General features: G+C 44.9%; 2 protein-coding genes across 2 annotated transcripts in view; one reads left to right on the top strand and one right to left on the bottom strand.

Moving 5' to 3' along the window:
- Nucleotides 1-5168, bottom strand: part of ppp1r14ab (protein phosphatase 1, regulatory (inhibitor) subunit 14Ab) — a gene marked incomplete at both ends in the record, with an annotated part of 25207 nt that extends 20039 nt beyond the window's left edge. The window contains one exon of the mRNA XM_080530728.1: nucleotides 4971-5168. Within this exon, the coding sequence (XP_080386854.1) occupies nucleotides 4971-5168 (198 nt within the window). The remainder of the gene's footprint in view (nucleotides 1-4970) is intronic.
- Nucleotides 5169-15170: 10002 nt separating this feature from the next.
- Nucleotides 15171-64313, top strand: spint2 (serine peptidase inhibitor, Kunitz type, 2; the record flags this gene model as incomplete). Its single annotated transcript, XM_080531616.1, has 9 exons — nucleotides 15171-15630; nucleotides 22609-22779; nucleotides 36139-36213; nucleotides 41781-41831; nucleotides 42030-42191; nucleotides 50427-50477; nucleotides 59514-59684; nucleotides 60350-60391; nucleotides 63589-64313. 9 exons carry the CDS (start codon nucleotides 15171-15173, stop codon nucleotides 63780-63782), a joined length of 1377 nt encoding a protein of 458 aa, XP_080387742.1. The 3' UTR covers nucleotides 63783-64313.
- Between the last annotated feature and the right edge of the window lie 7776 nt (nucleotides 64314-72089).

The following is a 72089-nucleotide window of genomic DNA, read 5'->3' as shown; positions in this document are numbered from 1 at the left end:
TAGACAGATAGGCAGACAGACAGACTGATAGGCAGACAGACAGACAGGCAAACAGACAGATAGGCAGACAGATAGACAGATAGACAGACAGACAGACAGATAGGCAGACAGACAGACAGGCAAACAGACAGATAGACAGACAGGCAAACAGACAGATAGGCAGACCACTCAGTCAGGGTGGTCTTATTCTGGGGGTTGGGGGGGGGCGTTGACAGGGTGCTTACACAAGACTAATGGTCTTGATAATGGAGCCAGCCATGCAGCCAATGCGCTACATTTTATGCTCAGGGAAGCCGAAAGCAAAAGAGATAGCGATTGGGAAGGGAAGGGGAGGGGCGGTCAGTTGTGTGTGTGTGTGTGTGTGTGTGTGTGTGGGGGTCTCTTTGTGCTCTTCGGTGACATATGGGACCTCCACTTCCCCCCAGCCCCCATTCATAAGAAGAACCCCCCCCCCACACCCCCGAGACAGGGATGTCATCAATCAATACTGGGATGGATTGGATGGTGAGATGGATGGATAGATGGATGGATAGATGGATGGTGAGATGGATGGTGAGATGGATGGATAGATGGATGGATAGTTAGCGTGGTCCAGGCCTGGGCAGGAGGGGGTGAGGTGGGGGTGACAGGCTGGGTTTGGGCCCTGACAGGAAATGAGTCTGGGAGAAAGATGATTACATTTTCATCACACATGCTCTACGGTCAGTATGGCAAAGTCATTAACAGATCTACAGCTGTGTGTGTGTGTGTGTGTGTGTGTGTGTGTGCTGTGTGTGTGTGTGTGCGCTGTGTGTGTGTGTGTGTGTGTGTGTGTGTGCTGTGTGTGTGTGTGTGTGTGCGTGTGTGTGAGAGAGAGAGAGAGAGAGAGAGAGAGAGAGAGAGAGAGAGAGAGATTCCTTTCTTTTCTTATGACTCCCCTGGCGTACTGTTTTACTATCATTCTGCTCCTGGAGATTTTACAACGGACACTACAAAGGAGTACCCCTCTTGACAGCCATGTGCTCTCTCTCTCTCTGTCTCTCTCTCTCTCTGTCTCTCTGTCTCTCTCTCTCTTTCTCTCTCTCTGTCTCTCTGTCTCTCTCTGTCTCTCTCTCTCTCTGTCTCTCTCTCCCTCTCCCTCTCTCTCTCTCCTGTTTGCACAAGGAGACCCATTGGGTTTTTTATTATGGTGTTTTATCGCCATGGTATAAACTGCTTGTTATAATCAGATGCAGAAGAACAAAAGAACAGAGGGTGATTTCTCTGAGAAAGAAGTATCCCAACCAGAGGGCCTCCGTGTCAGACAGGCTGCGTTCAGCAGAGCCGATACCTCACCAGGAAAAGGCTGTCCTGTGAAGGGTCAATGGCAATAAATACCACCCATATCCATAACAGCTCATAACAGCTCCAATCCCATCCCTCTACCCCCCCCCCCCTCCCTGCCCCACCTGACTTCGGACCCTTAGCCAGCGTTCTGGAGAGCTGGATGTGTGTCTGGAAGAACATGTTCCGATCGGACCCCTGGTCTTTCCCATGTCGCCCCCCCCGTCCCCCCAGGGAAATGCCCTTTCCAACTCACAAGGGGTGTACTGGCCCTGAATGCCCCCAAAATGACCACCGCTTTCTCTCACATCCAACATGAGGGCTGTGGCTATCTAATCTAATTTAGGGACAAAACTCATTAACATGTGAAATGTAATTAGTCTCATGTTGTCTTTTTTGTCTTTTTTGTCCATTTTCCTATGTTGGGGATGGTTATAGCAGTTGGATGTGGTTATATGTGACAGGGTTTCATTAATAGGTCCCCATCTCGGCAATTGTAAAAGCTCACAATCGAGCCAAACAAGTCTTGTTGTGAACAAATGTGTTTTCCGGTTTTTGGCATAGGACGACAAACGAAGCGATGAAGAACCCACTCGATATCATATCCAACAGTTTTACATTCACTAAATACCTACATTTAGTTAGCAAAGTCGGGAGGGGGGTATTATTCGTTTTCGTGTGGCAGTGTGTGTAGCCACGCCCACCCCAGCTGTATGTAAGTAGCCATCTGCGATGTGGATCTGTTCACAAGTTTACAAGATGGATGCTGAAGCTAATGCTATCAACAGAATTTCAAAAGCAGGCAGAAATATCCACCGTGGGCAATTAATGAACTCCTTCATATTGGACTATACATAATGGGAACTCCGAACGGGAACTCCGAACTCCGAATCTGACGATGACAGATGACAACGGAATGTCAGACATTGATCTCCACTTCACTTTCATGCGACAGTCGTCTGCAGACAGACCTTCTGCTGTGTTCTTGGGTAAGTTTTAGTGAGTTACATGTGTTGTATACTAGGATTTTGTGTTGTTTACTTAGGATAGCCAAACAGTTATTTGTTGTTTTGTGAGTAAGGTAGATAGCGCCGTTGTTAGCATCAGTTATCAGACCACTGAAACTGCTCACCACAATCATGCCACCCCTCTCCAAAACTAATAGGAGATGGTGGGAGGTAGAAATAGGTTGTCAAAGATAAAACATAATGAATAAATACATTTGTTGGAGACCTACTAAACATGCAACATACTGTAATGTTTCATGCACCATTTTAGTGTGTTTGTGTGTACCAGCTAGCCAAACAAGTGTTAGCTTGTTAGCTAGCTAGCTAGCTAGCTAGCTTTGTCAGAGATATAATAGATTATAGAAAAAGTAAATGCTTTTGTAATGAACGCTAATGTTGTGTGGAATCAAAAATAATGATTAATTCATTGATATGTAGATTTGCTGTAGAATAATACTGTGAATTTAAACGATTTCACTAGCCTACTTACAGTACACTTTTCTATGGACACTTTACACTATAGAAGTGTCCACACCTCTGACCTGAAATTTGTGTTACAGAATGACGAGGTGAGAGGTTCTGAGAGATGACACCTTGATGAGAGTCACCAGCACTTCAGGTATTTGTCATTGTCATTATATAAGCAATTCTATTTTTATGAAGATAGTAGTAGGCTATTTCGTTAAAAGTGGTGTTGGTAACAGTGGGCAATCATTTTAAATGTACTGTCTTCTTTTTTTATTACAGCTTTGATGCCCAGATGGGATGGGAAGGAACTACGCCGAAGTCTCACTAGATGCTTTATGGACTATAATGATAAATGCATGCACACGGACACAACATTATTTTTTTTTACCATTTTATTATTGTATCTTGCCTAATTTTTTCCATTGCCATGAATTTTACTCTCTTGTACTTGTAATGGGATGTAATAAACTTTTGGCACACATGGCAATAAGAAATCATGAATCTTGAATTATTATTATTATTATTATTGTTTAGCCCTGCAACAACCCCACTGACATATGACAGGTAGATAATGACAGGTAGTGTAATGGGGGAGTGGTTGTCTTCAGGGTGTGGTTGTCTTGAGGGAGTGATTAGGGTGGAGTTAACCAGCTATTGTTCCCACCCATTACCTCTGTGAAAAACGTCTGAAGACTTTTGAGGCTGGATATCTCAGTACGGTGGTTCAGGGGGTATCAACATTCAAATATCCATGACTTCTTCAACTTGTTTCAGATTTCAATGTATGACACATCATTTTAAAGCTTACAATCTACCCTTTCATAATCTGGAAAAAACAGAAAAATGTTGCCCTAGTTGAGGACTTTTTAACCATGCCCTGTCACGCTGTGAGGTCTGATTGATAGCCTAGCTGACTGGAGTTATATATTCCTTATCATAAGGAAACATGCACAACAATCATTGTGAACAGAATGAGGCAACGGTCAGTTACTTCTCCGTGTTTTGACTGGTGGAGGTAAGAACGGAAGGTAAATGGCAGGTCGTGAGCTTAGAATGATAAGGTTCTATCTCCGTTTAGGGTAGTTCAGAGATATTGAGCGTCAAAGTTTTTACATTCCATTATGTTTTGTGAGATGGAACCTTTGTATTTTATTCACAAAAAAATGTAAACATTTTTAAAAATAACACCACACAGGCATTAATAAACACCTAATGGATCAGATTATGTAAAAAACTCAATTTTGACCAAAACGGAGATAGAACCATAATTATAATGTCACGAGGTGTAAGGGAGGTTCAGTGGACCATGCACACGTGATGCACACACACATAAAACTGACAATGTAATCTAGTATGGAGTTACTCTAATTTACAGCCTACATAATTATCGCTCTACTGCCCCTTTCTGTCATTGTCTTTTTAAACTATTTGGGCTTATATAGTGTTGTTTATTACATTGTTTTTTATTTTATTTTATTTTATTATAGCCTATTGTTGTTTGTCTCTTTTATGTCTTATGCACCAACCACACCAAGTCAATTTTCTGTATATGCGAATATACTTGGCAATACAAATAATTCTGATTCTGAATTCTGATTCTGGATTCTGATGAGTAACAGTTACCCGGAGACCTTAGTTCGAATCGCACCTCAGTCACAAAGACGCCGTCCTTCATTCGCCCAGAGCCACACAGAGAGTTCTTGGGAGGAGAGAGGCAGCGTCAAAATGGATTACCATACAAATTGATGACGGTCTCCCTATCGACACCCCAGCTGGTGTGCGGGACACTGGGGTCGCTCAATTATCCGAGGATGAGAGCACTGTTCTGATGTAGCCTTAGTTTCATCTCATCTCTTTGAAATTGAGGTTCTGTTCTGTTCATTTGACAGATGATTGTCCCATTGAAGTAGGCATTGCGTATAGCAGCCGTGGATATGCTGTATCATTCACTGGTCGCTGACGCAAGACTGACTAATAATAATATTTATTTATATATTATTATTATTATTATTATTATTATTATTATTATTATTATAACATACAAATAAAATAAAAAAACATAATTTAAAAATCTATCTGATACGGTTTATTATTATCACCACAATGATTCACATTCACTATATCCTAATCTTACCATAAGACCCTTCCAGGTATAACGGTGTGAGGGTCAGTATTTGAAGAGAGGGGACTCACCCTGCCCAGATAGAGCTCGTCCAGACCACAGTCAATCCATTTCTCCACGTCCAGTCGTCTCTGCAGCTCCTTTCTGTTGTACTTCACCGTCACCCGAGCCTGCCTCTTCTGCAAGTTCAGTCCGGGATCCCTACCTGCACCCCTGCTGGGAGACTGGACTTTGCTTTTACATCGCCTCCCGACCCGGTTCGCTGCCATGTCCACTGTGAATAGCGGACACGTGGGGACGGCTGGTGTAGAGTGAGTGCGCTGCCGCCCTGCCGCTGACTGCGCTACGGGCGATAGTACCGTGCCACTGGTAACCCGTTCGGATACAGGGTCAGGACACTGGGTCCTAGTGCCGGCCATGTGGAGGGAAAACACCACCGTGCCTATCCCTCCCTCTGTCTACTGGTGACAGGTGCATGGCGAGGTGTTCCTTCCGATAACGCCCCCCCCCCCCTCCCTAAATGATTTTGAGAGTTTTAAAAAGGTAAAAACCGTCCTTGAAGATGGCTTACTGACATGACTGTGTACAAGCAATTGGCCTTTGCTATGTTTTATTTAAATATGTTAGCCTTTTATTTGATTTTGGGCTACAGCATGAGCATGGTATCTTGTGCTGGGGCATGAAAACGCCAAATGGGGAATGTATTGTAATTTTCAGGGGTTTTCACACTGAGTATACATTCTATGCTGTGAGTTTACAGTCTTTGGAATCCTTCCTGTTGATTGTGCACAGTTGGCAATCCCAGCAGTCTATCCATGACTCCTCCTGTGTGCGTCACATAGCATCAGGCTGACAGATAGAAGAGGTGTGTGAGTCAGTGCCAGATCTAGATCTAGGCCCCCCATCCACCGCCATGCCCACTGCTGTTACACCACGTTGCTTGCTTGTCTGCTTCCATCCCTGTGTTTTTCCCGACAGGATTAATGTGACACAATCTAATAAAAGGGTAGTACACCAGATCATGTGGGAAAAGGACTAAAACAAGGAAAATAATGTCAATGCAAACTGAAAAGGCTTGAATCAAATCTTATTTGTCACATACATCGCATACACCCGTAATTGACAGTGCGAAATGACAACAACAACCGCGCTCTACAATAGTCAACAACAATCAGTAATACAATTGTGGTAACCTGACTTCAATAGTCACGCCAGTGGTGCGGTTTCATAACTTTAATACCGGAGACTTGTAGTTCACAATACAGAGTACATTCACAGACTGAATTCCCCTTCCGCATAACACACATTGACCACACCCCCACTTCCTGTGTCATGACCTGTAAGGTTAGGGGTCATCAACATAACGATCTAATAATGTATCCAAATTACCCATTATAACATCCCTTCCCCCTTAAGTCAAAAACCCCTTTGTAAACAAACCCCTTAACCCCAACAGACTGTCCTTGTAGAACAACCAAAAATTTATTTTTATTTTTTATAAAGAACATCACTCCTTTCCCCCACTACCCCTTAGAAAGTCAGTTTCACCGGAGCGTTGCGACTACGCTGTGATCGGCGTAGTGCCAACGGCGTGGCAGGAAGTACTGGAGTTTGCCCCGGAGGGCGTGTCTCTGCCTGCCCTAAAGAGGTGGGTGCAAGTATGAAGCCCTCCTCTCCTGCTGTAGCCCCTGCCACCGGGTCTCCTCCACTCCCGTGACCATCTGCAGTATTCCCTGTATGTTCCCCAGCTGGGGTGCCTGGTTGTTCTATCGGGGTCAGGTCCTGCCCCCTTCCCCCTATAATGTCCTCGACGTTCACCTCTGCTGGATCGGTCAGAGGCTGTGGAGTGTCATGGCGTAGACGGATGTGGTCCTGGTGCCTTCGGAATACTCTACCGTCCGATAGCTTTACCACAAACGAGATGGGCCCACTTTGCTTAAGAATAACCCCTGGCAGCCAGCGTTGACCACTGCCAAAGTTCCTCACATACACTCTGTCTTTGACCCCGAAATGTCTCTCGCGGGCATGCAAGTCGTGGCCCTCTTTCTGTTTCTCTTGGTTTCTCTCCACTCTTGCATTCACATCCGGACGCAGTAAGTCCAGACGCGATCTAGGCCTCCTCGACATCAACATCTCAGCGGGAGTGACGCCGGTCGTTGTCTGTGGTGTGATGCGATATTGAAACAACCACCGTGACAGTTTTGTGGCCACGCTTTCGCTCCCCGTCATACGCTTCAGACCCTCCTTAAAGGTCTGCACGGCCCGCTCCGCCAGGCCATTGGAGGCTGGGTGGAAAGGTGCGGTGCAGATGTGGCGAATACCATTCCTCTCCATGAACTCCCTAAATAACTCACTTGTGAAAGTCGGCCCGTTGTCACTCACCAACGCCTCAGGAAGACCATGCACTGAGAAGATCTGACGCAGCTTGTCAATTGTCACCTGTGCTGTGATGTTGCTCATTTGGTGTACCTCCAGCCACTTAGAATGAGCATCCACGAGAACAAAAAACATATGGCCCATAAAAGGCCCAGCAAAGTCCACATGTAGCCGGGACCACGCACGGTCCGGCCACTCCCATGGATGGAGCGGGGCGGGTGGCGCCATCTTCTGGTGCAATTGACATTGGGAGCAAGACCTCCCTTTGTTCTCCAGATCCTGGTCCATGTTGGGCCACCACGCATAGGCTCTGGCCAACCCTTTCATGCGAGAAAACCCAGGGTGGCCCTCGTGAATCTCCTCCATCACCTGTGCCCTCCCTTGTGGAGGCACCACCACTCTGGAGCCCCAGAGAATGCAGCCATCCTCAATGCTCAGCTCCATTTGGCGTCTGTAGTATGGCTTCAGCCTGTCGTCCTCGGCCACAGGGGGCCAACCCTGTAACAGAAACCTCTTCACCTGAGAGAGCATCGGGTCTCTCTCTGTCCACTGCTTTATCTGTCGGCCGTTCACTGGAGACTTGGCTAGTCTCTCCATCAAAAACACTGTCTCTGGTGGCGCCACCGTCTGGGATGGCGTACCCGGTAGAGGAAGTCTACTCAGGGCGTCTGCATTGGCATTGTCCTGCCCTGCTCTGTAGACAATGGTGTACTGGTACGCTGACAGGGTGAGGGCCCAGCGTTGTACCCTCGCCGACGCCATAGGCGGAATGCACTTCAGCTCGCTGAAAAGACCCACCAGTGGTTTGTGATCTGTACAAATAGTGAATGGCCGCCCGTAGAGGTACTGGTGAAACCTCTTAACTGCAAAAACCACCGCCAGACCCTCCTTGTCCAGCTGGGAGTAGCCTTTCTCAGCCGGTGTTAGAGTCCGTGACGCGAACCCAATGGGCTTCTCCGATCCATCCTTCATCACATGGGACAGTACCGCCCCGACGCCATATGGTGAGGCGTCACAGGACAGTATGATCTCTTTGTCTGGGTCGTAATGGACCAGAAGTCTCGCCGAATGTAGCTGTGTTTTCACATTAGTGAAGGCTGTCTCCTGTGCCGGCCCCCACTCCCACCCTGAGCCCTTGTGGAGTAAAGAATACAGGGGCGCCAGCACCGTGGAAAGGTCTGGGAGGAATCTCCCATAATAGTTCACCATGCCCAGAAATGATCTGAGTTCGGCCACGTTCCTGGGGCTTGGTGCCTCCTTGATTGCCTTCACCTTGTCTTCCACTGGCCGTAGACCCTGAGCTGTAATAGTGTGGCCCAGGTATGTCACGCTCGGTGCCTGGAAAACGCACTTGCTACGCTTCAACCGGAGTCCCGCCTCTGAAAGCCTCTGTAGCACCTGCTCCAGGTTGTGGAGGTGCTCCTCTTCTGTCTCCCCTGTTACCAAAATGTCATCAAGGAAAACCGTCACATGGGGAATCCTCTGTAACAGACTGTCCATCGTGCGTTGAAAAATGGCCGGACTGGAGGCCACGCCGAAAACCAGCCTGTTATACTGAAACAACCCCTTGTGGGTGTTGATGGTAGTGTACTGTCTTGAGTCTTCATCCAAAACCAACTGTAAGTAGGCGTGGCTCATGTCCAGCTTGGAAAATGTCTGTCCCCCTGCCAGGGTCGCAAACAGGTCCTCCACTCTCGGCAGGGGGTAGGCGTCCAGCTTGGAGACCTGGTTAATGGTCAGTTTGTAGTCCCCGCAGATCCGTACTGTACTGTCACCCTTCAACACTGGAACAATGGGGGCGGCCCAAGCTGAAAACTGTACAGGCTGGATGACGCCCAGCCCCAGTAGACGGTCCAACTCCTCCTCTAATTTGCTTTTCATAGCATAGGCTACTCCCCTGGCTTTGAAAAACCTAGGGGTAGCCTCCGGGTCCACGTGCAGCTTGGCTGTTGTCCCCCTCAGTGTACCGAGCTCATCTCTGAACACATCTGGGTACTTCCCGATGACATCCTCCGTCACCCGGGTGTGTTTGATCTCGCCCAAGTTCCACTGGATCTTCTGGAGCCAGTCACGTCCCAGCAGACTGGGTCCATTCCCCTTCACAACTACAAGCCGTGCCTTTGCTTCCTGATGGTTGCATCGAATGTCCACATCTAATGAACCTAACAGTGGTATAGTCTCTCCTGTATATGTCCGTAAGCTGATACTTGCTGGGGTGATAGTGTGTGCATTGGCAGCCTGGTGCCATGTCTCTCTGTAGGTCTGTTCGCTAATCACTGATGCTGAGGCTCCTGTGTCGACCTCCATCCTCAACTCCCTACCATTTACCTCCACTGTAGCATAGATAGGCTCTGCCCGGGGCCCGCTCAACTGAAACATGTTGTACTCTTCCTCCCTCATATAATGCTCTGTCTCCTCAACATAATGTGCTGCTGACTGAGGCGTCCTAAAGCTAGCATTCCCCTGCTTTGCTTTTCCCCTAGCCCCCCTGCACTTTTTAGCAATATGCCCCTTAATGTTGCAGGCATGGCAAACAGCTTCCTTGAATTTACAGGTGTTAGCATAATGACTCCCCCCACACCTGAAACATTCCACTGGCTTAGCCCTCTCTGCCCCCCTGACAACCTGGTGGACCTCCCCAGCCTGCCCTCTAGCCTCCGGTCTGTCTGACTCCTCCCCCACCTGATGCACTTCCCCAGCATAGGTAGTAGCGCTACTGCATGCCCTCTGAATGTCCTTGACATTGCTCGCTGCCATCTCCATACCCTGAGCTAGCTCAAAAACCCTCTTGAAAGTCAGGGTGGCCTCTTTCAGCAAGCAGCGCTGCATCCTCTCATCACTGACTCCCACTACAAATCTATCACGGAGCATCTCTTCTAACAATTGGCCATATTCACAATGTTCAGAAAACTGCCGCAACTCTGCTACAAACTGCGCCACCGACTGACCTGGCTTGCGGGACAGAGTATTGAACCTAAACCTCTGCACAATCACTGAAGGTTTGGGGCAGTGGTGATCCTGAACCAACTTGACCAGCTCATCAAAAGTCTTTTCCCCTGGCTTCTGTGGCGATGTCAAATTTCTCATCAGTTTATATGTCTTTGCACCGCATACACTCAGGAGTATGGACCTACGTTTAGCCGCGTCATCAATCCCGTTAGCCCCAAAAAAATGCTCCAGACGCTCCACGTATTCCGTCCAGTCACCGTCCCCTTCAACAAACTCACTGATAGATCCAAAAGTCGCCATGGTCGCAACTGCTGCTCTCTCTGGGTGATGAATGTCCCCTCTCGCGTCGACGCTGTCCTCCGAAACCGAATTATTAACGCTGTCCCCGTCGTCCTCTTCTCCGCTCACGAATCCGACTGGAAACTAGCTAAAAAAACAGCAAAAATATCCGCACGATGCCGCTGTAAAACATCCTCAAACTTCCCAGTTTATCCTCGTCGCCAGTTGTGGTAACCTGACTTCAATAATCACGCCAGTGGTGCGGTTTCATAACTTTAATACCGGAGACTTGTAGTTCACAATTCATAGCTTTCAGTCACGTGGTTTCTTCCCTAGCAACCACCAACCTGACGGGCAAAAAGTATCATAGCAACATCGCTCAACATGGCTGCCTACTATTTAGACCACCTCACCCATGAAGAACTATCAAGATACACGACGGTGATAGGAGTGGAGGATTGACACCATTCAAATAGTGTTGGATTCCCTGTCTTCTACTCTATCCGGACACGTTGGAATTATTATCATAACCCCCGGAGAATCAAAGTTATTGACCTGCAAAGGGTGCCTCCTTGACCGGCTTTTCCCGTGAATAACACCGGTTATGGAGGTGGTACACACATAAGACTATTATTGCTAAATTCACCATCAGTATACGGTCATTTTGAGCCCTTAACCACCGCGCTGACACCCCGAGAAGATATACTTTTAATATGAAACTCGATCAACCGGGCGTTCACCGGCTGCTGGACGAAACTCCCAACTCCCGCAGTCAGCGAGGCGAGGGAATATTTATATCCGGGAATTCGCTCCTTGCTGTGTCCACGGTGATAGGAGTGGAGGATCGACTCCATTCAAATAGTGTTGGATTCCCTGTCTTCTACTCTATCCGGACACGTTGGAATTATTTTCCGAACCCCCGGAGAATCAAAGTTATTGACCTGCAAAGGGTGCCTCCTTGACCGGCTTTTCCCGTGAATAACACCGGTTATGGAGGTGGTACAAACATAAGACTATTATTGCTAAATTCACCATCAGTATACGGTCATTTTGAGCCCTTAACCACCGCGCTGACACCCCGAGAAGATATACTTTTAATATGAAACTCGATCAACCGGGCGTTCACCGGCTGCTGGACGAAACTCCCAACTCCCGCTGTCAGCGAGGTGAGGGAATATTTATATCCGGGAATTCGCTCCTTGCTGTGTCCACGGTGATAGGAGTGGAGGATCGACTCCATTCAAATAGTGTTGGATTCCCTGTCTTCTACTCTATCCGGACACGTTGGAATTATTTTCCTAACCCACGGGAAATCAAAGTTATTAACCCGCAAAAAGTGGGTTTTGCCCGTAGGTTTTGCCCGCAAAAAGTGCCTTTTGCCCGTCAGGTGGGCGTTTCCACTATGCTGTGACGTCACATGAAAGCTATGAATACAGAGTACATTCACAGACTGAATTCCCCTTCCGCATAACACACATTGACCACACCCCCACTTCCTGTGTCATGACCTGTAAGGTTAGGGGTCATCACCATAACGATCTAATAATGTATCCAAATTACCCATTATAACAACAATATTGTAGCGAATGGGACTGGAAGGATAACTCCATGCGGGTCTCACACCCCAACCTCCCACATACCAACCGGCTGCACTAACCATAACCCTAAGAGAGTTAACTCCTTAGGGGGACCTCCTACAACGGGCCTCATGCAGGTTCGTTACAATATAATATAGTAATACAAAAAAGTGACAATAGTAGTGCATCAGGGTGTAGTGTAAGTAGCAGCAGTAATGTCTGAATAATAACAAGAGTAATACAGTGTTGTGCAATAATACAGTAGTGCAAGTAGCAGCAATAATATACAGTGATAGTGCAAAGATGGAATGAATGTAGTGGCAATAATGTCAGATGTGCAAGAGGGCCACAAGTTCAGGGGGGGGTTGAAGTAGTGGTGGTTGAGAGGGGCGGGGCAGTTGAGAGAGGCGGGGCAGTGGAGCAGTCTAATGGCCTGCGGGTAGAAACTGTTTGGAGCGGGTCTGGATGCTCCGGTACCTTTTGCCAGAAGGCAACAGAGAGATCAGGGGGTGGTTGGGGTGGTTGGGGTGGTTGGGGGGGCTGGAGTGGTTGGGGTGGTTGGAGTGGTTGGGGTGGTTGGGGTGGCTGGAGTGGTTGGGGTGGTTGGAGTGGTTGGGGTCTCTGATGATATTCCCATCCTTCCTCTTGCATCTCAAAGTAAAGGTCTTGAATAGCTTGGTAGTCTGAGGCCTGTGATGGACTGGGCTGTTTCCACCACCCTCTGTAGAGACTTACGTAGAGTCAAGGTGCGGTGCATCTGCTGTAGCCATGATCCACCGGTCAGGATACTCAATGGGATGCCTCTGTAGATGTTTGTAAGTTCCTCAGCCATCTGCCTGAGGGGAAACAGGCACTGGCGCACTGTCTTGATTACAGAGTGGTGTAGTGTGTGACCATGTTAGCATGTCACGAAAGTGGTGATAGCAATGCAAGATACACAAGCCAAGCACTTCCATTTGCCGATCACACATGCAACTCGTAGTCATTCAGGATGGTTGTGGGCCCACTCAGAGACACACTGAGAGAAGGGTCTAGAATGGAACCCCAACAGTCCGTGATTTCCCACATGATTGTTTTGAACATATTTCAAAACTATGCATAGTTTGTTTACAAAGATATTGTGTACCTGCAGAGTTAAATTGAGGCATTTATGAATGATATCCTTCAAGAATCAAAGGGTATATAGGCTATAATTAAATGAAATGACAGTTATGATTGCAGCATTGCACCTTTAAAGGTATAAAGGGTACTAAATATTTTTAAGATCTATTTACTCCATATCAATTTACTCTATATGCATTTACTCTATATGCATTTGATGACTCAAAGTGATCAACAATGAAGGATCAGACAGTGGGTCTTCAGAGGACAAGATAATGTTTTTCTTGACAACACAGGCGCAAACAAAACAGGCACAAAAGCAGAAGACCGGTGCCTAGGAGAAAGTTCTTGATCAGCTAGTTCTCAAAGTGTCATTCTGCTGTGCATCCACAGTTCTACCTGGTCAGATGAAAGAAGTAACAGGTTTGGGGTTTCAATTCAACAGTGAGGTAACTGTTGTTGTTGTTCTGGCAGGGTATGAAGTCACATGCAAAGGTGAGACCGTGACTAAGACAGAGACACCTCTTATCTTGTCTGCTCTGCGGACCACAACCTCTCTGGGTCTGATCAGATAACATTACAGTAAACAGTAAACACTTCTCTAATTAATGCTGGACACCTGCATAGGACTTCTCCCACACAGAGGCTGTGTTCTCTTATCAAAAGTTAACTACATAGTTGAAGAAAAATATGTCAAAGTAGAGCAATAGTATTCAAATCCCTCCCAGGCTTTATTTACTTTCAATGGCTATGGGGGCACCAAATTCTTAAGTTGACCATTGATACCAGTAACCATAGAGACCTGTAGGTGGTTGAGTTATTGATACCAGTAACCATAGAGACCTGTAGGTGGTTGAGTTATTGATACCAGTAACCATAGAGACCTGTAGGTGGTTGAGTTATTGATACCAGTAACCATAGAGACCTGTAGGTGGTTGAGTTATTGATACCAGTAACCATAGAGACCTGTAGGTGGTTGAGTTATTGATACCAGTAACCATAGAGACCTGTAGGTGGTTGAGTTATTGATACCAGTAACCATAGAGACCTGTAGGTGGTTGAGTTATTGATACCAGTAACCATAGAGACCTGTAGGTGGTTGAGTTATTGATACCAGTAACCGTCCAGTTGCCAGCTCACATCTGGGATCCGAACAGTGACCCACTCATTCAGAATCAGTCAGAATCAGAATCAAGTTTATTGTTCCAGTCCATTATACGTATAAGAGTCAAATTCTTAGGCTTTGGTTCCTCAGCATTGCAGCAACAAGAGAACATTACAGTAGTTATATATAATAATAAAAATAAAAAAATAAGAGAAGAGTATAGCCCTGAGGTAGCAGACAACCAGCCAGGCAAGTGGCAAGTACAGGCAATATCAAGAGAAAATAGAACAAAAACGGCTTACACCTCTTTGTTGGCTTCCTTACTTATGCACACACAAGAGGGTGCTGTCACAATGTTGGGATGTTGAGTGTCATGTGTGGCCATCTGTCAGACCACAGCATCTGCAAGGCAAGACTCTTGGCTGCCCTCTAGTGGGCGAATAAAATGTGATGGCCTTCGAATAAAAAGCATTGAATACACACCGGCGACTAAACCACATCCATTATATCCTACTGTAGACGGAGCATAAATAATGATTGAGTGAGGAGGTGATAGAGTTTCGTACTGGAGATAGTTGAACAAGGAACTTTTCGCAAATGTTTAACTGCCGGTCACACCCACAACAAGGAAGAGAGGGCGGCTTTTGTGACACGGAGAGTGGGAGGGTGACATGACACCTGTAGCTGCGATGTATTCAAGTCAACAAAGCGCAGTCGTCTCCACAAGGAAGTAGTCTGTCAACCTCTTCCAAACGTCGATACTTCTTCGGTCAGCCTAAAGCGTGGTTCACACTCCACGCAATTGCTGTTTCTTCAAGAATTCAATTTCAAGAAAAACTTCGTCGGAAGACTTAACATTTTTATATATATACATGGACAAAGCTATGGCGCAGGTGTGGAGCGGAGGTGTATTGTGCCTACTGCTCGGGGTTCTGGTGAGCGGTCAGCTCGACCAAGGAGGGAGACTTGACGAGTGTGCTTGGATGGACCCTGAACTAGGACAAGCGCTTGACCCGAAATCCCTAGACGCCGGGGCCAGACACCTGGCTCACCTGCGGGAGATCCCAGACACCCCGGGGTGTCAGCAGGCTTGCTGTAACCGTACAGACTGCCAGATGGCCTTGGTTGGAAACCCAGCGGATGATGGACCGTCGACCGACTGTTTTCTGGTGAGCTGCATGCAAGAAGATGGGAGAAACGTCTGCTTTCTGAAATCCAGTACGCAGTTCAGTGTCTACCGTAAAAAGGGCCAGAGCACAGAGGAGCTGCTCGCTGCTAAGAAGGAGAAGGTGGTCGTCGGTCTTGGAGATAGTGGACCGGTTCAAGCAGGCAACTCGACAACAGGTAGGCCGTGTTGCTCTCTCCCCAGGGTTCCTCCAAGTTTCAACAAGTCAAATTTAAGACTTTTTAAATTTATTATATATATATCTATATTTTAGACCTATTTGAATGGAATTTTAGACCTATCCGCGACACCCTATGATCGCTTTTTGTCATCCTCGAGGTGATGAAATTAGGGATTTCACTGCCGTACAGACAAAAGGAAGTGAATTGGCATTTTTTGGGTTCCAGCTTCATTTCCGCGTAAATAGATGTGGTCGGACTGATTTCCTTGCAGGATCTTTTTTTTAAGACCTAGCACCTCATTTTTAGACCGAATAACTGAAATGTATGACCTTTTTAGGCCTTGAAATCTGGTTTGCTGGATTTGAGCTTTTAAGTCTTTTTAAGACCAGCGTGGGAACCCTGTCTCTTGGCACTGCGAATCCAGCTGCTCCACCACCACCACCTGTCTCACTTCTATGCTGCTCCACCACCTGTCTCACTTCTATGCTGCTCCACCTCCACCTGTCTCACTTCTATGCTGCTCCACCACCACCTGTCTCACTTCTATGCTGCTCCACCACCACCTGTCTCACCTCTATGCTGCTCCACCACCTGTCTCACTTCTATGCTGCTCCACCACCTGTCTCACTTCTATGCTGCTCCACCACCACCTGTCTCACCTCTATGCTGCTCCACCACATGTCTCACTTCTATGCTCCACCACCACCTGTCTGTTCTATGTTTTCAAATAGCAAAGCCAGGTCTTCTATTGCAGTTGTATCCATGTTGTCAGCTGGCGCTTAATATGGCTGACAACAACAGTGTCGTGTAACAGAGGACCATTCCTCAGCTATAGCCTCTGTATTTTACCCTTTTTTTTAAACCTAGTAGTAGTCATTTTAAACCTTAGTAGTTTTAAACAACTCCACTTGGTTGACCCTGGAGTCAACAGCCACATCGACTTGTCCCAGGTCCAGGGGATGTGGACTGTCTGAGCAGAGAAAAGAAGGAAAGAATGAGTGTGTATTAAGTTTCTCAGCGGGTGTGCGGGATTTGGACAGGAAATTGGGACATGGCACAAGAAAGAATGCGGTATGGCAACCTAGTGCCATTTTCTCTGGCAGTCAATGACAATCTCTCTGGCCCATTGTCAGCAGCAGAGGGAAGAGGGCTAACTGGTCAGCCGAGTTTTCATTGTGAAATACAGGATTGATAGTTTGAAAGGACGGAAGGTTCTTAGGTTTCGTGGAGTGATAATATAGTAGGCCTATGTAGACCCATGTGATAAGAAAACTAAAGTCCCAGACATCACTCGCATATAATAAGGAACGCACTCGTTTGGACCTCTTTTTTGGGGGCTATTACTAGGACCTTGGCTAGTACTAGGACCTAGCATGATGTTAGTACTAGGACCTAGTATGATGTTAGTACTAGGACCTAGCATGATTAGTACTAGGACCTAGTATGATGTTAGTACTAGGACCTAGTATGATGTTAGTACTAGGACCTAGTATGATGTTAGTACTAGGACCTAGTATGATGTTAGTACTAGGACCTAGCATGATGCTAGTACTAGGACCTAGCATGATGCTAGTACTAGGACCTAGCATGATGCTAGTACTAGGACCTAGCATGATGCTAGTACTAGGACCTAGCATGATGCTAGTACTAGGACCTAGCATGATGCTAGTACTAGGACCTAGCATGATGCTAGTACTAGGACCTAGCATGATGCTAGTACTAGGACCTAGTATGATGTTAGTACTAGGACCTAGCATGATGTTAGTACTAGGACCTAGCATGATGCTAGTACTAGGACCTAGCATGATGCTAGTACTAGGACCTAGTATGATGTTAGTACTAGGACCTAGCATGATGAACAGCAATGTTCATAACAACATAACAACATAACAACATAACAACATAACAGATGGCGGCGCTACGCCCGAGAGCAGCCGGCCACTTTCTACCTGTCATTGTTTTTTACTGTTCGTTTTACTACGTTTTACTATGTCAGAGTGTTCTTCAAACGAATCTGATCATATACAGATATGACCGAAGAGAGCTCTTTGACATCCGTGCCTCATTAGGAGAAATCCCATCGAACATGACAGCTCCCTTCACTATTCCCTACGGACCATGGAGTATTAACAAGCGGATTCACCAGAGAGGAGCAGGCAGACGCCGAGGGCATCGGGCTGGATCAGCGGTGAAACGCAAACAGCGAGCCCGCATCAATACCGAGCCGTCACCCCTCTCTCCCACCCGGCCTCGAGATCAACACATGCCTGTAGAGACACCTACCTCGCCCGTGACTCGTGAAGTGGTGAAGATGGGACTCCTGAACGCCAGATCGGTGAAGGAGAAAACATCCGTGCTGAATGACTTTATATCCAAACAAGATCTCTCTTTCTTTTTCATCACAGAAACGTGGCAAACTCCTGGGGATTATTCCTCTCTCAACGAACTCTGCCCAGCTGGCTGGAAGTACCACAGCATCCCGAGACGCAGTAAGACGGGAGGGGGCGTGGCCTGCCTATATAAGGACAAATACACCTGTTCTCTACTGAACTGTCATACTTATTCCAGCTTTGAGGTTCAGTAGGCATAACCCTCCTCATCATGATCATCTACCGCCCGACGGACAGCAAGACCTTTAAGGAAACTAAGAATTTTACATCCCAATTCTCTGATCTCCTTACTGAAATCATTCCCAGCCATAACAAGGTGCTTATCATGGGGGATTTCAATATCCATGTGGATAATCCCACCCGGGCTTTCGAGTCTGAATTCCTGGACCTGATCGAGTCATTTGGTTTGACTCAGCATGTTTCTGGCCCCACCCACAGTGGAGGACACACATTAGATCTGGTCCTCTCAATCAACATCCCCATCAGTGACGTGGAGACCATGCTGGCTCATGCTGACTGTGACCATAAGGCAGTTCTGTTCACCTCATCTCTGTCCATCCCTCCCTCTACCCAATCCTCTGCTCGCCTCTCTCGATGCATTAACGCCCAGACAGCCCCAAGGTTTTCCTCTGCCTTCATGGCCGCCCAAAACACCAGGGCAGGGGAGGCACCATCTGACCCAGAGGAACTCACTTCCATGTTCAACACCTCCTGTCGCTCCATCCTCAACTCGATAGCCCCGCTTACCCTGAAAAAGCCCAAACCCAGGGCCACGGCTTGGCTCAACGACACCATCAGATCTCAGAGAAGAGCGTGGAGACAGGCGGAACGCAGGTGGAAAAAGGACGGGCTGACCATCTCACTCGAGATTTTGAGGAAAAAGCAGAGGACCTATCAGAAAGTCGTAAAGACTGAAAGGGCTAAGTACTTTGCCACTCTCATCTCCATTAACTCACACAACCCCAGAGTGTTATTCAGGACGATCAACACCGTTGTTCACCCCCCCCCTTACCGTCATCCAGGATCCATCCCCGGCTAAGTGCGAGGAATTTTTATCCTTTTTTTCTGATAGTCACCAATATCAGAAAAAACATCCCGCACTCCACCAAGGACTTAGCCACCACACTGGGATGTTCATCCACGTTCTCTGATGCGCCTGATGGACTGCCTCCACGATGTGAAGGAGTGGATGGCCCAGAACTTCCTACAGCTGAATGAGAGCAAGGGGGAAATCCTCCTCATCGGCAACACCACCGCCATCACTCAGCTCAGCTCCAACATGGGAAGCCTGTCCACCCTTGTCAGACCACATGTCAAGAACCTCGGTGTCATCTTTGACTCCGAGCTCAACCTTAACCGACAAGTGAGCTCCGTCGTGAAGTCATGTTTCTACCAACTACGTATCATAGCCAAGATCAAGTCCTTCCTCACCCCCAGTGACCTGAGGAGGGTCGTCCTCATGCTAATTTCATCTAGGCTCGACTACTGCAACTCACTCTATGCTGGACTTCCTGATAAGACCATCTACCGCCTGCAGCTAGTCCAAAATGCCGCTGCCAGGCTGGTGTCAGGCACTAAAATGAGGGACCACATCTCCCCTGTCCTCATCTCCCTTCACTGGCTCCCAGTAAAGAAGAGAGTGAAGTTCAAGATCTGCACCTTTGTCTACAAAGCTCTCAACAGTCTCGCCCCACCCTACATCAAGGACCTCCTGGACCTGTCTTCCACCTCAAGGCCCAGGCTCAGGTCCGACGCCCAACTCAGCCTGAGGGTCCCCCGCACCAACCTCAAGAGGAAGGGTGACCGTGCCTTTGCGGTGATAGCACCGACCCTGTGGAACGCACTCCCTTCCGCCATCAAGTCTGCCCCCACTCTGGACTCCTTTAGAGCCAAGTTAAAAACCCACCTCTTCGTCAATGATGTTCCCTAAGTCTACTCCCTATTTGTTGTAAATTGTATCCCTTGAGATGTTCGTTTAAGTAGTCTGTGTCTGTTTGCTTTCTGTGTTCCTTGTCCTTGTCCTTGTCTTTATCTGTTCCTTTACCCGGGCTGCGCCCCGGGCCGATGTAAAAGTTGGATGGGGGGAGCATTATAAATAAAATTAACATTAACATTAACATTAACATTAACATTAGTACTAGGACCTAGCATGATGGATGCTAGTACTAGGACAGGGGTGGGCAATTATTTTTCCCAGGGGGCCAAATGAGCAACTGAAAATATTTTGGAGGGCCGGGCCAAAATTCCGAACTCAATTATGCATAATATACATTTTATTTCTATATAAAAAGCAGTAAATGGCATTGTTTTGACCGCTGGTAAGAGTGTATGTTATTATTTGGCAATTAAAAGGTGAGGTTAGCTTTCAAAAATATCATTTATTCAAATAGAATTTCAACACTGCAGGTAAAGGGAGAGGAAAACAACTGCATTTCATCCTCAACCTTTTTGAAATCTTGAAAACACCTTGAAAATTCATCATGCAGTGCTCCTAACATGGATGAGTACCTGTGCCGGTGATCAGCTGATGGTTTGACTTCTTTCAGGGTTTTCATGTGTTCGAGATTGTTGCTGCCTAGTTGCCTTGAAATGAATTGCAACTTTGTCAAGAAGGCTTTCACATGGCTATGCATTTCATGAACAAAAAGGCCCATGCCCTGCAGTTGTGTGTTCAGTTCATTCATCATTGCAGTCACATCAACAGTAGGGATGCTCCGATTTATCGGCCACCGATTTAAATCGGCCGATTTCACTCCAAATGACTCGATCGGTGATCGGCAAAAATGGCCGATCGCAAAAACCATTTATTTTTATTTTTATTTTTTTTCCCTGGGGAAGACAGATAACTGAACAGAAAACATAGGAGGACGTAACAGTATGTAAAACATGAAGGCCACGTTTATGATGTCTTTTATACAGCCATATCGACTGACTTGGGCTTCAGGCCCTAACTGGGTGATAGGCCAGACCTTTACTATGCCATAAAAATGGGTCTGCGTTTGCTTGGTGCCTAATGGATCAAAACGTTTGTCTAAAAAGCAAAAAATATGTAGGCTATCCAGTCAGTAGGCCTACAGCTATGTATTTAAAAAAAAATCGGTATCGGTATCGGTTGATCTTGAGGAAAAAAATCGGTGATCGGTATCGGCCCCAAAAATCCAGATCGGAGCATCCCTAATCAACAGCAAATGATAAATCTGCCATCCAGTCCTTATCAGACAGCTCTGGGATGGTTTTGCCTTTCATCTCACAAAACTCCTTTATCTCTGATTTCAGAACCCAAAACCTTTTTAGCACTTTGCCCAGGCTGAGCCATCTGACAGCTGTCCGGTACCTGACATCACCATGTTCGCTCTCTTGCTCCTCCAATAGTGAAACAAACTGCCTGTGATTTAATGCTCGCGCTCTGATGAAATTAACTGTAGTAACAACATCAACCACATGGCTAAGTTTTAGCACTGACTTGCACAACGCTTGCTGATGAATAATACAATGTATAAACACCAATTTCAATTCCATCCGTAGTGACACCTGCCAGTCTGTCCCATTCGAGTCCCAGTTTGTCCATGCATGCGTTTACCTCGGTGATCAACAGATCACTCCCCGTTGTGGTTCCTTTCATTGGCCGGATTGCTGCCAGCTCCTCCGTAAGCTTGAAGTCGCGCGTATACTAATATAAAAATTAGTAGTCCATATTTGTTTGAAAGTTCTGCGTTCGGCATCCACTTTCCTCTTTTTGGCATAAGCCGACCTTTTCGCATTTTTCAGGGGTGACAAGGAAGGTAGACAGTTCAGGGGTGACACGGAAGGTAGACAGTTCAGGGGTGACACGGAAGGAAGACAGGTTGTCAATCACACGCATTTCACATGCACGATTGCGTGCACTGTGAGAATAAATGGGCTTCAAAATAAAAGCAATGCGGTTTTAGTCCACCCATGAGATAATTAGAAAACATAATATATAATAATAAATAAATACAATTTAAAAAAAAATAAAAATAATAATCATGTAATCTTTCGCGGGTGGTCAGAATCATCTGGCGGGATGTATTTGGCCCGCGGGCCGTACAATGCCCAGGTCTGTACTAGGACCTAGTATGATGCTAGTACTAGGACCTAGTATGATGCTAGTACCAGGACCGTGGCTAAGGAACCGTGGCTAAGGAACCGTGGCTAAGGAATGTGGCTTATTTTCACTCGTTTGGAACTTTTTGGCTAGTACTAGGACCTAGCATGATGCTAGTACCAGGAGGACCGTGGCTAGTAGACCTACTAGGACCTAGCATCATGCTTTGCAAGCCCACCTCTCTGGGTATTAAAGGAAAGGGAAATAAAAAATAAACAAAAGATAAAAGAGCCCTAGTTATCTTTATCTACCTCGTAGCCTTCCCTATATTCCCCACGCCTCCGCTGTTTCCTGTCTGTCCCCTATCCTATACTCACTCATTTACTCACTGTCCCCTGTCCTATACTCACTCATTTACTCACAGAATCAGATATTATGAGACAGTGTATAAGTATATGTCACAACGTTGTGGTAGAGACGGTCATAGTGAAGGGTCTTTGTTTCTCCTCTCTCCCACAGAGACGTGCCTCATGCCGGTGGCTGTGGGACCCTGCCGAGCCGCCTTCCCCCGGTTCTACTACCACGCCGCCAACCAGACGTGCCAGGTGTTTGTCTACGGGGGGTGTAAGGGCAACGGCAACAACTTTGCCACCCAGGAGGAGTGTGAGGGCGCTTGTGGTGGAGCGACAGGTGAGAGGCCAAGGCTACAGAACATGTCTGATGACTCCCATGTCAGGGGAGGATGGATGGATGGATGGATGGATGGATGAGTAGACAGATCGATGGACAGCCTGGCAGTTAGAGTGTGTTACTCCTCTCCAAGGAATTGGGGGTTCCACTCTTCTCTCTGGTTTGTCAGTACAGGAAGACAATAGAAAAGACAACATTCAGCAGTGTGTGTTTTGAATGTGGACGAATAGTTGGGCTCACACCTCCTAGCCTATACGCCGTCTCCCACTAGGGTTCCATTCCTGCTTCCTGCCTCTTTCTTTTCTACTTTAAATGTCTCTGTAAAAGAAAAAAACACTAAAAGTAGAGTGGATGGCCACGGTCTCTTAAACATAAAGTACAATATTGTCTGTTTCTTGTTTCGCTCTTGTCCAAGGGTTGGGACCGAACGAATGTCCGTCCGTGTTCTGCCCAAAGTCAGTGGAACAAGATGGCGGCCGTTTTAGTCAACAAATAATGGAGCTTTTCCATTGACCAGACCGGTACGGGACGGTACGGCATGCATTTGTATCCTACCCGTACCGTACTTTCAGAAACGCTTCCTTTATACACAACAGACCTGGAGCGAGCCTGGACAGTAGGAGGAGTTACGTGTCATAAGAGCACTTCACTTTAAGTGCCGCTATACAGCTCAACAGGGGGGAAATGTGATAAGAATGATGTAAAAATGCAGCACTATCATGCAAAGATCAGCCTTAAAACATGGAACGTTAGTAAGTCTGAAACGGGGATCCGTCTGAAACCAAACTGAGAGTCGCAACAAGTGTGTTGACATTCCAACCCTGCTGCTTTAGAATGTTTGTAGTTTTGGTATGATGTGACTTATTATCTTCTACTTCCTACTTCCTCTCTCCCATGACTGTTTGTAAGGGGACATTTGAACTAGTTACTGTTTGGGGATCGATGTTAGTTAGTACTAGCTCAAGTTTTCAAGCTCAAGTTTTATTGTTGCGTCACATGACAGTGTAAGACAGTCAGATTCTTAGGCTTGGGTTCCTGACATTGCAGCACAAGACAATAAGGCAATAGGCAAGATAAGTCAAATAAAGTGGCAATAGTGACTTAGACATAAGTGAGACATTTTGGACAAGTGACAGTTGTGGGAGACAAGTAGACAATAAGACAGGATACGATTAACAGTACAAATAGTGAACTCATATAAAATAGCGCAAGTAGAATGTCATGTATTGCACTCGGTGGAAGTGGGTGGAAGAGGTGGTATCGAGTGAAGTGACTGTGTGCTTAAGGTTAGGTAGGCTAAATCGTACACATGGGCTGTGCTTGGGGACGATAGTCAGTTGTTTACAGTGGGCTTGTTTATGAGCCTGATCGCCTGGGGGAAGTAGCTGTTGGTTACCCTCTGAGTTTTGGCCCTGAGGCTCCGGAAGAGGCCTCGTCTTTTGGACGGCATCGGTTGGACCAGACTGTGGTCGGGGTGGCTCCAGTGAGCTGGGCCGTCACCCTCTGTGTGCTCATGTACAATCAATTGTCCATTGTTAGAGAGACAGGGAACATTCCAGAGCATCAAGGCTAATGCAACCTTGATACCATGAGAACCCGGAAGATAATCGTGTGCGGGTGCGCGTGTGTGTGTGCGCGTGTGCGCTCGCGTGTGTGCGCGTGCGTGTGTGCGCGTGTGTGCGCGCATGTGTGCGCGTGCGTGCACCATTCCTGTGTGTTTCCGATCTCCAACACTGTGTTTAGGTCATAAGCTGGGTGTGTATGGTTTGCATAGCTCAGGGTGTTGTTGATGTCTAGTGGCTTGTGACCAAACTGGTTAGGTGACCTCTGTAAAATGAGACAGTCTTCAGGTGGGGGCTTCCTGAGCCACGCGCTGAGTTTACTTATCTCTAAAATTGATGGTTTGGTTAAAGGATTAACTTAATGTAGATGAATGTAGGCCTATATGAGATTAGATGAATGTAGGCCTATATGAGATTAGATGAATGTAGGCCTATATGAGATTAGATGAATGTAGGCCTATATGAGATTAGATGAATGTAGGCCTATATGAGATTAGATGAATGTAGGCCTATATGAGATTAGATAGATGTAGGCCTATATGAGATTAGATAGATGTAGGCCTATATGAGATTAGATAGATGTAGGCCTATATGAGATCAGATAGATGTAGGCCTATATGAGATTAGATAGATGTAGGCTTATATGAGATTAGATGAATGTAGGCCTATATGAGATTAGATAGATGTAGGCCTATATGAGATTAGATAGATGTAGGCCTATATGAGATTAGATAGATGTAGGTTTATGAGATTAGATGAATGTAGGCCTATATGAGATTAGATGAATGTAGGCCTATATGAGATTAGATAGATGTAGGCTTATATGAGATTAGATATATGTAGGCTTATATGAGATTAGATATATGTAGGCTTATATGAGATTAGATAGATGTAGGCCTATATGAGATTAGATAGATGTAGGCCTATATGAGATCAGATAGATGTAGGCCTATATGAGATTAGATAGATGTAGGCTTATATGAGATTAGATGAATGTAGGCCTATATGAGATTAGATAGATGTAGGCCTATATGAGATTAGATAGATGTAGGCCTATATGAGATTAGATAGATGTAGGTTTATGAGATTAGATGAATGTAGGCCTATATGAGATTAGATGAATGTAGGCCTATATGAGATTAGATAGATGTAGGTTTATATGAGATTAGATATATGTAGGCCTATATGAGATTAGATGAATGTAGGCCTATATGAGATTAGATAGATGTAGGCCTATATGAGATTAGATAGATGTAGGCCTATATGAGATCAGATAGATGTAGGCCTATATGAGATTAGATGAATGTAGGCCTATATGAGATTAGATATATGTAGGCCTATATGAGATTAGATGAATGTAGGCCTATATGAGATTAGATAGATGTAGGCCTATATGAGATTAGATAGATGTAGGCCTATATGAGATTAGACATATGATTGAGATCACCTACATCACCGTAGGGCTGAAAAGATAGACAACAAACAACTTGAGTGGTTTTTATTTGACCTTTATTTAACCAGATAAAATCAGTTGAGAATAAATTCTCATGTTCAATGATGATCTGGCCAAGAGGCCCCGGCAATAAAAACAAACATATAAACAGAAATACTCAGGGTCAACACAAAATAATACATACAATACATGAGAACAGCAAAGACAGTGAAGTTAAATAAATAAAAACAAATAGAACTAAAAGTTATAAAGTTGAGAGCCGTTCAAATAAGGACAAACAAACAAATGCCACAATGTCAAACACTGCCCAAAAACCGCTCAACAGACAATCAAAGGCAGCTCAGGCAAAGACAAACAAGGACAAACAGACATGACAACCTGCTGGCGGCCATCTTGGATTGGATGTTAGTGGATTAGTTTGTTATTATTGTTCTCTTGTTTATATTTGTTTCTAAACTGGCACGTTTTTATTTTTACATTTCAAAGCAGGAAGGAAAAATGTTGTAGGTCATAGGTCAATGGTACTCAGCTGCAAAGGCCATAGCCCTAGTACCTATTATAATGTTTTCTCTTTAAAGCATGAAATTATTTTTTGGATACAATTAATTGACAGAGTACTCGATTACCAAAATACTGTCTAGTTGCAGCCCTGCTTCCCCTAGCTCAGACTGACCCTTGTGAACAATCACAATCACAATCAGAACCGCTTTTATTACATCTCACTGTAAGAGTATACAAGTAACATTCTTAGGCTTTGGTTCCTCAACATTGACATTGCCGCATTCAGATACAAAACACAATAATAACACGATAATAAGAAGTAACGTAAGTAAAGTCAAAAAGTAACCCTGCATTGCTGAAGTAACAAAGTGATGGATTTTACAGTGGCTTCAAGAGTGCAAAAATGCGTACGATGATATGAAATGCAATATAATACAGCATGGTAGTAAATGAGTCCAATGCTATACCAGTAATCCAGTATATACATTTTCGCAGGGTGTGTGGGGTAGCTGAGGGAGGGGCAGGATGTGTGGGGGTAGCTGAGGGAGGGGCAGGATGTGTGGGGGTAGCTGAGGGAGGGGCAGGATGTGTGGGGGTAGCTGAGGGGGGGCAGGGTGTGTGGGGTAGCTGAGGGGGGGCAGGGTGTGTGGGGTAGCTGAGGGGGGGCAGGGTGTGTGGGGTAGCTGAGGGAGGGGCAGGATGTGTGGGGGTAGCTGAGGGAGGGGCAGGATGTGTGGGGGTAGCTGAGGGAGGGGCAGGATGTGTGGGGGTAGGTGAGGGGTGGCAGGGTGTGTGGGGTAGCTGAGGGGGGGCAGGGTGTGTGGGGTAGCTGAGGGGGGGCAGGGTGTGTGGGGTAGCTGAGGGGGGGGCAGGGTGTGTGGGGTAGCTGAGGGGGGGGCAGGGTGTGTGGGGTAGCTGAGGGGGGGCAGGGTGTGTGGGGTACCTGAGGGGTGGCAGGGTGTGTGGGGTACCTGAGGGGTGGCAGGGTGTGTGGGGTAGCTGAGGGGGGGCAGGGTGTGTGGGGTAGCTGAGGGGTGGCAGGGTGTGTGGGGTAGCTGAGGGGTGGCAGGGTGTGTGTGGGGTAGCTGAGGGGGGGGCAGGGTGTGTGGGGTAGCAGAGGGGTGACAGGGTGTATGGGGTAGGGGGGGGGCAGGGTGTATGGGGTAGGTGAGGGGGGGCAGGGTGTGTGGGGTAGCTGAGGGGGGGGCAGGGTGTGTGGGGTAGCTGAGGGGTGGGCAGTGGTCCGTCTCTGGCTAACGTGACCACACAGATCACATGGTCTTCTGTTGTGGTCTTTTAACTATATGTATCACTCCGCCGCACAGATGTTCTACTAAATGACCGTTAATTAGACTACATTGTTTGTTTTCAGGTTACTAGGCAACAGTCCATTTGAAGTTCAGTTGCGGAACTATTTTTTGTTTATTTTTATGATTAAATAAACAAACAAATCATAATCTGTTGTCGCTTATTGCTGTTAACTAATAAATCGCGCTGTAGAACTGTTGTATAAAAGCAATATCACACTCGAGGTCGTGCTGTTATACTGAATATCAGCACCGCCACGGCTGTGATCGTCTTCGGTAGTCGTCTATCTGTACAGTATAGTACAGTGGATAGTGTACATAGCCTTTATTTATGTAAACCAGCTCCTTCCCTTGTGATTTTTTTTTTTTAAGTTTTTTTTTTTTTCCCCTTTCCTAACACCAGGGGAGCCACCCCTCCTAAATTTCGTTGTTTGGTACCTGTACTGTAGCAATGACAATAAAGTCCATTCATTCATTCATTCATTCATAAGAAGATTGCCAACACCCTGAAAATGAGTTGCAGCACAGTGGCTAAGATCATACAGCGGTTTTCCAGGACAGGTTCCACTCGGAACAGGCCTCGCCAGGGTCGACCAAATAAGTTGAGTCCATGTGCTCAGCGTCATATCCAGAGGTTGGTTTCCAAAAATAGACGTGCGAGTGCTTCCAGCATTGCTGCAGAGGTTGCAGAAGTGGGATGTCAGCCTGTCAGTACTGTAGGGATTTTATCAAAAGTGATGGTCTTGAAGATACAGATTACAAACGACAGACTCAGAAAAACCTTTCTCAGTTTAATGAATACGACCGGTCGGGAAGAGGTACAAGATACAGTCTTCAAAGTATTGGTTCACATACATGACTTTTTATAGTCTTCAGAGACAAAGAACTGTTATTCAGCCTATAGGATTTGTACACTCTCAATTACATAAGCATTCCTATATGAATATTAAGCAGTGGTTCGAGTCTGTTAGGTAACACACAGATGCTGGACACTGAGACACATCAGGTCAAAGATCACCTTTAGAGTGGTCGTAACTCTCTAGTAAAGTCATGGTCTGTCTTAGGGCCCTTTCTAACAACAGATGATAGAGGCCCCAACCACAGTTCGGGAGAAGTCCAATCACAGTTCAACAACATAAATAAAGCTTGTCAACTTGCTAGGGAGAGTTTACATGTGGAACCACTTAGTGACTTACACATTACACATTATACAAAATACACTCTTTAGTGTTTAGTGAAATATAACATAACTACAACTTAGATGAATACATAGCTTGACTTTCAGCCATTACCCATCAGTGCCCAGACCATACGCCGCACACTGCATCAAATTGTATGGCCGTCGCCCCAGACAGAAGCCTCTTCTGAAACCGATGCATAAGAAAGCCCGCAAACAGTTTGCTGAAGACAATGAATCCAAGAACATGAGTTACTGGAACCATGTCCTGTGGTCTGATGAGACCGAAATAAACCTATTTGGGTCAGATGGTGTCCGGCGTGTGTGGCGGCACCGTGGTGAGGAGTACCAAGACAAATGTGTTTTGCCTACAGTCAAGCATGGTGGTGGCAGCATCATGGTCTGGGGCTGCATGAGTGCTGCCGGCACTCTGGGGAGCTGCATTTCATTGAGGGACACATGAATTCCAATATATACTGTGACATCCTGCAGCAGAGCATGATCCCCTCTCTTCGGAAACTGGGCCGTAGGGCAGTTTTCCAACATGATAATGACCCTAAACACACCTCCAAGATGACAACGGCCTTGCTGAAGAAGCTGAAGGTGATGGACTGGCCAAGTATGTCTCCAGACCTAAACCCAATTGAGCACATGTGGGGCATCCGATTCCTCAAGAGGAAGGTGGAGGAGTGCAAGGTGTCCAACATCCGTGCGCTCCGTGATGTCGTCATGGAGGAGTGGAAGAAGATTCCAGAAGCAACCTGTGCAGCTCTGGTGAATTCCATGCCCAGGAGGGTTAAAGCAGTGCTAGATAACAATGGTGGTCAGTGGTCACACAACATATTGACACTTTGGGCACAATTTAGACATGTTCACTATGGGGTGTACTCACTTTTGTTGCCAGCTGTTTAGACATTAACAGCTGTGTACTGAGTAATTTTCAATGGACAATAAATCTATACTGTTATTCAAGCAGCACACTGACTACTTTAAGTTATATCAAAGTTTCATTAAGATAGTGTTATCCCCTGAAAGGATATGACAGAATATTTGCAAAAATCTAAAGGGTGTACTCACTTTTGAGATATACTGTAGCTACCTTAACACTACAGGCGCGACGTTTTTTTACCTACTAAAGCGCGACGAGGTGTGGATTCACACGACCACTATTCACAATGGGGCAGTGTGTACTGACCCACAAAAGTCGCTGGATGGCGATGTCACGCAAGAAGCGTGAACACGCAACAGCAACACACCGCGGGGGAAACCCGATCTCTTTGTTCATTGATCGGAGAGCCATCAAGTCAAGTCAAGTCAAGTCAACTTTATTTGTATAGCACCTTACGTACAGCAATGCTGAGCCAAAGTGCTTCACAGTAAAAATAGATAAAATGCAGGAAACAAGCAAGCACAATGCACACAACACAATGCAACACAAAACATGGCAAAATCAAACGAGAAGACAAAAAGGACCAAAACAATAAAACAATAAGTTTTACACAAAGTCTGTTTATTTGTCGTGAACTTCACGCCGGCCCTAACATCAGCAGACAATCGACTGCTGTAAGCTTGTAAGCTTTGAAACCTGCTTGGCAGCTTTGAAACCCGCTTGGCTCGCTCATGAATTGGCAGCTATTGTTTGCTGATGGGAAACGATCAATAAGATTACCCTCCCCGTGCATGCATCAAGTGATTGTAACTCACTTTAGAAACTAGTTCTTAGCCTACACATTTATTTGTCAAATACATGCTCTGCATGTTTCTCTAAAATGCATAAAGTTCCTATGAGCAGAGAAGTGGGGAAATTATTAGAGCAATCTGATATGAAGCTTGAGTCAGCTGAGAACGAACTATGGAACAGATTAAATGCTATATATGGAGAGGAGATTGATTGAGACTGCGGGAGCTTTACTAATGAATGAAAGTTGATTATCATTATTAAAAAAGAATAGTAATAAATATTGCAATATTGTGTTATCATAGTTATGAGCTTCACAAAGTCTGATTATTTGTCGTGAACTTCACGCCGGCCCTAACATCAGCAGACAATCGACTGCTGTAAGCTTGTGAGCTTTGAAACCTGCTTGGCAGCTTTGAAACCCGCTTGGCTCGCTCATGAATTGGCAGCTATTGTTTGCTGATGGGAAACGATCAAGAAACAGTTAGAGAATAAGATTACCCTCAATATCTTATTATCAATTATCAATATACTGGTGGCCTAACATTAGGGTTGGGTACCGTTTGGGTTTTATCCGGTACCGGTACCTAACCGATACTTTAAAAACGGTACCGGTACCAAAACGGTACTTAATTCGGTACTTTTGATTTAAAAAAAATGACATATATATATAATAATAACACGGTCGACAACATTAAACAGCATTTCACTTTTTTATTGCTGAGGCACAATATATATTAGTTAAATATACACTCAAATTAAAATAAATGAAAATAAAACTCCTGCTGACTGAGGCACAATATACATATATATTATATATATATCATATTACAGTTAAATATACACTCAAATAAAAAATAAATAAAAATAAAACTCCCACCTCAGCAATTCTTTTGCAAAAAGATCAGCATATTTGCCTTCTCTGGCAAAATACGACACCTCTCTTGACTTTTGTTTTGTTTTGACATAATTGTCTAATGGCACAGATTTATAAACATAAAGTAAACAAATATTGTTTTCACGTCACTTTACCTGAAACTGAACGACACAGCGCGGAGCGAATTCCCTGGTAAAACGTTTCTCTCCCCCCGCTGTCAACGGGAGTCGTCAACCAGGAAGCGGTGCTGAGAGAGCAAGACACGGATCTACCGGCACTTGACTGCCGCTGGACTGAGGAACACCATAGGCACAGCACATCGCCATAATAGCGATAAAGTTTGAGCACTTCGCGTTGTTTTCGTCGAGTCGGGTGAAATGCAGCCACACTTTAGAACGCTGCTTCATTAGGGCCTTCGGCATTCTCGGTGACCTCGTAGCTAGGCTAGCTAGCGAAATTCGATAATATTATTATGATTATGATGATGATAATAATAATAATAATAATACAATAATACAATAATACAATCACTAACTATATTACTACACTTACTATAAACTCACTCTTCTTAAGTTCTCAACACAACTGCTCACCTCACTACCACGACACGCACTGATTGGAAATGTAACAGGCGATGTCACGTCATGACTCAAGTCACGTGTGGTTGACTGTTGCATGACACCGGACACCAGCGGAAAATAAATAAATAGAAAAGTACCGAAATGAGGTACCGAAATCTCCTTTGCGATTCGGTACGGGTACATACCGAATGTAAAGTAACCGGTACCTACCGGTACCGATTTTCGGTACCCAACCCTACCTAACATGGTCCAGTGGTCTAGCACCGTGGTCGTGCACACATATGTCGGCCCTTCTTCTCCTTACTTTCCTGTCTGTCTTCACTATATCAGTCCAATAACATGAAAACTATGAGTGGGACTGCCCCACTCAGAAAAAAACATTATACAATAACATTATATACAAAAAAAACATTATATACAATATTATAAATAGGGATGTCCCGATCCGATACTGAGATCGGATATCGACCCGATATTGGTCCTGAATGCTGGATCGGAGATCGGACCAGAAGAAAAAAAAGGCTCCGATCCGATCCTACTGTCATCCGCAGTCAAACGTATGTGTATAAGCGATGAGTGAATAAAAACAGTGAACAAAAACGCGTGTCGCAGAAATGCTTCACGCGAGTCCTATATGCGCTTAAAATGCGCATAGCGCTTCACGCGAGTCCTATATGCGCTTAAAATGCGCATAGCGCTGCGCTGTGTGCTTCCGGTTTCATTACAAAGAGGTTAACCCTATATGTGCCTGACGTCTAACAACATTCAAATGACTCTAACTTCATATTTTTTCGGATTTCAATGTATGACACATCATTTGAAAGCTTATGATCCGTAGTTCCAATCCACAACACGTCGCATTTGTTGCTTTAATAAAGGCTGGCAGTCTTTAATTTAACTGTTGTTGGTGTGGACTATATACTGGGGAGGTATTTGAATGAATGAATGAATGAATGAATGGTCTTTATTGTCATTGCTACAGTACAGGTACCAAACAACGAAATTTAGGAGGGGTGGCTCCCCTGGTGTTAGAAAAAAAAAAAAAAAAAAAAATAAAAATATTCAGGGGTCAAAAAAATTATACAAATATCGGATCGGTATCGGTATCGCCGATACCCGAAGCCCAGGTATCGGTATCGGTAGTGAAAAAGTGGGATCGGGACATCCCTAATTATAAATATCCGTTCGTTATATAATATTCGTTGATGAGTACAGGCATAATCAAACGTAGGTTACTCCAATTACTTTGCTGCAGTAGCTATGCATGCACCACACAACTTGATAGGTACATACTGTGCAGTGTATCATTCATAACTGTACATAGGCTACACATATCATAATATCTTATCACTATTGCATGGAACTTGGGTAAACCCGCTGTGAAAAAAAAACCTCAGCTCCAACAAATCTGAAGGGATTGGGAGACATACTGTGTACAGTTTATCATTTTCATAACTGTCTGTACATATACATATCTTATGTATCACTATTGCTATATATAGCCTATATATAAACACATTATGTTACAAATATCAGTCTTATCCACTGTATCTAATTCAGCACTGAAGCCTGAAGGTTGAGCACAGTGTGTGCCCCCTTGCTACCTCTGCTGATATAAAAGAGAATTGCAGCCTTGGAGAAAAAGATGGCAGCCGAATCCCAAGGCAAATACACAGACACACACAGAAATACTGCAAAATCGCTTTATACTAACTCGATTTTGAAAATGTAAAGATGCTGGGTGGTAGAACGCACATATCTAGGAAAAGTCATGAAAGGAGGGTCCTGAAATTTGATCGAGTGCAAAGGTAGATTTTTTTTTGTACTCACTGGTGCTGTTTAACACCTCACGGCTGATTAAGTGTTAACTGTTAAGATAGCTATGTACAGTTAAGGTAGCTATGTACAGTTAAGGTAGCTATGTACAGTTAAGGTAGATATGTACAGTTAAGGTAGCTATGTACAGTTAAGGTAGATATTTACAGCTACGGTAGATATGTACAGTTAAGGTAGATATGTACAGTTAAGGTAGCTATGTACAGTTAAGGTAGATATGTACAGTTAAGGTAGCTATGTACAGTTAAGGTAGATATGTACAGTTAAGGTTGATATTTACAGCTAAGGTAGCTATGTACAGTTATGGTAGCGATGTACAGTTAAGGTAGATATGTACAGCTAAGGTAGATATGTACAGCTAAGGTAGATATGTATAGTTAAGGTAGATATGTACAGTTAAGGTAGATAGCTATGTACAGTTAAGGTAGCTATGTACAGTTAAGGTAGATATGTACAGCTAAGGTAGCTATGTACAGTTATGGTAGCTATGTACAGTTAAGGTAGATATGTACAGTTAAGGTAGCTTATGTACAGTTAAGGTAGCTTATGTACAGTTAAGGTAGATAGCTATGTACAGTTAAGGTAGCTATGTATAGCTACCTTAACTGTTAACATAGCTATGTACAGTTAAGGTAGCAATGTACAGTTAAGGTAGCTATGTACAGTTAAGGTAGATATGTACAGCTAAGGTAGATATGTACAGTTAAGGTAGATATGTACAGTTAAGGTAGCTATGTACAGTTAAGGTAGCTATGTACAGTTAAGGTAGATATGTACAGCTAAGGTAGCTATGTACAGTTATGGTAGCTATGTACAGTTAAGGTAGATATGTACAGTTAAGGTAGATATGTACAGCTAAGGTAGATATGTACAGCTAAGGTAGATATGTATAATTAAGGTAGATATGTACAGTTAAGGTAGCTATGTACAGTTAAGGTAGCTATGTACAGTTAAGGTAGATATGTACAGTTAAGGTAGCTATGTACAGTTAAGGTAGCTTTATTTTTATTTTTTATTTTTAAAAAGTGAGTGTTTAAAAGTGGGTTACGCGATTAGAGTGGTGAGTTTTAGTGTCAACTGCAACGCATTCCAGTCAGTGGGGGCAGCAAACTGAAAAGAATGACGGCCAAAGGAGGTGCGGACTTTTGGGGGGACCAGAGTGATATATTTGTTGGAGCGGAGATTGCGTGTTCTGGATGAGAAGTTCAGTAGTAAGCAGAGGTAGGGGGGGGGGATTTGCCGATGATGGATTTATAGATGAACTGATACCAGTGGGTCAGTCGCCTGGTGTGGAGTGATGGCCAGTTCACTTGGGAGTACAGGTCGCAGTGATGTGTATTGAAAGGGGCACCGGTGACAAAGCGGATGGCAGTGTGATGGATGACGTCCAGTTTATTGAGGAGGTTTTTGGGGGCAATCCTGTAAATGATATCTCCATAGTCCAGAATTGGCAGGATGGTCATTTTGACCAAAGTGTGTTTTGCAGAGTAAGCTTTATTGCGGTACAGGAAACCAATTCTTGTTCTGACTTTAGTGAGTAGGTTATTGATGTGGGTTTGGAAGGAGAGTGAACTATCAAGCCAGATACCCTAGATATTTGTATGTGTTGACAAATTCTAGTACTGACCCATCCAGTGAGGTGATTTTTGGGGGACAGGAGGCTTGGGGTAAGGTCCGATTGAAGATCATGCATTTAGTTTTATCGGTGTTGAGGAGAAGATGGAGGTTGGAGAAGGCATATTGGATGCTATTAAAGCTGTGTTGGAAGTCGGTCAGGGCAGTGTTCAGAGAGGGGCCAGACGTGTCGTCGGCGTACAGATGGATGTAAGAGTTGCCAGCTGCGTGAGCAATGTTATTTATAAAAATATTAAATAGTGTTGGACCCAGAATGGAGCCCTGGGGGACACCCATGGACAGGGACATTGGGTCAGATAGCAGGCCTTCAGCTCTCACAGACTGCACACGACCAGAGAAGTAGTTGTTAAACCATGCCAGGCATTCCTCTGCGACTCCAACATCCTTGAGTCTGTCAAGCAGGATGCAGTGGTCCACAGAGTCAAAGGCCTTAGCCTTTGTACAGTATGGTAGCTATGTACAGTATGGTATGTACAGTTAAGGTAGCTATGTACAGTATGGTATGTACAGATGTATAAATTACAGCCTATACAAAGAGTCACGACACATCCAACTATCCTATAGCTGCAAGTTCTGCAACCAATGACTCCCAGAGTGTACAAGTCTCACTCCATATCCATTTATGAATATAGTGTTAATCAAATCATGTCATGTCATAAAAAAAAACATAGTGTTTTTGCTGTTAGTGGAGAGAGCCCACAGCTGCGTCATGTGACTCGCCCCCCCCCCGTCCCCCCTCTCTCTCTTATCAGGCACTGTTCCACCCAAGGACCCCCCCCCCCCCGGCCCTGTCCTCAGAAGGATGGTTCAGCCTTCGCAGACCCAAGGTAACGTACGCCACTTTGTGTTCACGGACTACCGGCAGATAACGCTGTCTCCATAAAGTCAGTCAGCTGCCGGGGTTTGATATCCACTGGGATATTATCCACTCTGTTGGACTCGGACGTCAGTAGCGATATCACGACCGCCCAACGTTGTATACAGTACAGCAATGTCACGCCGACCTCGCGCCGTACACAAGTAAAGATGTCGTTGTCTTTTTTGTCTGTAACAAGGCCCAGCACATCACATAGCGGAGGACACGATCTACGATCTGTCATTAGTGTCCCTTAACACTAGAACAGCCGTGCCTTTTTACCCCCTCCTTACAATGCTCATGCTGCTATCTACACACAACGACCACTAGTTGGCCGCTTGTAAAATTGGCCTGTTTCCTACACAGAAAAACTGCAAAATATCTTTATATTATCTTATCCTGATGTGATTTTGAAAATGTAAGGATACTGGGTGGTAGAACGCACATATCTAGAAAAAGTCATGAAAGGAGGGTCCTGAAATTTGATCGAGTGCAAAGATATACACATTTTCTTTACTCACAGGGGTCAAATAGGGTCATGGCTGTTCTAGAGTTAAACATTACTAGCAAGTGTGAGATCCGAGTGGACTATTATAATACTCAACAGTTCCACATTTCTTAAAGGGATAGTTCACTATTCTACACTTTATAGTTCCTCCCTCTGAAAGTAGTCCAGGTTAAACAGTCATCCATGGATCAGAGTTTATTTTTTAAATAGCCACTACTTACTTCTGTTTACATTAGACACGGCGAACAAAACCCCCCCAATTGGACTGATTAGGGGGCAGTTAGACATTGCGTGATCTTAGAATTATAAGGTTCTATCTCCGTTTAGGGTAGTTCAGAGATATTGAGCTTCAAAGTTTTTACATTCCATTATGTTTTGTGAGATGGAACCTTTGTATTTGATTAATTACTAACAAAAAAATGTAAACATTTTAAAAATAACACCACACAGGCATTAATAAACACCTAATGGATCAGATTATGTAAAACACTAAATTTTGACAACAATGGAGATAGAACCTTATGATTCTAACGTCACGATTATTGTTTTTGTCTGACACACTGTACCAGTTGCCATGATATACTGTACACCACACACTGGTTATCTATAGGGAATTGACTGAGACAAGCTCAGAATCCCAAATATACTGTATGTGTGTTTGTCACTATGACCATTTGGAAGTGAATCTGTTTGTGTGATATACGTCCATATATATATTTGGACACTGACAGAATGTTGTCTACCAAAACATATTCAAGTTACAGTTATATAATGAATATGGGCTTAAAGTGCAAACTCTCAGCTTTCATTTGAGGGTGTTCACAGCCAAGTTGGAGGCAAGGTTTAGGAATTCCAGCTCTTTAATGTGTAGCTCCCTCTTTTTCAAGGGACCAAAAGTAATTGGACAATTGACTCAATCTCTTGAGTGTGTGGCATTTGCATTTGGAAGCTGTTGCTGTGAATGCAAAACATGTGGTCAAAGGAGCTCTCAATGCAAGTGAAACAGGCCATCCTTAGGCTGCAAAAACAAAAACAAAATCCGTCAGAGAGATAGCGGGAACATTAGGAGTGACCAGATCAACAGTTTGGTACATTCATCACAAAAAGGTCTGGACGTCCATGGAAGACAAGAGTGGTGGATGATCACAGGACCTTTTACATGGTAAAGAAAAACCCCTTCACAACATCCAGCCAAGTGAAGAACAGTCTCCAGGAGGTAGGCATATCATCACCTGAGTCTACCATAAAGAGAAGACTTCACAAGAGCAAATACAGGGTTCACTTCATAAGCCTCAAGAACAGAAAGGCCAGATTAGACAGAAAAACAGCCCAGTTCTGGAACAGCATTCTTTGGACAGATTAAACTAAGATCAACCTGTACCAGAATGATGTGAAGAAAAAGTATGGAGAAAGCTTGGAATAGCTCATGATCTGAAGCATACCACATCATCTTAATAATCACTTTGAGCTGCAACGTTTGTAGGAAAAGTGCTATACAAATAAAGGATATTATTATTGTTATTGTTATTATTATTATTATCATCTGTAAAACACAGTGGAGGCAGTGTGATGGCATGGGCATGCATGGCTTCCAATGGCACTGGGTCACTAGTGTTTATTGATGATGTGACAGAAGACAGAAGCTGCCTGATGAATTCTGAAATGTTTAGGGATATTCTGTCTGCTCAGATTCAGACAAATTCAGCAAAGTTGTTTGGATGCTGATTGATTTGGCGCTTCACAGTACAGATGGACAATGACCCAAAACATACTGCGAAAGCAACTCAGGAGGTTATTATGGCAAAGAAGTGGAATATTCTGCAATGGCCGAGTCAATCACCTGATCACAACCCAATTGAGCATGAATTTCACTTGCTGAAGACCAAACTAAAGACAAAAAGACCCACAAACAAACAACTGAAGACAGCTGCAGTAAAGGCCTGGCAAAGCATCACAAAGGAGGAAACCCAGCATTTGGTGATGTCCATGTATTCCAGACTTCAGGCAGTCATTGCCTCCAAAGGATTCTCGACAGTCTTAAAAATGAGCATTTGATTTATGATTATGTTAATTTGTCCAATTACATTTGAGCCCCTGAAAATAGGGGACTGTGTGTAAAAATGGTTGCGATTCCTAAACGTTTCATACAATATTTTTGTTCAAGCCCTTAAATTAAAGCTGAAAGTCTGCACTTCCATTACATCTCAATTGTTTCATTTCAAATCCATTGTGGTGGCATACAGAGCCAAAATTAAGAAAATTGTGTCACTGTCCAAATATTTACGGACCTAACTGTACCAAGAGAGATGGCAGTGAGACAGTTCCTGATTGGCCATGTTCTAGGGGTGTAACGGTACACGGATTTGTACCAAACATCTTCGGTACGGGTCCTTTGGTTTGGTACGCGTGTGTACCGAATGAATGCAGCGTTCTTTCCCCCACTGCACATGCAGAACTTTTTGGTGTGTTGAAATAATCTCAGCCAGTACGCATGCACACACACACCACAGAGAGACTGTCACTAGTTTAGCTTAGTTTAGTTTAAAGTAGAGCTTGAAGTTTCTCCTGGATGCCTTGAGTCTCCTGTTTGGGAAAATGATGGTTTCTCAGTTACCTACAAAGACAGGTGGATCAGACCAAAGCTGTATGCTGGCGTTGTTCAACTACGATCGGGTATGCGGCTGGCTGTACGTCGAACTTGCTAACTCATTTGAGACAGCATCATCCGAATGTGAACATCACAGGTACAAGAAAAAAAATCTGTGAAGTGCAAACCCAGCTCCCCATCCTCTCACTAACAATTCAGACCGGGCCAAAGCCGTAACAAACGGCAGGTGGTTTTCTAGCAGCGGACCATCCTCCGTTGTGGAGAAGACAGGTTTTAAACATAATGTTGAAAGTAATCGAGCCTCTGTACCAGGGTTTCCGTTAGAAAAAATTGGTGCCGGTCAACGTGTCCGGAAAGATTTCAATGTGTCGGACAAACGGGAGAAATTCCGGTCATCATATTCAAATATAATATAGGTGTTTGTCGCGGTGATTAGCTGTTGTGTAGCCTATATATGCCATTTAATGTCTATTTCTCATCCGATACGATTAGAGGCGAACTATATAATAATATAGGCTTTCATGATTCGCATGCGCTACTGTCCAGGGCTGCACGCGCGCCACACTGGGCCTAGTCACCTTTGCTACTTTGAATTACGACTGTAGGCTAAGATGTTTATTTCAATTGCATTAATGGGATTTTCGGATGTAATTGGTAATTTTAAGTATGCCTAGTTTAGCTTTTGATGGCTATTTGAACGGACTGCATCGATCAATCAATGAACGGACTCCACATTACGTTAACTGAAGTGTGTTAAATAGTTTCACGACAGTAATGTAAGTTTTCTATATTCTCTTTCCAGTTTTACCCTTTTTATCAATAAAACAACGTAATTTCTATAACCACGTCTCGCTGATTGGGGAGGCATTAAGTCTAGCTGCCTGTCAAATCATACTTAGGGCTCGGACTCGGGAGTATGAGAATGAGGAGGATGTATCGGGGGGATACACACCCGTGGACTATTTCAATTTAGTGGCACAAATTAAACTCTAACACTATACAGTTTCCTCTATATGCATTTATTCGTGGCGGGCCGCCACAAATACATTTTCTCCGCCACTAATTGATTCAGTCCACTTTATGACCGGAGAACAGAAAAAAATCAGATTGAAGCTAGTTTAGGCCGCTTTCAGACCTACATTTCGTTCCGATTTAGGATGTAGTAAGTTACAATATGTTACAATGTTGCAATTAACCTCGTCGGCGACGCGCTTGCAAAACAGTTTTGTGATTGGTCCGAATTTAGCGGGACATTTGGATTTCTGGAAATCCCTTCCCTCTCTCTTCGCCCGTCCCTTTAATCCCATAAGCGTATCCTAATTGAAAATGCAACATCATCAGCGACGACTGTGGGTTCTTGCATTTACTGCTGTTCTCTGGTTCATGTTCTTATACCAGTGCTCACTATAGAGTATTTTAAATGAACATTCGTAATGTAGTCTAGTCTCTGATGTTCATGGTCAACTAAATCAGCCTATTTTGTGAAACAAATAATGTTTCCGAGCAGCCTCGCATCTAACGCTAGCTTCAAACTATTCATAGCATAAACGTTGGTAAATGTCACAAACGACACAGTATTGGCAGGGGGAAAGAAGGGGAGTCGAATTTTTATTGACAACTTACATGCTGGAAAAACATGCAGCTAAAATTCAGGGAACATTTGGACAATAAGAGACACAACGGAGCTGTGGTCGCGTGGTCTAATTACAGGGCAATATGCGCAGGGCAAAAATTATCTATTGCCTCTCAAATCACCACGAACAGAACGGCGGAGGTACGGGTAAACAGGGCACACTTTTTTTTTTTTTATGTTGCCACCCTCTAGTTTTCGGTGAAATTACGTCTTTGTATTGAGCGCCAGTGCGTGTTTCATGCTCAAAGGGAATTATTTTCACCGGACATTATGACCGAAGAGGTTTAAATATGTCGGACTTCAACATATTTTACCGGACAAAGACCGGTAATTACCGGTTAACGGAAACCCAGCTCGGTACGTAGTTCCCTCTCGTCAGCATTTCAGCCAATAAATCATACCAGCCCTTTATAAACAAGCACAGACTACAGTTGTCCATGACTTATCCAAGGCACCTGCTTTCTTAATTAAGAAAGGAAGACCACCTACTTGCTCAGTACATCACTGTTTAATAATAATAAAGAAAATATATCTATATGTTTTGTGAATTTATACCCTGCTGTCCCGAAAACGTTACTGAATTGTGATTTCAAAACCCAAGTACGTACCGAGACAAAACGTTTGTGTGCCGTTACACCCCTACCATGTTCCCATGTTATCACATATTGATGTAATGACTCTACCATGTTATCACTTATTGATGCAATGACTCAACCATGTTATTACATATTGATATGACTCTACCATGTTATCACATATTGATACCATCTACCATCTACCATGTTACAGCTGCCAGTCCTGAGGGGCTCCTTCCCAAGATGACATCATCTGACTTTGCCGGTAAGTTCTCTATATCCCTTGCTTCTGTTTGTGTTCATTTCTTTATGTCTTCCCCCCCATGCTAATATTTTGTGAATTTGACAGACCTTTCTTCCTTTTCATCTCGTTCTCTAGTTTTTCCGTCTTTCTATGTTTGATTGATGCCTTTGTAGCCTCGTCCAATCAGAGAGTTTGACCCTGTTGTGCCTGTCCAATCAGATCTGTGCCAGGCCAGCCCCATGGCCGGGCCCTGCCGCGCCTCCATGAGACACTTCTATTACCATGGCGATACAGGCTCCTGCAAACCCTTCACCTATGGCGGCTGCCGTGGCAACAAGAACAACTATGTTACAGAGGAGGAGTGTCTGAAGACCTGCACAGGTGACCTCTCACCCCATCGTCACGCCAACGTTAATAATAATAATAATAATAATAATTCATTGTTTTTATATAGTGCTTTTCCGGGGCTCAAAGACAATATGGGAAAAACAGGAACAACAAGCAACAGATAACATGAGCACATAGAACACAAGAGTTAACGAACGGGGAACAATTAACGCAGCAATGTCCAGGGGAGGAGGGGGGTGGCAGAGTTAGGGGAGATGGTTAGGGGTAGGGGGAGGTTGTATGCATGGGAGAACGGGTAGGAGAGTGAGGGTGAGTCTCTGAGTGGTTGAGGGAGAGAGGCGTTCATCATTCACTCACCAAAACACTCAAACATTCAAACGCATCCAAAGACTTCATAGTCGCAGGCTTGATTCAGTTACGGATGCAGTACATCCAGTGGCTTGCGGGGCAGTGGGGCCAATGGGACAGTGAAGCATGTTTTCTTCTTTTGGCTCGACACTCCAAAAGTGTGGATTTTTAAATGTGTGTACATGTTGGTTTCGCCATTTCTATCAACACTTTTTATGCAACGCCACCCCTGTTTCTGGGGACCCAAAAGTGACTTGTGGTTTGTTAGATGTGTTCCATCTTATCATTTGTGCAGTCAAAAGGAACACTCCAGGAGAATAGGTTTGAATGTGTCAGACACTAACATCCGCAGAATAATAATAATAATACCGTACATTTATATAGCGCCTTTATATATTTATATTTATATATATGTTACGGTACATGTGGGGAAAACAGTTTATGTTGGTATTTCCAGGGACATGGCAGCATGATCCAAGATGGCCGCGCGCTTAGTCGCTGCAGCTCGGGGGGCTACCACACTGGTGTTTCATTGTGTTTTTAAGAACATTTGTATGTTCACTTTTTTTTTTTAGTACTTATAGGGAACAGTTATGTATATAGTACCTACAGTAGGCTCAACTTATTAGAAGTCGGCACGCAAAACGACAAGATAGTAACGGCGGATTTCCTGGAGCAATACAGCATTGACAAGGACATCGCCAGGCTACCGGGAGAGCACTGGTTCACAGTCCCCTCCCTGAGGCGGAAACGCCGGCGGCGAGACCGTAAGAAAAGGCGAGGCCGCAGGGGAGGCCTGCTAGCAAGGCTAAGGAGAAGCCCAAACAAGCCAGCCCTACCAAGCATTTTCCTCTCTAATGTCAGATCCCTGACTAACAAGATGGATGAACTGAGATTACAGGTGGCCAAAAACAGCATCGTAGGGGATAGCTGTGTGATTATTCTGACCGAAACCTGGCTAAATGACAACATTGTGGACGCTAACGTTAGCTTAGAGGGCCGAACGCTACATCGCGCTGACCGAACGGAGCGTAGCGGGAAGTCAAGAGGAGGTGGGATCATAATATCGACGAAGGATAGCTGGTGCTTAAACACGAAAACTGTAAGTAGCCACTGCTCCCCAGACCTAGAATACTTGACTGTTAAATGCCGACCCACATACCTGCCTAGGGAGTTTAACGCTGTGCTAATTACATGTGTGTATATAGCACCTAGCTCAGACAGCAAAGTAGCATTGGCGCGACTATATGACGTCATTAGTAGCCAACAAAGTACTGATCCACAGGCTATCCACATCATAGCGGGGGACTTTAATCATGTCGACCTGAAGGCAGTACTACCCAAGTTCTACCAGCATGTAAAATGCGCAACGAGAGGAGAAAAAACACTGGATAAGGTATACACCAACATCAAACGTGCTTACAAGGCTAGTCCGCTAGCTCATCTAGGCATGTCTGACCATGTGTCAATCCTCCTGATTCCTGCATACACTACAATGGGGAAAAGTGCTCCCACCACCACTAAGACTGTCAGAACCTGGCCAGAAGGGTCCGCTCCACTGCAGATCTGCCTAAATGACACCCTATGGCAGGAATATGAGCATGAGGACCTGGAACAGTACACGTCGTCGGTTCTGAACCACATAGTGAACTGCACCAACTCAGTCACCGTGGACAAACGGGTCCGGGTCTACCCCAACACGAAGCCATGGATGACTGGGAAGGTCCAAAAACTGATAAATGAGAGGGACAACGCCTTCTTCGCAGGGAAGCGCACACCGCTGTACAGCTTCACCAGGGCCAACCTAAAGCGCGGCATCAAAGCGGCCAAGGCAGAGCACAGAGAGAAGATTGAGGAATGCCTCCTGAGCAACGACTCCAGGCGGATGTGGCAGGGGGTTCAGCAGATGACAAACTTCAGAGCCAACAGGCTCACAGCCGCAGAGGACGACCCCCTGCTGGCGGGAAAGCTGAACACCTTCTACGCCCGGTTCGACGAGGGGCGAACGGAGGTAACCACAACACAGACACCACTCTCTCCAGCTCTCAGCAGCCTCACCCTCACAGAGCACGAGGTGAGACGCGTACTGAAGGCGGTGGACCCCAGGAAAGCCTCGGGGCCGGATGGCGTCCTGGGACGGGTGCTGAGAGACTGCGCCGACCAGCTGGCCGGGGTCTTCACCAACATCTTTAACCAGTCCCTGTCCCAGGCCACCGTCCCACCCTGCCTGAAAACCTCAACTATCATCCCAGTCCCGAAGAAAAGCACGGTGAGCTGCCTAAACGACTACCGCCCGGTGGCACTCACACCAATCATCATGAAGTGCTTCGAGAAACTAGTCCGGGCCCACATACTCACACGCCTCCCGCCCAACCTGGATCCATACCAGTTCGCCTACAGAGCCCACAGGTCCACAGAGGACGCCATAGCGACGACTCTCCACGCCACTCTATCCCACCTGGAGAGGGGAAACAGCTACGCGAGACTGCTCTTCGTGGACTTCAGCTCCGCCTTTAACACCATCCTTCCAGACAGGCTAGTGACCAAACTACTAGACCTGGGTCTATCACACTCTATATGTGCGTGGATCAAGGACTTCCTGACCGACCGCCCCCAGAGGGTGCGGGTGGGCCCCCACACCTCCACAGCCCTCAGCCTCAGCACTGGGTCACCCCAGGGCTGCGTGCTAAGCCCCATCCTCTACAACCTCTACACCCACGACTTCACCCCCATCCACCCCAGCAACTACATCGTAAAGTTTGCAGACGACACCACCGTGGTGGGATGTATCTCGGGGGGGGACGAGGCGGCGTACAGGGATGAGGTAGAGCAATTGAGCAAGCTGTGCAAGGTTAACAACCTGCTGCTAAACAAGTCAAAGACCCAGGAATTCATCGTAGACTTCAGGAGGAAAAAGTCCGAGATCCTGCCCCTGCTCATCGACGGAGAGAGCGTGGAGATAGTCTCAACCCTCCGATTCCTGGGACACAACATGCGGGATGACCTGGCCTGGAAGGACAACACTAAAGGCACCATCAAGAGGGCACAACAGCGGCTATACACCCTGAGATGCCTCAGGAAACAACACAACAAGAAGGAGATACTGGTGGCCTTCTACCACGGCGCAGTGGAGAGCATCCTCACCTTCGGCATCTCCAACTGGTTCCACAGCTGCACAACAGCGGAGAGAAACGAGCTACAGAGAGTCGTGAGAACAGCACAGAAGATCACCGGCGCCCCCCTCCCCTCTCTGGAGGAGCTGAACAAAACACGCTGTCTCAGGAGGGCCTCCAAGATCTCCAAGGACCCGACCCACCCTGGGCACGAACACTTTGTCAAGCTGCCCTCGAACAGGAGGTACAGGACCCCGGCCGCTAAGACAAACAGACTGAAGAACAGCTTCTACCACAGGGCCGTCAAGGCCCTGAACACAGAAAAGGCCTAAGTTCTGGGCCCAGGACAGTCCGGACGGATTGTATGGCAGCTAGTGCTGAGGCACAAACATGTACATTTTCAAGCCTGCAAACTGTGACACTTTAAAATAATGTGAAAAAATACTTTCTTGTGCAATATGACAACCCTAGTTGACTATCTGTGCAGTATAGTACAGTGGATTGTGTACATAGCCTTTATTGATGTAAACCAGCTCCTTACCTTCTTGTGATTTTATGCATCTATGCTTTTTCTAAAATGTGTTTCTTTTTCCTTTCCTAAACACCAGGGGAGCCTCCCCTCCTAAATTTCGTTGTTTGGTACCTGTACTGTAGCAATGACAAATAAAGTCTATCTATCTATCTAAAACGTCGACTTGGTACCTGCTGGCATGTCTAACCCTAACCCGACCCCTACCCCTAACCCTAGAACCCTAGCACCTAACCCTAACTCAGTGGTTCTCAACCTTTTTTGGGCCAGCGCCCCCCTGTCCATTATCCAGGTCTCTTACCGCCCCCCATCAAAAAAAGTAGGCTTATTTTCTTCCCTGAATATTAATGTTGACTAATATTCTGTAACAACAATAACACAGCAGCGATTTCACACATGTCCGGTGCAGAACAAACAGTAGGCTACAAAACTGTATATTACAACTAACATTGTTTGTTTTTTAAGTGTGCTGGTGTTGCATTTCGCCAAATTGCTGTTTTATGATGCTAATATTTATTCATTTTTGATTGGACTTTGGGGGGGGGGTGGTGTCACAATATGGCGGCAAACGCTAGGGGGCTATTATTTAAATATTTTATTTAGTATTCTATGGTATTATTTTCATAAACTGACCACTTAGTTCGAATTTCTCATATCAAAACATAACAAAGTTCCAAAGTTCAGAGCACTGCGCTCTGGGAGCGCTCAGAGATGGGTGCTCTGACTGAAAACACGGTTTTGTCCGAGCGAACTGACCGTTCGTGCATTTACGAACGTATCTGTAATAACACTGCTGACAGCTGATCAATCGCAAGCAGACAGAGTAGTGGTTTCCTATAGCAACAAAATACGTTGACAGCTGTTCGGAGTGCTTATGTGTTCGTTTCCAGGACATCCGAGGAGCAACATATCACTAAAAAGCGATCGTATATTTTAGTTTGTAAACGTTAAGACGAACACATCGCAATGCTAACCTCAGAATGGCACTAGGGATAACATCCACAACAACACTTAACAGTAATACATTTATGTAATATACTGTAATGAACCTGCGAGGGGAGGGGACATTCGTAGCTGATTTCTCCAGGTTAGATTATTGGTAAGCGACAGTGAACTTTCAGGACTGGTTTATTACAATACGATCGCTTTTTTGAGATAGGTTGTTCCTGCTGTGATGTTCTGGTATGGTGGTATGGTATAAGGCAGGGGTGCCCACACTTTTTTGAACCAAGATCTACTTTTCAAGTAGCCAGTCTGCCAAGATCTACCAGTCTAGTTTAAACATCGCAAACGTACACGCACGTACTACAAACACACACACACACACACACACACACAGTTCCCAGCCTGCATAGTACAGTACACTTTCTCTCTCTCTGTCACACAGCCACACAGGAGAAGACCATCACAAACCCTCCCTCTTTGCTATTCTCACTCACACACACATACACATACACACATACACACATACACACACACACACACACACACACACACATTTGCCAGTCTGCATAGGGAGCCATAGTAGCACAAACCCCCCCTCTCTCTCTCCCCCCCCCCCCCCCCCCCCCCCTCTCTCTCTCTCTTACACAGACACACACACACACACACACACACACACACACACACACACAGTCATCTTTTCTCACTCACACACTGACAGCCAGTCTGAAAAGAAAAGTAAACCAGATACAAAACAGTTAGTTCCCTAGTTTGAAAGGAGGAAATAAATGCATTTCTCTACCTTAGTGGGAGACCTGGCACTGGGAGGAGGCAGCTAGTTTCTAGTAGTCAGGGCTGTAGGAGCTGGTTGCAAGGTGTCATCAGTCACTGTGGATCCGTCATCGAAAAGGCAATCTGCAGCCTCGAGAAACGCTTTTTTCACAATTTCGCCGTCTTTGTTTTCTTCTTGTGTTTAACAAGAACGTGACTGACGCGATAAGAAGCTATCGTTGCAGCCGTACGTTGTCACTCTTTTGCCACATTTCCCTTCTTCCAAACAGCCATCGTGACGCACTTCCACATCACATCATGTAAAAAAGTCCTCCTCCCATTCTGGATGGAAGTTGTACGTTATTGGTTTCTTACTTGGTCCAGCTTCCCCACTCATTTGTATACCCTTTCTTTAGTATTATATAGTAAATAGTAGAAATTGGAAGGCTAACTAGTTAATTAGTCTCGCCGGTATTTAGTATTTTGTCGTTGGCGCTGTTTACTGCGCATGCGTGGTGAACCGTGTGTTAGGTGAAAAGATCAGATCGCAGACTGGCTTACCTGTACGTCAATCAAGTGGCAAAAGCCATAGTGAGGACGGATGATAGGCGAACTTTTTTTTTTTTTCAGAACACAGTTTCTTTCATGAGTTTAGTTTTTCTTTTCACAGGTACCGCCCCCCAAGAACACCTCAACGCCCCCCTTTAAAAAATATTTGCTCCAGCGCCCCCCGATGTTGTCTGAACGCCCCCGTTGAGAAACGATGCCCTAACTGTAGTTTTCCCACATGTACCGTATTCCCACATGTACCGTAACATATATACATTTCTATAGTGCCTTTCACAAACCCAAGGTGGCTGAAAGAAGACTGACTTCCCAACAGAACTTAAAGAAGACTGACTTCCCAGCAGAACTCCAGAGGTGCAAGGTGCAAACCACTAGTCAGTCTCCAGAACAGGACGGCCAGGTTACGGGTTTTCTAGAAAGTACCTACAAGAGAAAAGTTCTTGAAAAGTTCTTGTGGACAGACGAGACAAAGATGAACATTTATCAGAGTGATGGCAAGTGTAAAGTTTGGAGAAAAAAAAGAACTGCCCAATATCCACAGCATACCACCTCCTCCTCTGTGAAACATGGTGGATGGTGGAGGGGGTGTTACAGCTTGGGCATGTATGGCCGCCACTGGAGCCGGCTCGCTTGTCTTCATCTAGACGCTCCAGTGGATGGCAGCAGATGTCAGAAGATGTCTCCAAACATTGGACAGCTTCGTCTTGCAAAACAATGACAAACATACTGCCATAGCAACTAGGAAAGTGGAAAGTTGTCGACATGTCAATCTCAAGATTAAAATCTTTTTTACACATGAAATGTTTTGACATTTAGCAGACGCCTTTATCCAAAGCGACTTACAACAAATACATTTGTCTAAAGTAAGTGAGTCATCTATACATCAGTCATCATAAGAAAAACAAATCTATGCTAGGATGGGCCTGGATTACTTTTTTTAGTTTTTGTTTTACTTTTATATATTTTTAAATTATTTACAGTAGTTTAGAGAAACATTACAGGGGTGTAGTGGGGATGAAGAGATCTTTAGAAGGTGTAGATGAAGAGATGGGTCTTCAGTCTATGGTGGAAGATGGGTAGTGAGAGAGGTAAATCCTATTGAACATGCATTACGTTTGTTGAGTCCTCAAAACAAACAACTGAAGCTGGTTGCAGTCCAGGCCCGGCAGAGCATCACTAGAGAGGAGACCCGGGGTCCCATGGGGCCGGTGGGCTGCACACTTCAGGTAGTTATTGCATGCGGAGGATTGCCACATCCACACGGAGACAGAACCGATCTTTTTCTTTTACATTTAAAAAAAGTTTTCCGTAAACACGAAGTCGTCTCAAGAAATATGTGCGTCCAAACTAAACCACAAAAAATGCTGTAACACTGCCACAAATTTCACCAAAAACAGAGAAGAAGAATGGAGCATGCGCAAAACTTGTGCGATGAACGATCACACGAAAAAGAACAATGGCGGAAAATACAATAATTATTGAATATAATTTAATAATATAATATTCAATGCAAGGGTGGCGTCTTCAGGTTTGTTCAATCTGGGACCTGGTTTTAAAAAATTGCGTATTCAGGCTCCCAGAACACGGTTCCATGTGGACGAAACGTCCATACGATAAAAAACCTTGGCAGATACACCCAGATTCGTCTCTGTGTGGACAAGGCCTTAACATGAGTGCTTAATTTGGACATTTGATAAATCTATCCGATCACTTTTTGCTACCCTGAAACATAAGAAAAGTGTTGTAATTTCTGGATGCTGAAACCAATATGTACACAAATAAAACCTAAGAATCTTTTCTTTTTTATTATTATTGTTTTTTAAAGAAAGAATGCTTCACTGTCCCATGACTTACACAGGGCACCGTATAAGACAAAACACTACCACTCACAGTAGACCGCTCGTACATACAGAGGCTACTGGAGATGCAGTACTTTCTGAAGAGCTCTAATTTTGTCGTGTCCTCTAACCTGTCTCCATTCCTCCTCTCTCTCTCTAGTGACGGTCATCCCTTCCTCTAGGACTGAGGACAAGAGCCAAGAGTATGCAGGTAATGAGACAGTATGCAGGTAATGACAGTATGCAGGTAATGACAGTATGCAGGTAAGGAGACAGTATGCAGGTAATGAGACAATATGCAGGTAATGACAGTATGCAGGTAATGACAGTATGCAGGTAATGAGACAGTATGCAGGTAATGACAGTATGCAGGTAATGACAGTATGCAGGTAATGACAATATGCAGGTAATGACAGTATGCAGGTAATGACTGTATGCGGGTAAGGAGACAGTATGCAGGTAATGACAGTATGCAGGTAATGACAGTATGCAGGTAATGAGACAGTATGCAGGTAATGACAGTATGCAGGTAAGGAGACAGTATGCAGGTAATGACAGTATGCAGGTAATGACAGTATGCAGGTAATGACAGTATGCAGGTAATGATAGTATGCAGGTAATGAGACAGTATGCAGGTAATGACAGTATGCAGGTAAGGAGACAGTATGCAGGTAAGGAGACAGTATGCAGTTAATGACAGTATGCAGGTAAGGAGACTGTATGCCGGTAATGACAGTATGCAGGTAATGAGACAGTATGCAGGTAATGACAGTATGCAGGTAAGGAGACAGTATGCAGGTAAGGAGACAGTATGCAGGTAAGGAGACAGTATGCAGATAATGACAGTATGCAGGTAATGACAGTATGCAGGTAATGACTGTATGCAGGTAAGGAGACAGTATGCAGGTAATGACATTATGCAGGTAATGACAGTATGCAGGTAAGGAGACAGTATGCAGGTAATGACAGTATGCAGGTAAGGAGACAGTATGCAGGTAATGAGACAGTATGCAGGTAATGACAGTATGCAGGTAAGGAGACAGTATGCAGGTAATTACAGTATGCAGATAAGGAGACAGTATGCAGGTAATGACAGTATGCAGGTAAGGATACAGTATGCATGTAATGACAGTATGCGGGTAAGGATACAGTATGCATGTAATGACAGTATGCACGTAATGACAGTATGCAGGTAATGAGACAGTATGCAGGTAATGAGACAGTATGTAGGTAATGACAGTATGCATGTAATTACAGTATGCCGGTAATGACAGTATGCAGGTAATGACAGTATGCAGGTAAGGAGACAGTATGCAGGTAATGAGACAGTATGCAGGCAATGACAGTATGCAGGCAATGACAGTATGCAGGTAATGAGACAGTATGCAGGTAAGGTGACAGTATGCAGGTAAGGATAGTATGCAGGTAATGACAGTATGCAGGTAATGACTGTATGCAGGTAAGGAGACAGTATGCAGGTAATGACAGTATGCAGGTAATGACGGTATGCAGGTAATGACAGTATGCAGGTAAGGAGACATTATGCAGGTAATGACAGTATGCAGGTAATGAGACAGTATGCAATTAATGACAGTATGCAGGTAATGAGACCGTATGTAGGTAAGGAGACAGTATACAGGTAATGACAGTATGCAGGTAATGATAGTATGCAGGTAATGATACAGTATGCAGGTAATGACAGTATGCAGGTAAGGAGACAGTATGCAGTTAATGACAGTATGCAGGTAAGGAGACTGTATGCAGGTAATGACAGTATGCAGGTAATGAGACAGTATGCAGGTAATGAAACAGTATGCAGGTAATGACAGTATGCAGGTAAGGAGACAGTATGCAGGTAATGACAGTATGCAGGTAAGGAGACAGTATGCAGGTAATGATAGTATGCAGGTAAGGAGACAGTATGCAGGTAATGACAGTATGCAGGTAATGACAGTATGCAGGTAATGAGACAGTATGCAGGTAAGGAGACAGTATGCAGGTAATGAGACAGTATGCAGGTAAGGAGACAGTATGCAGGTAATGACAGTATGCAGGTAATGACAGTATGCAGGTAAGGAGACAGTATGCAGGTAAGGAGACAGTATGCAGGTAATGAGACAGTATGCAGGTAATGACAGTATGCAGGTAAGGAGACGGTATGCAGGTAATGACAGTATGCATGTAATGAGACAGTATGCAGGTAAGGAGACTGTATGCAGGTAATGAGACAGTATGCAGGTAATGACAGTATGCAGGTAATGACAGTATGCAGGTAATGACAGTATGCAGGTAATGACAGTATGCAGGTAAGGAGACAGTATGCAGGTAAGGAGACAGTATGCAGGTAATGACAGTATGCAGGTAAGGAGACAGTATGCAGGTAATGACAGTATGCAGGTAATGAGACAGTATGCAGGTAATGACAGTATGCAGGTAATGACAGTATGCAGGTAAGGAGACAGTATGCAGGTAAGGAGACAGTATGCAGGTAAGGAGACAGTATGCAGGTAATGAGACAGTATGCAGGTAATGACAGTATGCAGGTAATGACACAGTATGCAGGTAATGACAGTATGCAGGTAATGAGACAGTATGCAGGTAATGACAGTATGCAGGTAAGGAGACAGTATGCAGGTAATGACAGTATGCAGGTAAGGAGACAGTATGCAGGGACAGTATGCAGGTAATGACAGTATGCAGGTAATGACACAGTATGCAGGTAATGACAGTATGCAGGTAATGAGACAGTATGCAGGTAATGACAGTATGCAGGTAAGGAGACAGTATGCAGGTAATGACAGTATGCAGGTAATTACAGTATGCAGGTAATTACAGTATGCAGGTAATGACAGTATGCAGGTAAGGAGACAGTATGCAGGTAATGACAGTATGCAGGTAAGTAGACAGTATGCAGGTAATTACAGTATGCAGGTAATGACAGTATGCAGATAAGGAGACAGTATGCAGGTAATGACAGTATGCAGGTAAGGATACAGTATGCAGGTAATGACAGTATGCAGGTAATGACAGTATGCACGTAATGACAGTATGCAGGTAATGAGACAGTATGCAGGTAATGAGACAGTATGCAGGTAATGACAGTATGCAGGTAATGACAGTATGCAGGCAATGACAGTATGCAGGTAAGGAGACAGTATGCAGGCAATGACAGTATGCAGGTAAGGAGACAGTATGCAGGCAAGGAGACAGTATGCAGGCAATGACAGTATGCAGGTAAGGAGACAGTATGCAGGTAATGACAGTATGCAGGTAAGGAGACAGTATGCAGGTAAGGAGACAGTATGCAGGTAAGGAGACAGTATGCAGGTAATGACAGTATGCAGGTAAGGAGACAGTATGCAGGTAAGGAGACAGTATGCAGGTAATGACAGTATGCAGGTAATGACAGTATGCAGGTAATGAGACAGTATGCAGGTAATGACAGTATGCAGGTAATGACAGTATGCAGATAATGAGACAGTATGCTGGTAATGACGGTATGCAATTAATGACAGTATACAGGTAAGGAGACAGTATGCAGGTAATGACTGTATGCAGGTAATGACTGTATGCAGGTGTTACGCTTGCCTGGCTCTAGACAAGGTGACAAAAAGGGAGACGACACATGGATAACAATAATAGGAGATTTATTAAAGTATATAATGTTAAATGGAAATAATGATAAAGTAAATAGTAACAACAACCAAAACCGGCTGCTGGTCGACAAAGGGAGAGACCGAGTCCATCAATTTGACCCCCTCTTAAAGTTCCTGGGACAATCAGGATGATCACCCCCACCTGTGCCCATCTGGAACCAAAAGAGAAGGTCAACAGGACAACAGATGTATAGCGCCCACTGGTGGTACCAGTGTGGATCGTCACATCCCCCCCCTTAAAACAGAGGCCTACTAAAAAGGTCTCTGCAAATTTGTTTCCCAGATTACAACCCAATTTAATAACTAGCTTAATCAAAAATACTAATATTTCAGGATCTAATACAAAACACAAAGAAAACGGTGATCTCCGCCACACAGCCTAATCGTCCAATCCCAACCTCCCCTACAACCTGCCCACCCTCCAGCAATTCCTGGTACCTGGAAAAGCTCTATTTAAGGAGGGAGGAGCAAGAGAAAGAGAGATTTAGGACAAGAGTTTTAGACCGGCAGCAAGGATTCACCTGGTAAGGCGCTGGCTCGGACTCTGCAAAGAATGCAAAAAGGTCAGGGGGTTATGATCTGAACAAACGACCACTTGATGGGACCCCCCCTCCCACATAAACATCAAAGTGCTGCAGAGCCCAAACCAGTGCCAAACAGAAACCAAACAGTACTCAAACAATATCCATAAATCAGCCAACGTCTCAGAAGTCTTGAGCCGAGGACGCAAAACACCGTCTCCAGGCCCACTCACATCCTCCTCCCACCCTGCTGCCACCACAGGAGTGGATGGAGATGGAGACACCCCATTCACTGTGGTCTGTGTAGACTTTCTACGGTTAGGGGTATCGATCAAATAATTATGTTCGGACACCTGTCGTACAACAGAGTAAGGACCAGTAAATTTTGCCTGGAAAACTGGGTCACTCACAGAACAATCATTAACAATCATTGACGAACCAACACATCCTCCAAGAGAAAACAACCACTTTCAGAGCTCTCCAGCTCATCCTTAGGCTGAATCCCACTGAGCAGCAGCTTCAGCTCAGGATCCTCCTGTTGGGCTAAAATCAACTCACTCCGAGAGTTTTCCCCCAGGAAACTGAAAAACAGAATTGTCAGGAGTGAACTTTTTACTCTTTACCATCATCAATTTTAGGGTCCATGCAACTCATAGCACGAGTCATGGCACAGGCAGTAAAAACCTCAGGAAACTCCTTCACACTAAGGTCGGGTCCTGTTGGCCGTGTAAACCCAGAACTAACAACCAGAGGTGGGGGCACATCACTCCACACTCTTCCTCCAGCCAGGTTATTTCCTAAGATGACGGCCACACCCACCACAGGCAGAGAGGGTCGAACACCAATGGTCACTACCCCCTGGACCAGATCAGAGCAAAGCTCAATTTCATGCAAGGGGACAGACAAAGTCTGCATCCCCATCCCTCTAATCAAAACGCTGGTCCCCACACTTGACTCCTGAGAGAATGTCAAAACCGATTCCAATATAAAAGATTCTGAAGCCCCTGTATCACGAAGTATCTGGACAGGCACTTTCTGTGGGCTTCCCACCAGAGAAACGAAACCTGTAGTAATAAACGGGCCAAAATCAGGATCCTCCTCGCTAATCTGTATGGAGACAGAGTAGGGATGCACCGAACATTCGGCCACCGAATGTATTCGGCCGAATATCGGAAAATAAAGCACATTCGGTATTCGGCCGAATGTGTGAAAACACCGAATGTTTACACCGAATAGTGGCCGTGTTTTGATGACGCAATACAATTAAATATAACTCTCAACAGGCGCGCGGCGCGAGGCGACGCGCTGGCGACGCGCTTTCAAAACTGGCTGCGTTCGTAAATTCACTCAGGAAATCCGATCAGCACTCGTGGAATGCCTCTCGTCCAATCAAATGACTCGGTTTCTCTATGACGTCGGGCCCAGTGTGCGCTCCAGCGCTCTCAGAGCGACTTTACGAACGCAACCTTACACTCATCTAGCTAGTTAGCTTAGCAGTCGTAGCTCAATTTAAAATTGGAGTGAGAAGCAGAGTTGTTGCCTTGTTGAAAACATATTCAGACTCCCAGCTGTTCTACACGAGTTTATGACATGCAGCTGTATCATGCGGTGGTTTCTATGCAAACCAGAGACTATAAAAACAAAAGATATTCATTCTGAAATAACATGAACTATTATCCTTACACTCAGGTGGACTCAATTCAACTTGTTGAATGACTTGTTGAAGACATTTAGCATTTGACCTAATTTTAAGAGTGACAAAGGGTCTGAATACTTATGTACATGAGGTATTTCTGTATTTACATTTTAATACATTTGCAAACATTAAAAAAGTTTTTACTTAGATTATGGGGTACTGTGTGTGGATTGATGGCAAATCTATTCAAAAATGTGAAAAAAGTGAAGGGGTCTAATTACTTTCTGAAGCCTATGTAGAGACAAATCATGAATATCATTAACTTGAACCCTGGAAAGCAGTAGAGATTAAATCCCACGATAATTAGTTATAATAAGTTATATATAAAAGTTCTTTTTTTTCAATCTCAATTTCTTTCTTTGAGAAGCATGAATAAAAAGCCAAATGTATTTAGTTTATGCAATGATAAAAATAAAAACTGCCGATACACATTCGGTATTCGGTATTCGGCCAAGTGTTTCCTTAAATTCGGCTTCGGCCTCGGCCAAGAATTTTCATTTCGGTGCATCCCTAAGACAGAGCCCTGTAGTGCCACCGCCAACTCAGTAGCCGCAGGTGGGCTGGGTACTGAGGATGCCATCACCCCTGGTTTAAAGGGAGACCCCTCGGCAACCCCAGACACTCTTGCTGCTGCCCCACAAGCATGCACTGCAAGAGCCAACGGTCTAACAGAGCCCCCCTTCCCACTGTAGGTTTTCTTTCCTTTTAGGACAGGACACTCCTGTTTCCAGTGACCCTTCTCAAGGCAATAATTGCATGTCGAGTTAGGATCTACTCTACTCTGACTGCCATGCTCCGACTTTGAAAAGGGGACAGAATAACCAGGACCTTCGTTAGGGAATTGTGTACGATTTACCAAAAGGTCAGTCACGTTCGGATTATGTCTACGGCTCCCCTCGCTACGAAAACGATGTTCACCAAACTGACTCTTATTAGTCAGTACAAATTCATCTGCCAACACCGCGGCTTGACCTGCTGTTTTCACCTTGTGTTCGTTAACGTAAGTGGCAATGCGATCAGGGACAATGGTTTTAAACTGTTCCAAAATAATCAAATTTGACAGATCCTCCAGAGTATTCACCTCTACCGCCAAGCACCAACGATTGAAATGGCTGGTTAGTTCTCTTACAACCTCAACATGAGTTTGTTTGTCATGTTTCTTCCATTGTCTAAACCGCTGTCTGTAAGCTTCAGGAACAAGTTCATATGCCCTAAGGATAGCGGCCTTAACTGTATCATAATCTTTCCTCTCTCCACCATTAAGAGCAATATAAGCTTCCTGAGCTCGGCCAATAAGCACACTCTGTAGTAATGCGGTACGGTCTGAAGTAGACCAGTCCCTATCGTCGGCAACACTCTCAAACAGTGAAAAGAATATATCAGGATCTTTTTCATTAAACTTTGGCAACAGTCTAACCATGACAGACATATTATCCCTCTTAGAATTACTCGAATCGCCACCTCCACCGTCAGATAACTTTCCCTCAGCAATCAACCTAAGGCGCTCCCGTTCAAGAGCTAATTTATCCAACTCCAATTCCCTGTCCCTCGCACGCTCTTGTGCCTGAAACTCACGCTCTCGCGTCTGCTCTCGCGTCTGAAATTCATGCTCTTGCATCTGAAATTCCATCTGTAATGCTAACAATTCTTTCTGTTGATCAAATGTTAACTCAGTGGACCCAGATGCAACCCCAACGGATATTTTAGGGACAGACAATTTACCCTTTAGTATGCCCCTATTAATTAACGTAGTCTGTAAAGCCTCCACTACGTCCTGTTTCTTTGCTCGGCCTTTCACCACCTCAAGCTTAACCTCATAATGTTCCACAACCTTCCACAGTTGTTCCTTCGTTAACTTTTACAATCCATCGACCGACGGAGCTGCCACAAACTCCTCAAAAACATCCATAACTCAATATAATCAAATAACCAATATTAACCAACCCTAACAAACGGGAATCTCCCCTCCTATTACAAACTCCTCCTATAAACTACTCCCATATCAGCCATAATCTTCAGCCCATTTAAAGCGAGTAACTGTGCACACAAACAAAACAGAAAAGTAACTAACATACTTCGTAAGAGCTGCCCCGCATCTAACTCAGTAATGACTGACTAACCACTCAGCTAGTCTTCAGTGCGTTCACATGCAACTCTTCCACCAAGCAAATGCCTGGTGGCGCCCCCGCGTTCAACACACCAAAAATAACAAACGAAAACAATAAACAAGCGTTAAGCCCTACTCCTAGCACGGGGGTTCACGTATAGCTCTGATGGTATCTAAACCACCCGCCCTACCTATCCTTCTCTGCTTTGCATAGAACACAGCACTCACCAAACTCCAGCCGAAGATCACAGCCAATACCAAGAGTTACGTCCTTGTCATCACAGTCGGACGGCCAGCTCCCCCTCGTCACCAGCACCCAAACCAACGTACCAAATATACTAAACAATACATTACATCCAATCCAACCAAAACCCAATAACTATAAACAATAACCATGCGGGTCTCCCAATATAGAGTTGGACAAATCCAACAATCCAATCCCGAATATCAACTATGAAAAGGGAGAGAATATTGCTCTCACCAAATTCACTCCCGGACGAGCACCCAATTTGTTACGCTTGCCTGGCTCTAGACAAGGTGACAAAAAGGGAGACGACACATGGATAACAATAATAGGAGATTTATTAAAGTATATAATGTTAAATGGAAATAATGATAAAGTAAATAGTAACAACAACCAAAACCGGCTGCTGGTCGACAAAGGGAGAGACCGAGTCCATCAATTTGACCCCCTCTTAAAGTTCCTGGGACAATCAGGATGATCACCCCCACCTGTGCCCATCTGGAACCAAAAGAGAAGGTCAACAGGACAACAGATGTATAGCGCCCACTGGTGGTACCAGTGTGGATCGTCACAGCAAGTAATGACAGTATGCAGGTAATGAGACAGTATGCAGGTAATGAGACAGTATGCAGGTAAGGAGACAGTATGCAGGTAATGAGACAGTATGCAGGTAATGATAGTATGCAGGTAAGGAGACAGTATGCAGGTAAGTGGACAGAGTATGCATATATGATGTCTTCTGGGCAGGTCCTCTTGCTGTCTACACTAATGGACCTATCGCTAAGCCACGCCCCAAAATAGAAATTGTCCAATCATATCACAGCAAAAAGTTACTACAGGCAGAAAACTCGGACAAACAACTCGCAAATATCTGAAAAGCTTCTAGACTAAACATTCTCGCTAATATCTGAAAAGCTTCTAGACTAAATATTCTCGTCATCTTTAAAAAAAACATGTCTGTTACTTGCTGTGGTAAATCAGAAATCCCTGACGTCCCCTGTCTCTCTCTCCCCCCCCCCCCAGAGGCCTGCATGGCTCCCTCTGATCCGGGCCCCTGCCGGGCCGCCTTCAGCATGTTCTACTTCGACCCCAGCAGCCGCTCCTGCCAGTCCTTCATCTACGGAGGTTGCCGCGGCAACGGCAACCGCTACGGCACCCTGGACGAATGCCTGGCCCGCTGCACCGAGGACCAGGGTACGCACCGCTCCTTAAGGCCACGTTTTTAAACTCCTAAAATCATTGGTTTTTGTGTCTTAATTTCTGGTCAGGTCCACCATTGACACGGTCCCGAAATATGGTCGTTCTGCACGACAGAGCCTCGTAGATATCCTAATGATGGCATCTTTCCATTCACTTCCTGGAATAGTCTCAGGAAGTTAATACGAGCTCACAGCTAGGGGATACCTTTTTTTGTGATCAAGATTTTTTATTGCTTTTAACAACACATAACAATGACAATACAGAACAAGAAAGGAAAGGAGGGAAAAAAGATAGAAAACAAAAAAGAAAAGGGGTAGTGTAGCAGACAAGTCATAGCCAAATAGTAGAAATATGACACAATCCGGATTGGGGTAGGGGATACCTTTTGAGGTTTTGTCTGTACAAAGTCATTCAGTTTTGGGACCATGTCAACGATGATAACCCCCCCCCCCCTCCCCCCGCCAAAATAAATAATAATTTGGGGGGAGTAAGATTCTGTCGTGTGATGGTGGACAAATGGATTAAGACGACGAATTGTCCTGTACACATTTGGGGAGAAGGGATTTGAGATTAGAGATTTGGCCCGGGTGATTGGGCGGATGTAGTGGCGCAAACCACAGTGATGAAATGAATCCTCTTTGCTGTTGTCGTCGTCACAGGTGAGCACGGACACCGGAACAGCCGCGACCGCCTCACCCCAGGTAAGCTTCCAATTGTTGATACCTTATTTATTTTATTTTTAATTTAACCTTTATTTTACCAGGCAAGACAATTAAGAACACAATTCTTATTTACAATGCCGGCCTGCTTCATAAGGGGAAAGGGGAGGAGGGCTGAAAGATAAAACATAAACATAAACATAAAAACATAAACATAAAAACAAAGCACTTAAAACCACAATTAAATCAACAATTAAATGAGATGCCACAAGGCATGTAACACAAACAATACAACAAAAGCACTAACGGACATTAAGACTAGAATACAACAGTAAGCACAAAATGCAGACAGGCAACACAAAAAAATACAATACAACAAAACACACTGGGACACAGCCAAGCAAACACAACAATACAGCAATAAGCACTGATACACAGTCAAGAAAAAGATAGTAATACAACAATAAGTGCTGAGACACGACCAATCAACACAGCAATACAACATAGACACTAAGACAGCCAGACATACCGATAAACCGTTCCCAAATAATACCCCGATTTACGGTTAAACCGCGGTTTGGAGTGTCATGACTGTCTCGTTATTATTTTCACACAACAACAAAAATGTGCCTATAGCCTCCAGTAGGCTTATCAAATAATAACAAAATAACAAAAACGGCAGTAACGAAAATGGGCATAAAAGCGTATCGTACAACGCTAGGCTGTTCTTCGAGCCTATTCTAGGTTTTTCGACAGACAAAGAAGAAGCGTGTTCTGTGCAGGCTTCAGCAGGGCACGTAACGTCTTGCCTCGGTCATTATCGTTAGAAAGCGTCACCGGTGTTGCGCCAAGCTATATTGCTATATTATTGCTATATTGCTATATAAAGCTACGCTCCTGTTGTTCTATATAGAATATGTTTCCGCTGTTCCATCAGCTCACGCACCTGTGTTAAGTCACATTGTCCTTCTTTTTTGCTTCAAGTTTTGTTGACAGTTTGTGAGCTTAGAATGATAAGGTTCTATCTCCGTTTAGGGTAGTTCAGAGATATTGAGCGTCAAAGTTTTTACATTCCATTATGTTTTGTGAGATGCAACCTTTGTATTTTATTAATTACTCACTCAAAAATGTCAACATTTTAAAAATAACACCACACAGGCATTAATAAACACATCAGATTATGTAGAAAACAAAATTTTGACAAAAATGGAGATAGAACCTTATAATTCTAAAGTCACGAGTTGTAAACACGCGCGTCATGGTCTATGTGAATGGAAGAAGAGGAAGTGGAGGAGAAAGAGGGACACTCTTAAGGAATGTATTATATATAGCAATTTATGACGGCATTGACAAAAAACTGTGCTATTTTTATGAATGGGAGGTTTTCGGTTAAACCAAAGAACCTAGTAAAAGCCTAGTGGTAAATACATCTACATGAATCATGACGATGAACCATGAACGAACCCATCTCAGTGTTTCCTCCAGGATTTTTCACATTAGTGGCGGGGCGCTCATTCTTCGCGTGCACGCGCATAAAACTCGCACTGGCGCTCAAAACAAAGACTAGAAATAGCGGTTTAGTCATTAAAGCCGAGCAGGTGATTTTATATAGAAGGTGATCAAATACCAATATATCGCCCCGCGGTGGTGTAGCGGTCTAAGCACTGGCCACTAGTGCAAGCTGCCCACCGGGGACTGGGATCGAATCCCAGCTCGCCAGATCCGGATATGGCTGGGGCACACACGGGGAGCGGTATATTGGGCGGCCGCTCCCGAGGGCGGTATAGGAGTATTTCCGGACAAGGATCCGTCGCGCAACAGCGCCCCCGGGGTGCCGGAATAACAGGTGCTGGGCTCGAGGAGCCAGTCAGCTAGTCTGCCTGGCGGCCTCTTCTGGGACTGCCGGCCACGGGGTCGTGCGGCGGATCCTTCGCAATAGGCAGGGGATAATTGGATGCTAGGTTGGGTTCAATTGGCTACCAAATTGGGTGAAAAAGGGATAAAATCTGAAAAACTAATTTAAAAAAATAAATAAAAATACCAATATATCCTACAGCTGCAGCGGAACATGCGGAACGCGCATGACACACACACACACAGAAAGATCAATACGAAGTAGGCCTACATGAGAGTACACGCACAAAACCGGCTAACGTTACTCATTAACTGTTTACACAAGTAAAATCACAGTGTGACAGTCAGATGGAGCATTCGGTAAACAACAACAGCAAGGTAATGCTATCAGTTGAGTTAAAGAAAACCAACTCTTACCTTTGAGGACACCAACATGAGCCCTGCTTACCCGTACCTCCGCCGTTCTGTTCGTGGTGATTTTAGAGGCAATAGATTATTTTTGCCCCGCGCATATTGCTATGAATAGTTCGATGCTAGGTGCTTGCACGTTAGGTGCGAGAATGCTCAGTTAACCCATTAGCGGGGAACATTATTTGTTTCACAAAATAGGCTGATTTAATTGACCATGAACATCAGAGACATACATTACGAATGTTCATTTAAAATACTCTATACTGAGCACTGGTATAAGAACATGAACCAGAGAACAGCAGTAAATGCAATAACCCACAGTCGTCGCTGATGATGTTGCATTTTTGATTAGGATACGTTTACGGGATTAAAGGGACCGGCGACGGGCGAAGAGAGAAATCCAAATGTCCCGCTAAATTCGGACCAATCACAAAACTGTTTTGAAAGCGCGCCTGTTGAGAGCGATTCAGTCTCGATTCCAGTGCGAACAGAAACGACGAGGTTAATTGCAACATTGTAACATATTGTAACTAACTACGCCCTAAATCGTAACGAAATGTTGGTCTGGAAGCGGCCTAAATCTAGCTTCAATCTGCTTTTTTTCTGTTCTCCGGTCATAATAACTCGCTGCCTTTCTGGGCAGCCTGGATCAAAGTGGACTGTCTGAATCAATTAGTGGCGGAGGAAATTGCAGGAGGTAGAGCCGGCGTCTAATGATCGCAAGGTTGGCAGATAGGCGGTTCAAGCATGTCGAAGTGTCCTTGGGCAAGACACTGAACCCCAAATTGCTCCCAATGAGCGGGGCCGGCGCCTTGCATGGTACCTTGGAGTGTGAATGTGTGTGTGAATGGGTGAATGAGAGGCGTTGTAAAGCGCTTTGGAATAAGGCGATATATAAGTCAGTCCATTCACCATTTCTATCTCTACCTCTCTCTCTCTCTCTTTCTCCCTCCCTCCCTCCCTCCCTCCTCCAGCCTTCTTCCTGGTGGCCGCTCTGGCGGTCATCTCAGCGCTGCTATTGGTCAGCCTGATCCTTGTCACCCTGAGACGCACCAGGCAGCGGCGCCGCAGTTCCCTGGACGACAAGGAGGAGCTGCTACCCTCCGAGATGCCCTCCTCCTCCGAGGACCCCCAAGAGCCCCCCCTCCCTAAAGTCACCATGGCCTGAGGAGTAGTGATCCCCCTCCCCCCCCTGCTCCTGGGAAGGTCCATATCATACATGTTTGCTCTCCTCCACTATCTTTACTCCCAACTATGGTACTCACCCAGGTGGACCCTGGGAAGGCTGGATATATCTGCTAGCCCCTCCGTGTTTTACTTTGTTTGCGATGATTAGTTTGTTAGGAAGTTATTTGATTACTAAAGGAGGCTAAAGGGGGTAGGATCTGGAATCATGAAACGGATGCTGTGGCTTTTTTTGTCGAAATAGCCTCCGCACTCATTTCATCGATTATTTTTTTAATAGTAGAGTTTCTGATTGCTGCACAATATCTAATACATACAGACTTGCGAGGAATGTTTTAGACTTTTAGAATTGTTTCTCTTTTCAAATGATATTTTTCTATTTGTATCTGGGTGACAGGACAGAACCCTTCTCTGTCTTCCCTATAAAGTCATGAAATCCTGAAAAGTTCTTTGTTGCTCTGATGAAGACAACCTTGACCTCAGCAGATGCTTCATGTAAACAGAGCCTCTATACTGACTACTACATGTGTTTATACAATAAAACACTCATTATTTTAAGACACATATATTTGTGTGTGAGTTTCCATTTTTGAATTCTTGAAATACCTTCCCAGCCATGTAACCACCACCACCTCCTTTTCACACCCACACATGCGCACAGATGAGCACACACACACACACACACATACACACACACACACACACACACACACACACACACACACACACACACACTGCTGTCAATTGTTGTTTCCTCCTTTATAAGAAACATTGAATGTGGCTTTAGAAACCTAGTTTCAAATAAGAGAGCTCTGTGTGTGTATGTGAATGTGTGACATTCAGTATTTCAGTTGGTATCCCAACCACTGTGAACACTTAACTGTGTTACACAGCCAGCTACATAAGACTGTTTAGACGGGATACATGATTACGTCTACATCAGCCAAACTAGTTCTCAATGAACTGTTTAAATAAAGGTGATCAGTTGCATCTTGTAAGAAATGCGCTATACAAATAACATTTGATTTGATTTTGATTTGATTTTGATCAAATAAAGTGATAATTAGTTATTATATTGATAATAACCTTTATAAACAGGGTACTTAAATTCAAACATTCATTTCATTTGTACAACATGGGTCACAACCACGGATCTATAGAAGTCGTTGGCCACAACTGGGAAACACGTTTCGGAGCCACTGTTCTGTATCCTATCATTCAAGAGAGGTTGTGGACACTGTTGATCGCTTTCTCACCACTAGAGGGCAGAGGTGACTGGTTCGTCGTCCGTACCGTGTCCTCCCGATGCAGAAACAAACATGTTTGTGGACGCCTTGTATGGTTATGATATAACGATGCTAGAATACAAAATCATAGGATAGGATTCTGTTTGAGTGGATTTGTACATGCAAGACTTTAAAATGTGTTTACTCAACCATATATTTGAAAAGGCCTTCAACAAAAAAGGCCCTCTTGACAGTCAGATGCTGGAACAAAATGCTCATTTGAAAAGTGTTCTGCTGCTGAGAACTGAGAGCTCTAAACTTAGGCCCTAAAGACAAAATCATTAGGTCATTTCCTAACCATGTAACTACCCCCCTTCTCCAAACACACACAAACACACACACACACACATACACACCACACACACACACACACACACACACACACACACACACACACACGCATTTACAGCAGCAGGCCTGCTATAAGTCAATGAGATTCTGACACAATAATACTTTCCATAATCAGTCAAAATGGAGGCTAGGGGTACGGAGAGTTGAAATAAGGGACAGACACAGAAGAAGGGAGGAGAGGGAGGAGAACGACAGACCACGGAAAACAGAAGACGATAGAAGAATGCGTAGCAGACGTTGCGGAAGGACATTGGACAGCGCAGTGTGGAAAATGTGCACAAGGGAAAGGCCAAAAAGACTCGACATCCTGGTTGTATCGACTGAATCGTCCTCATCCATCACCTCCATTCACTGTCGGCGTACACATCCACATCCACAACACCACCGCATGTCTCCACGCCAACAACCTCCTCTCCTGGTACAGTCCAGCAGTGTGTGTTCAGTAGTGTGTGTCCAGTGTGTGTGTCCAGTGTGTGTGTGTCCAGTAGTGTGTGTGTGTGTGTGTCTAGTAGTGTGTGTGTGTGTGTGTGTCCAGTAGTGTGTGTGTCCAGTAGTGTGTGTGTGTGTGTGTCCAGTAGTGTGTGTGTGTGTGTCCAGTAATGTGTGTGTGTGTCCAGTAGTGTGTGTGTGTGTGTGTGTGTGTGTCCAGTAGTGTGTGTGTGTGTCCAGTAGTGTGTGTGTCCAGTAGTGTGTGTGTGTGTGTGTGTGTGTCCAGTAGTGTGTGTGTGTGTGTGTGTGTGTGTGTGCGCCCAGTAGTGTGTGTGTGTGTCCAGTAGTGTGTGTGTGTCCAGTAGTGTGTGTGTGTCCAGTAGTGTGAGTGTGTGTGTCCAGTAGTGTGTGTGTGTGTGTCCAGTAGTGTGTGTGTGTCCAGTAGTGTGAGTGTGTGTGTCCAGTAGTGTGTGTGTGTGTGTGTGTGTGTCCAGTAGTGTGTGTGTGTGTCCAGTAGTGTGTGTGTGTCCAGTAGGGTGTGTGTGTGTGTGTGCGCCCAGTAGTGTGTGTGTGTGTCCAGTAGTGTGTGTGTGTCCAGTAGTGTGTGTGTCCAATAGTGTGTGTGTCCAGTAGTGTGTGTGTCCAGTAGTGTGTGTGTGTCCAGTAGTGTGTGTGTCCAGTAGTGTGTGTGTGTCCAGTAGTGTGTATGTGTCCAGTAGTGTGTATGTGTCCAGTAGTGTGTGTGTGTCCAGTAGTGTGTGTGTCCAGTAGTGTGTGTGTCCAGTAGTGTGTATGTGTCCAGTAGTGTGTGTGTGTCCAGTAGTGTGTGTGTGTCCAGTAGTGTGTATGTGTCCAGTAGTGTGTATGTGTCCAGTAGTGTGTGTGTGTCCAGTAGTGTGTGTGTCCAGTAGTGTGTGTGTCCAGTAGTGTGTATGTGTCCAGTAGTGTGTGTGTGTCCAGTAGTGTGTGTGTGTCCAGTAGTGTGTATGTGTCCAGTAGTGTGTGTGTGTCCAGTAGTGTGTGTGTCCAGTAGTGTGTGTGTCCAGTAGTGTGTATGTGTCCAGTAGTGTGTGTGTCCAGTAGTGTGTGTGTGTGTGTGTGTGTCCAGTAGTGTGTGTGTGTGTGTGTGTGTGTGTGTGTGTGTCCAGTAGTGTGTATGTGTCCAGTAGTGTGTGTGTGTGTGTGTGTGTGTGTGTGTGTGTGTGTATGTGTCCAGGGGCCTCATTCATAACGGGTGCTTAGATCAAATGTTGATCTTACCCGTGTCGTACGTAGAAAACCACGTCAACGTAGTGATTTATACAATTTCAACGTGAGTCAATTTGATCGTGGAAACGATCGTAGCTCGACGTCGAGTATTCAACTTGCTTACGCACATTACCTACTGGTTATGCGGAGTTATTACAGGCATGTGAGCCGCACTGCCTAGTGTAATTCATGCAAGTGGCTCGTAATAAAATTAACGATGTTGTTATCAGCCGAGAAAATGAGTTTAATTCAAGATTTAAAAGGAACTGATGTTTCTGATAGTATTTCAGTCTTCCTTTATATCCCTCCGGAGCTGTCTATCTCCCCTTCAACATGCCTAGTGCGTTCCACAACGGACCTTGCCCGGCCAAGCTCTAAATTATACTGGATTTTCTCCGGTGTCAGGGAGTGAGCAGCCATATAAGAATAAGACCACCTGATAAGAATAAGACCATTATATTATTACAGTATAAGCAGCACTCGAGTTGAGGGGGGATGGCATCCCCCCTGAAATAAAAACAGTCAAAATCACCCCCCTCTTTCCATACTTAATGTCATTTTATCAATGAACGTGGTATTACTGCTATTTCAAGGTGCGAGGGGGCACGCACACATGCAATGACAGTTACTGACACTGAAGTCACTGGCGAGGGAATGCTAAAATTGTCCTCTTATAAAATCCACCACCTCCCCTGATTTTCTTTTACAACTTGAGTAGAGTATAAGCATGTGCCTGTGTTCCTGGTTAGTTGTCATGATCAAACGTTACAAATGCAACTTACAGAGAAGCCACCCTTCTCTGCCCTCTCCCACTTCCAGACGAACGCCTACCCTATATTATAGCACTTGTCTTAATTCAGCCGCTATAATTCAGCCTCTATCACAGGGTGTTAATACAAACCTCATTCACCTGCGTTCATTTTTTACCTGCGTTGGTATTTATAGAAGGAAGCACGTACGCAACTTTAAACCATCTCAGCCCGTTTTATAAATAATGCTTACGTCCGTTTAGAAAAATGTGCTTACGTGAAAGTCAAAGATGACGTTCAAGTACTTCTTTATGAATGAGGCCCCAGGGCCTTTTATCTTACCCGTGTCGTACGTAGAAAACCACGTCAACGTAGTGATTTATACAATTCCAACGTGAGTCGATTTGACCGTGGAAACGATCGTAGCTCTACGTCGAGTATTGACCTTGCGTACGCACATTACCTACTGGTTATGCGGAGTTATTACATATGGAGGACCAAGTCTGTCAAAATTAACAATAAATATATAGATAAATAAATGAGTGTATGAATAAATAAATGAATAAATACACACAGTAATAAGGAAATACATTTCTATATTTACTTATTCTTTTACGCATTCATTCTTTGTTTTCCACATTCATTCGTTGTTTTCCACATTCTTTTCCACATTCATTCTTTGTTTTCCACATTCTTTTCCACATTCATTCTTTCTTTTCCACATTCTTTTCCACATTCATTCTTTCTTTTCCACATTCATTCTTTCTTTTCCACATTTTTTCTTTCATTCTTTCCCCGATTATCAGATCTGTATGCAAATATGGGGGCGTGTCTTGCATGTTGTCCACGCCCCCACGCATTTTCATTGGTTGATGCCCCACGCATTTTCATTGGTTGATACCGTGCGTGACGTGGTAAAAGCGACAAGTCGAAAAGTCTTGTCAGTTACCACCACAGATAGTCCTTGGCCCAAACCATTTTTCATTGCCATCGGGGTGGGAAAATTCTAGATGTGATTTTTTTATTCCTATACATCCCTAGATTATGTTTTGATATGATAGATGTGGTAACCTTTAAATGTAATAAAGCCACATGACGCTTGATGTCCTTTCGGTTTGTACTTTATATAGAACGGGAGCATGGAGTCATACATACATGTCTGTGCGTCTTACACTGCGCACCTGTAAAGCTGTCTCTGAATACCGGATACGGAAACACATCCTGCCTACATATCTGTAGTCCTAGAAATACTATCCCTTTAACCCATAACTCCCCCTGGTGGGAAAACATAGATATTGCATCTCCATATAAATCCTAGGTATAATGTTCACATTATAACAATAGACATTTTGGTTTGGCAGCTTATTAGTGGTTATCACCTCTTAAAGGTATGGACTGCTTTTCTTCAAAACCGGAGTTTTGCCAGAAAAAGTCCCCTGCCATATCTTGCTCCCCTTCGTATGATTCGCTCGTAGGTCGGGCTGTGGTTGTGATAGAGACATGCGACCAGAGGCTTTTTTTACGCACGTGAGTCTCCTGAACACGTAGATATCGACCCCCAAGTCGATCAGACCTTCTTAGGCTGAGCTATGGTCACGTTTCCGCACCTACCCCCTACCAGTGAATGCAGTGGCGGCTGGTGCTAAAATGTTTGGGTGGGGCACAGGTTATGGGGGCATGCTCCACGGGGAAGAATATCAACTTTAAAATCTGGATTTACAGTCAATTTTAGCATGAGAATAGCTCTACCCCCCTGTACAGACCTTGCCATCCCCTCTACCCCCCTGTACAGACCTCTTCATCCCCTCTACCCCCCTGTACAGACCTTTTCATCCCCTCTACCCACCTCTACAGACCTCTTCATCCCCTCTACCCACCTCTACAGACCTCTCCATCCCCTCTACCCACCTCTACAGACCTCTCCATCCCCTCTACCCCCCTGTACAGACCTCTCCATCCCCTCTACCCCCTGTACAGACCTCTCCATCCCCTCTACCCCCTGTACAGACCTCTTCATCCCCTCTACCCTCCTCTACAGACCTCTTTATCCCCTCTACCCTCCTCTACAGACCTCTTCATCCCCTCTACCCCCCTGTACAGACCTCTTCATCCCCTCTACCCCCCCTGTACAGACCTCTCCATCCCCTCTACCCTCCTCTACAGACCTCTCCATCCCCTCTACCCTCCTCTACAGACCTCTTCATCCCCTCTACCCCCCTGTACAGACCTCTTCATCCCCTCTACCCCCCTGTACAGACCTCTTCATACCCTCTACCCCCCTGTACAGACCTCTTCATACCCTCTACCCCCCTGTACAGACCTCTTCATCCCCTCTACCCCCCTGTACAGACCTCTTCATCCCCTCTACCCCTCTGTACAGACCTCTTCATCCCCTCTACCCCTCTGTACAGACCTCTTCATCCCCTGTACAGACCTCTTCATCCCCTCTACCCCCCTGTACAGACCTCTTCATCCCCTCTACCCCCCCTGTACAGACCTCTTCATCCCCTCTACCCCCCTGTACAGACCTCTTCATCCACTCTACCCCCCTGTACAGACCTCTTCATCCCCTCTACCCCCCCTGTACAGACCTCTTCATCCCCTCTACCCCCCTGTACAGACCTCTTCATCCCCTCTACCCCCCTGTACAGACCTCTTCATCCCCTCTACCCCTCTGTACAGACCTCTTCATCCCCTCTACCCCTCTGTACAGACCTCTTCATCCCCTGTACAGACCTCTTCATCCCCTCTACCCCCCTGTACAGACCTCTTCATCCCCTCTACCCCCCTGTACAGACCTCTTCATCCCCTCTACCCCTCTGTACAGACCTCTTCATCCCCTCTACCCCTCTGTACAGACCTCTTCATCCCCTGTACAGACCTCTTCATCCCCTCTACCCCCCTGTACAGACCTCTTCATCCCCTCTACCCCCCCTGTACAGACCTCTTCATCCCCTCTACCCCCCTGTACAGACCTCTTCATCCCCTCTACCCCCCTGTACAGACCTCTCCATCCCCTCTACCCCCCCCGTACAGACCTCTTCATCACCTCTACCCCCCCAGTTTTCTCTACAATTTCTACAAATTTCTCTCTACAGTTTCTACACGTCAACGTGTACCGAAACACTTGTTTCCAACGTGGTCCTACGTTTCTCCTACACCAAGACACATACAAAGAGCATAGAAACATACAAAGAGCATAGAAACATACAAAGAGCATAGAAGATACAATCAGAATACAGTCTGCCATTCCTTCTCCCAGCATCGATTTGGTTTTCCTATCATGACTGAAGGACAGATGATTCACTTACTTACACAAGTTTGACTTCGGTAATAGGTCCAGTTGCAATATCATCAAGTTGGGAACAAAAGATGCCTCCTTCTAATCCATTTGTTCAATTTGTTTACAAAGTCCGGTAGTGGTTTGCTGTGTGATTTGCTGTATAGTTCCATATTCCCCCTGCGTGTTGGTCGCACGGCAGCGGAGACGGTCGCTGATAATTAAGACCAGCAGTAGAATGTTGCCAATAGACATATTACACAAAACACAAAACGAACAAAACAAATAAAAACACGAAGCAAACATTACTAGCCGCCATAGCCATGGTGAAGCAGGTGAACGAACGTGATCTGAAAGCTACGCCGGCCGTATGACATGACGTAAGCACGTACGATTCTTTGTGCATGTCCCAAAACCCCATAGACAAATTACCGAATGGCCTGAAGTTACCAAAATAGATTTTACATGCAAGTCTACGAGAACAGCCTAGTGCAATTTCGAGTAGATTGAAAGTTGCCCTGAAAGGGGCGGGACTTGAAGCTGATTGGAACATACTCCACAGAACACTAGCTGATTGGACTATGATATACTCCACAGAACACTAGCTGATTGGACTATACTCCACAGAACACTAGCTGATTGGACTATGATATTCAGAAGCAACACTGTCTAGAAGTCATAGGAAAAAAATCTCTCTCTTCTCCCTTTGGTGGGGCATTGTCCAATTGCCCCTAATGAACCAGCCTCCCCTGAGTGAATGCCAATTTATTTTGCGGGTCTCTGAAATAGAGGAATACATCTAGTTTGACATTAAATTACCAACCTTATTCTAAACTAAAATATTGTCAGGGTGCAGTAATTGGGGCAGATCTCATTACAACTTAGAGGGGCTCCAAACAAGGAATCTTCTGTAAATTTAATGTAAATTAAGTTACATTAATATTACT

The sequence above is a fragment of the Nansenia antarctica genome, assembly GCF_963989245.1.
Source record: "Nansenia antarctica genome assembly, chromosome: 5".
NCBI classification, from domain to species: Eukaryota; Metazoa; Chordata; class Actinopteri; order Argentiniformes; family Microstomatidae; genus Nansenia; species Nansenia antarctica.
Note: the sequence above shows the minus strand (reverse complement) of the source record. Positions and strands in the feature narration are given on the sequence as shown.